Raw genomic sequence first — 72,089 nt, forward strand, 5'->3', positions numbered from 1 at the left:
ATTATCAACTATACCGTACAACATTGACCAAAGTCAATACATAGTCAGCTATTTAAGGCCCCGAAATGAAAAAAAAATGAAAAATGAAAACGAGAACACTAACGGCTTAATTTATGAACAAATAAAGAACGAAACACAAATGTGTGACACGACACGGCAACAAACGACAACCACTGAATTGCAGGCTCCTGACTTTCATCAGTCACAAACAGAATGTAACGAGGTTAAACATGTTAACGAGCGCCCAACCAATATAAAAACAGAAAATGTGATATGTTAGTCATTAAGACTACTCTTTACAAGATATCAAATGACACAAAAATAAACTTAGTTAGTTAGCTTAATTATTAGTAATTCCGAAGATGTGGTGTGAGTGTAAATAAAAAAAAACAATTGATCCAAGTCACAATGAGTAAAATGTAAACATTTATATGTTATAGTACATCCATCAACACCGAGTATTGGTTCTCACCAAACAGCAAGCAATGGAGGGCCCAACAATATACTAGTTTAAAAACATCCAAATAGAAAAACTAAAGGTCCGGCGTACATTTTGTGTACAGAAAAGTGTATGTTCGTCCGATTTATGATCAGTTCAATTTTCAATTAAGACATGTTTTGCCAATACAACACTGGAGTCGGTCATTGAAACAATGCCATATTTGGAGTGAAAGAGAAAATAAAGAAAATACGTCCTTAAGAGAAGAAAGCAGGTGATATTATTTGTGATAAGATATATTACCTTTACCAGAAAGGTTTGAAAATTCAGTTTATGTTTAATACTGGCAACGACAACGAGGTCCCGTGCAAGTGGTAAATAACGACCTTGATTATCAATGAGGGTCTTGCAAGGTCAAAAGTTGAAAGCAGGAAGGATTATTTTTGTTTTAAATCAAAAATCAGATTTTTTTGTTGACTTAATAATGCCACAAATATATGTATTGATAATATATATTGACAGGACGAAAATGAAAGCTATCCTATATTGCAATCTTAACATTTCTTCTCTAATTAAACAGAACAATCAAAATTAAATCAGTAAGCTCCGTAAACTATTTAAACTTTAAATAATGTAACATGAAACTCAATCTTTTAAACACCTATTAATCTATTGAACTGGTCTTTAATCTATATGCATTTTTGTGTATTACACCTTGCACGTATTATCCAGTTACAACAATAAGCTTAAAGAACAATTACTTCGATCGAAATCAATGTTGGTCTATTATTTAAATACAATCGAAATTACTGAAATCGATATTTAAGTTGAGATAAAATTTCTGTCGTGTACGAAAAATGTGTCGCTGATCATTTGGCATAAATTCCAAATAGTCAAGATCCTCTTGGAAACCACAAATCAATGGAAAATTATAAATCTGAATATAAGAACAATACTAAAGGATAGCAAAAAAGCTGAGTTTAAGGTATGTTCATACAAATTTTATCAAAATTCAAATATGAGTATTAGTTGTTTATATATTTTTTTGTATTTATTATTTTTGTTAGTGTTTTTAGTTTTAAATTTTGGGTTTTTTTTTTTTTTTATCGAATACACATTTGGTAGTATTTTATTTTAAAATTTTCAAATGCATTTATTCCGAGGCTGAATTCTACGGAAGTGCCATGGAGTGCCATGCAAAAAAAATACAAATTGTGCGCACAAGTTACCAACTTGCGCGCACATGTTACTATTTTGCACGCACAAGTTGTATGTGCGCACGAGTTACACAACTTGTGCGCACAAGTTACGCGTAATCTTATAGACATGCGCTGTTTTGCTAAAGAGACTACTTTAAGGAACGCCGTAGCTGCCGAATACGAACATATGCTTATATACATGAATGCACAAACTTTTCAATATCTTCACATGTTATGGAATTTCCAACAAAAAAATTTCATTTTGCTTTTTTTCCTTCAATTATTTGTAAAGGCAATTCTAAAATATATTTACATCTGTTTCCCACACAATAATCAAACCTAACATTATTTTATTATACAACAATATTTAATAATATACGCAATTTCTACAGTAAAATGATGCCAAAAAAAAATGATCAGTCATTTCAAATTTCAATTTATCGTTTCGTCAGCTTTTGAATTTACTAAATGTCCAGTTACAAATATTTCAATCTAGTTCAGGAAAAAAGATAATAAACATGCAAATCTGTTGGTTCTGCAACACAATAATAAAAAAAAAGCGATACGTTGGAATTAAAACGGGTATGTTGGATTGAGGCAGACATATTGACATGTAACATACAATTTATGGACACCCCTCCCTCCGCCATAATTGTCATGTAACAGACACTGATTGTGCCTACTTTCAAAGAGTGGTTGCAATGGTTCCTTAACATGCAGCAAGCGTGACATTCCCCTTAACGATATGTGTGTTTGTACGTCCCCATCTAAACTGAACGTGGCTGCATACTTATACTTATACATCCCACACAGCTAAACTGTTGTCACTCTATGTTTATGTGTAGTGTCTTTATGGCAGTTTTGCTTTAATTTTTCTGGTTTTTTTTTTCTTTAGTTGGGGGTGGGGGGGGGGTCGTCGTTTTCTTTTCACCATGATATCTGTTTTGTCGGTTTACAAAAAAAAAGAACTCATCCAACTATGACTCCAGTGTAGTTTTCAAAAAACTCATTAGAGAAACTCGAAATAAAAAAGTAAAAATTCAAAAGAAAGGCGTACGGTCCATTCTAACTGGTCGTGGCTGCGTATTTGTACATCCCGAACAGCTGAAATATTGCCCCCTAAGAGCTTTGGACAAATCGAGAGATAATTACGAGAGACATTATTTCGCAATTAATCTGGGTACATGAATTATCGTCTGATCTGCAAAATTGAGTTTGGGGTATTGTATGTTATATTGATTATCTCCACTTGTATGTCAATGTCGGATTTGACCAAAATCAATATCTTTCTCGTTGTTAATAGCTCTGTCTTTATAACAATTAGTACCAAATCAAGGTTTCCATTAGCTTCCATTCATTTTAATTAGTAATAATATCTATTTAGCATAGAATACTTTACAGTTGCGTGCTAAATACCATGTATATATACACACATTAAAGTTGTGAATGGAGGTCTTGATGGAGGGGTTCTTCATTTCTGTATTCTATAATTGTTTTGACTAATTTTGTCTATTCTTTATATTGATGGACCCCATTATTCTCTATTCTTTATACTTGTGGACCCCACTATTCTCCATTCATTATATTTGTGGACCCCATTATTCTCTATTCTTTATACTTGTGGACCCCACTATTCTCTATTCTTTATATTGATGGACCCCATTATTCTCTATTATTTATACTTGTGGACCCCATTATTTTCCATTCATTATATTTGTGGACCCCATTATTCTCTATTCTTTATATTTGTGGACCCCATTATTCTCTATTCTTTATACTTGTGGACCCCATTATTCTCTATTCTTTATATTTGTGGACCCCATTATTCTCTATTCTTTATATTTGTGGACCCCATTATTCTCTATTCTTTATATTGATGGACCCCATTATTCTCTATTCTTTATATTTGTGGACCCCATTATTCTCTATTCTTTATATTGATGGACCCCATTATTCTCTATTCTTTATATTTGTGGACCCCATTATTCTCTATTCTTTATACTCGTGGACCCCATTATTCTCTATTATTTATACTTGTGGACCCCATTATTCTCTATTCTTTATATTTGTGGACCCCATTATTCTCCATTCATTATACTTGTGGACCCCATTATTCTCTTTTCTTTATACTTGTGGACTCCATTATTCTCCATTCATTATATTACAGCACCTGCATTCGGCAAACCTCGGTAGAATCCGCTACTCTCCGTCTATCGTTAGATGAGGGTACGGAATCGGCCGAGTTGAGACGAATGATAGCACCTCATTATTTTCTTTTTATTTTTTTTGTTGTTGTCCATTTCTTACTACTGTTTATAATTTTCGCCCATTCAAATTCATCTCCATCCCCATCCATATTCTCAAAAAAAAGTACTTTACACATTATTGCTTACGTTTGGAATTGGAAATAGCTTAAAGAAATATATATATACCAGACATAACAAAAACTTGACCTTGAACTTACAGTATTAACTAAGGCGTTTATTTAACGACTTCTAATATCTCTTCTTCTTCAAAAACAAATACAATAAGTTTAAACATATTTGTTCATAGTGGATTTGGAAACAAATTGATACAACTCATATAAATCCCTTTCTGCTTTGCGGATGCGAGTGCTGCTTTGTAGAGGCATTAGCCCGCTCTTTTTAGAAATCTACAAGGATGTCTTTTGTGTGCAAGATAATTTGCTCTCTCTTAACACGGGTCAGCCATTTTTCGTCCCCTTCTGACGAACCAGGAACCTTTGCATGTGTTTCAATGAAAGTACAATGCTATTGTGGTCATGATTATAGAAAATTTAATGTTTATTTATATACATGTAATCACGTCACTCAATGTTTTCTTTCCCTTTTAAAGATATTTGATTTTCGATTATATCTCGCCGCGATATGCACAGGCACTTGTGGTTCTATCAATTGGAAGACCCACTATCAACGTATATTTTACTTGTAAATATACGTTGATAGTGGGTCTTCCAATGGATAGAAACAAGTGCCCGTGGCGATATGAACTTTTTGTTTTAAGGGGGTCTAAACCACCCATCAATCAATCCTCAAACAATATCTTCTACTATTTTAGCGTATTGCCAAATAAGTAAAAAGAAAAAAGTTTCATTTGTATTCTGTCATTTAGTAATGGTGATAAAAGTGTTATGTTACAATCATCAGAAATGGTGATAAAAGTGTTATGTTACAATCATCAGAAATCGTGATAAAAGTGTTCTGTAACAACCATCAGAAATGGTGATAAAAGTGTTATGTTACAATCATCAGAAATGGTGATAAAAGTGTTATGTTATAATCATCGAAATGGTGATAAAAGTGTTCTGTTGCAATCATCAGAAATCGTGATAAAAGTGTTATGTTACAACCATCAGAAATCGTGATAAAAGTGTTATGTTACAATCATCGAAATGGTGATAAAAGTGTTCTGTTACAATCATCGAAATGGTGATAAAAGTGTTCTGTTACAATCATCAGAAATGGTGATAAAAGTGTTCTGTTACAACCATCAGAAATGGTGATAAAAGTGTTATGTTACAATCATCGAAATGCTGATAAAAGTGTTATGTTACAATCATCGAAATGGTGATAAAAGTGTTATGTTACAATCATCAGAAATCGTGATAAAAGTGTTCTGTTACAATCCTCAGAAAACGTGATAAAGGTGTTATGTTACAATCATAAGAAATCGTGATAAAAGTGTTATGTTTTTATAGCTGACTATGCGGTATGGGCCGTTTGCTCATTGTTGAAGGTCGTACGGTGATCTATTATAGTTGTTTTTGTCTGTTTCATTTTGGTCTCTTGTGGACAGTTGTCGCATTGGCAATTATACCAAATCTTCTTTTTTATAATTAGGATCAATGATGTATGCCAGGATTATAATTGTGTACACCTGACGTTTAATTCGTTAACGTGTTAGACTCTCCAGTGACGCATCTTAGGGAACGAATAACAGCTTCTAGGGTACGAATATGAATAAATATATCTAAAGGTACGAATTAACGCTTCTTATGATACAACATTATCAGTTAGTTCTCACATGCTCCATTTAAATTTTACGAGACTATTTAAATGCATTGTTTATCGATGGTCACGGCCTTGTGTGCATGTATGGTTTAATATTACAACCGTTATAATGGTAAATACATGTATTAGTTTTCATAATATGAAAGTTTTATAAATAATTCATTCGAATTCATATCTCCCAGCGAGTTGCTAGAAATAGATAAAATTAAAACGAATAGTATGTTTAAATGACATGTATAGACTTCCTTGCTTCATTATTATAATATCATCATTAATGAATTCTAATAAACTATTAAAATGTAGGATTCGCATTCATTTTCTTCACAATGTCAATAATAGAGAAAGATTTAATAGAATACCATAGATTATTGAAATACTAAGTTAAATTTTTAATTACATACTTGGCTAATTTTATATTCAGCGAAATAAAAACATATCTTTACATTGCTTTAATATGAATTTATGAATCTCTAAAACTAATGTATTTTACCAAACCTATTGATGTGGGTTCGAATATATTTGACCTCAATCAAGGAACTACATAATACCAAAGACGGATCAATGAAAACGTCTTAAATTTCAAAATTTAACTCTAGACCTTACCATAAACTAGGTTGAAATCATTATTATAGTTTAAAATATATATTATAAGGTTATTGTGCAGAAGAATTTCTGATGATTTAGCTATGAACGATATGACATAATTCGGTTACTGAATTGAAAAAAGTCCATAAGAATTATCCTTATATTTCCTTTCACAAATAAAGATCAATACTATCACTTGTAGTTGTAAAACACAGACCACCAACTCAGTGGCGGATCCAGAACTTTTCCTAAGGGGGGGGGGCCTCTGACTGACCTAAGAGGGGGCCCGCTCCAGTCATGCTTCAATGATTCCCTATATAATCAACCAAATTTTTCCCACAAAAGGGGGGTCCGGGCCCCCCAGCCCCCCCCCCCCTGGATCCGCCTATGCAACTGAGATCTCAAAATTATACTTAGATTCGGTATCAGCACAAATTCATGTGAAGAAGTTAATTTATTAACAGCTAAATTCATCAGTTTCAGTGGCAGATATTACATAATTATAAAGAATAAAAGTAACATATCAAACAAGTAGCTGCTGTCAATAGTATGGACTAGGAATACACGGGGTGTGACATTGACATATGGGATATGACGAGGCTTAAAACAACTACTGACTATGTGGTATGAGCTTTACTCATTGTTGAAGGCCGTACGGTGACCTATAGGTTTTGATTTCTTTGTCATTTTGGTCTCTTGTGGAGATATGTCTCATTGGCAATCATACCACATCTTTTTTATATATAGACCACACTAGCCCCTTAATTAGTTGTTTCGATGGTTCGTTACCAAGGTTAACTTACAGGGATCATGGTATTACCATTTGTACAAAGTACTACATCCCCCATTTCAGTTAAAGGATAACAAGCTGTAAGTGTATGTGTGTCATGCTTAATTGTTGAAGGCCGTACAGTGACCTAGAGTCAATAGTTGTTAACTTCTACTAGTATTACATTTTGTCTCTGATGGGTGGTTGGCTCATTGACTATTAAACCAAATCTTCTCACATATATATTTTCTTCATTGAGCTCTTTGGGGGCTTTTTTTTTACCTCAGAAACTGCTGAGACAGAGAACACAATTAATGTACATTTCGAGCGCATCTGATCTTCCTCTTTTCACGACCTTAAGATTTGTCGTATCACAAGGCCATACAAATCAGAATCCATTCAAATATGTTAAAATAATTCCAAAGTTTTCAAAACCTAGTTAACTTCATTTGACAATAACTATGTTACAGTTAGATTTATGTCCTTAGTACAGGTTGTCCACATTTTGGAATGTACATGATATCAGTTTAATCGAGATTGATTTTCTTCATAACTATATCGTTAAATTTGATTTAAAAAATCACTCAATAAAATTAAACTTTTATGAATTAATACTACGCTCTCAATTGGCCTAATCTATGTCGACATCGATTTCTTACAGAAGTACACCACTTAAATTTGACTGATTTTCAAAATTATTCTATAAAATTGAATTTTAGGGATAAAAATACAACGCTTTCAGTAAACTTAATGTATATTTAATTATCCAGTAGGTATTAAGAGTATGGTAAATATTTATTTCTGCCCTATATTGATTTTATTTATCGAAGTGATGAGTTAAAAAATTTATAAGTGATTTTGATAATTTATTGGATTACTAAAATAAACATTTTAATCTCAGTATAAACTACTTATGTATATACATTGTCATTGAACAATCAATAACCTGTCACCATGAATTAGGTGACTTAGTCCGTTGCTACCGAGACCTAAAGTACGAGGTATATGGTCCAGTCCCGATCACCTATAAAGTTTGCATAGTATGTGCTTTCGAGTGGTACTTGACGGTTATCCTTCGTATACCGGTTTATATGTTCAATCAAAAGTTGTTTTTTCGACCATTTTTATGTAGTCTGCAGAAATATAATTATGTTCTTCGAGTGGTACTTGGCGCTCATCCTACGACCGTATACAGGGTAATATGTTAAATCAAAAGGTCTTTTTCTGCCATTTTATGTAGTTTATCTTCACTATACCTACATACCTGTTTATATAACCCAATAACTCTAAATAGTGTACCATGCGCACTTCGAGGTTTGACTGCCTCCTTTTATCTTTATCATTAAGGTTTTTTTATATACTTTTTGGAGAAAACATTATATAGGTATAGTGAAAGTTTGCTTCCGTTTCGACAAGAATGAATTGTTCGTTGAATCAATATTCTTACAACTATTTTCCAATACAAACTATTGCTCATAATTATTAAAAGGTACACCAGACATAAACACAGTGTTATTTAGTTGAAACTAATTGCGTAGTTTACGAGGGAATGTCATACATGTAAAGAAGCATACTAAACTATTGGCACCCGACTTTGCTTTGTCAACATGTAAACAGGATTTTCAAAAAGAACCCGGACCTTCCAAATGTTTGTTTTTTTAAAATTTGGATTTCACAATTTCACAAAGCCAAAACAAATGAAGTAAGGAATTCCACATAAAAGGACCCAGGAGCAATGACCAATGGTCACTATTAAGCAAGGCTGTACAGTAATGGACTGCAATGACGCAACAGTCAACATAATGACACACTAAACATTTCGTACTTCGCATTAGTCTTCTTTGGGAATCCGTTTTTTGTGTGCCTAACAATCAGAAAAGGTAATCAGAAATTCGAAATACATTTGTGAGATTTTTGCGTGTGTTGAGTGTTTTTCGTTGTTTTATTTTCTTTTGGAAATTGCAGACCCCTCTCCCCTTTTGTTGTGTGTGTGTGTAGTTTTTTTTCTGTTTAAGTTTTTTGTTTTTGTTAATTGTTTTGTTATAATTATTCAAAATTTCGGTTTTATTTAAGCTTTTTGGAGAATACTAAGTTGTCGGTCTTTCGTGGTACTTAAAACAATACCTGAAAGTGTAGTGCCATTGAGGTCTTTCGGTATAGATATGATACGATCGTGCGAAATTCTTTCAATTCTATAGGACATAAACTTTTAATTTATAACGACCTTTTGACCGATGCAAAACTAATCTGAGCGTTTGTTATTTACTATTAGTCCTTTTCAATATTTCTATTAGTTTGTAGAAAAGCGAGCAATATTGATATTTGCATAAAGAAAAAAATATATAGTTAGTCGAAATTAAAATATCTAATGAGACAAAACTAAACGCGTTCAAAACGTTAATTGCTTTAATGTATAAAAACTCTTTTGAATATTTCAGTGTAACCGGTACAATGATATAAACATTTAACAAATATCCAAATATGTACATAATCATTGAAAGAAAATGAAAACATTTGATTGAATATGTTGTATATAATGTCCCTACGTGGAGACTGAGGAATGTGTGTAACTATAACTAATATATCATATACCAAGTATATTTTTTAAGTTTCCCAAGCATTATTAATTATTGAAATCTAAATACGTACAGTGGCAAATATTTCATGCATATTAATATTATTGTTGATTGATTGTAGATTGTTTTGTGTACAGTGGCAAATATTTAATGCATTTTTAAAGGCTAGATAAAATTAAAGCTTAATACAATATGTATGTTCTTCAAGATAAAAAGCTGTTAAAAAATACTGCTGTTGGAAAATTTAGTACGGCTTATTGGGTGGGGTGGGAGCAGACATTTTGTCTTACAACGAGTCATAGATTTATTATATGTTGTTTTTTAGCGTGTCCAGAGAAATGCACTGCTACAACACAGAGCACTTTTTGCCTGATTGTACCAAAAGTCCATGTGTTATTCTTAGATTGCAATTAGTATTCATTTTTCTAACATTTATACACTACTGTACTTTTGATTTGTGTATGTGAAGCCAACATGTCTTTACATGTATTTTGTCTTGTGTTGCTAAAATTGAGAATGGAAATGGGAAATGTGTCAAAGAGACAACAACCTGTTTGATTGGTATTCCTCGTCATCTCCGTATATTCGTTCAATTTTGTACTCAAAATTGAGCGACTGAAATAAAAAAAAAACAAACACCTGAACATCCCCCCTTTTACGTTATCATGTAAAAATAAGAATATGTGGTATGATTGTCAACGAGACAAATATCCATAAGAGACCAAATGAAATAGGAGTTAAACCCATAATAACGAATGTGAAAGGGGTGAGAGCGAAAAGAGGTTCGATATTGTTTTCCTTTAGTTTCACATACCTGCATACATGTATTAATAAAACTCAATCAGCTTTTTCATCGCCAAACTAAGACTTGAAAGCATTACTATATGAATGGATGATTAGTATAGAATGGAGTATAACTTCACTTAGAATAACAAAAGAAGATCCTTCTCATTTACAATTTCTTAAATTCTATTTAAATTTTTGATAATGAAATAATAAATCATATCAATCTTCATTCATACAAAAATGAAAAATCTACAAACATCATTCTCTTCTTTTAGTATATACAAGGCGAATAACAAAAACGTATTTAAATACCATTTCAATATATTTAATTTCTACTTAATTCATTGTTTTATTTTAATTCACAGGTAGAAAGATTAAACGTTTAGATTCCATGTATATATCAACAAAGATTACAAGAAATTTGATGCCAGGATCGACCGCAAAACATTAAACGGAAAAAAGTTAAATGTTTCATTGATTTTACAATATAAAGACCGTTGTGGAATGAAATGAAATTCTTCAGAATTAAATCAACCTGTGTTCTTTTTATCTACAGTAGAAAAACAGTGTTTAAAGTTACGGAAGCGAATACGTGAACAAACACTAAAATAAACGCATTCAGCTATTGACAAGACTCCAAATAAAAGTTTTTATTCAAATTTATGATTACAGTTTCGACCTTTGGGTCATATATAATAAATAATCTTAGTATATAAAATGGATAAGAATTTAATTTCACACAATACAATTGAAAAGAACCAATCTAGTAAGAGTCCCGTATGTACGAGAAAAAGTGAGAACTCACGAGAGTGTGTTCCAGCCTGTCACTGCTCTCAGACATACGTAAATGGATTACCTCAGAAACTTATTAAATGCCCAGTTTGCTTAACAAATATTGTGGTTTCAATCACACAGAATGATTTAAAACGTGCAGAAATGGAAAGACCTGATATACCTCAGTTGAGATTTTCTCGTGAATTTGTCAATGGGAATAGTTTGTCTTTTTGCAACACATGCAACGGAAATGAGGCTGAGGTCAATTGTATTGAATGTGACCAGAATCTATGTTTTGAATGTGCTAGGATCCATCTTAAATCGACTGCTACGGTAAGACACCATATTACTGGTATAGTTTCAAAACTGAGCAGTGGAGCGAGTACTCCAAACAGTCCGAAAAATAAAAACCATTTAACAAATGGAGTTTCCGAAGGGAACATATCTCCAAGACTACAGACATTGACACTAGGATCGCCAACGTCCCCTAACAATAACAGACAACCCGAACGACGTCTTCCACGTCCGTCACAGCTGGCGAAAGATAATGTATATCAACGGGGAAATTCCCCGCGAGTCACAAACGAGAAGACCAAATTTGATTTCAAAACACCAACTGTAATCGGATGGAAGAAAAATTTCAGTTTGATTAAAAAGTTTGATGTAGAAAGTTATGTTTTGTCAATTTGTCCAGCAACAGGGGACCAGTGTTGGATAGCTGAAGCCATGTCATCTGGAATACACAAATACAACAGCGAAGGGGAACATATCAAAAGTATAGATGTTTTCAACGAGGTCCGCGATATGACTATAAATAAAGCAACGGGTGATATATACGTTTCTTGTTTCACTGCAAAAGTGATCAAAGTGGTCAACCAAGAAGGAGAAATAGATATATTTGCTCAGATGGACATGCACCCAGCTGGCATTGGAGTCACAAGTTACGGAGACGTCGTCGTTTGTGCCGTTCAGGATTTCAGACGACGTCATAAGCGGGAGCATCGGAATCGTCTGCTGGTATATTCGCGACATGGGATTTTGAAAAAGGAGATTGAGCGAGATCAAAATGGGCGAATTTTTAGTTATCCGGAATATATTGATATCAATATAAATGGTGACATGTGTGTTTCGGATATTGAAAATGAATGCGTGACAATTCTAGACGAGGACGCACGTGTAAAATGTGTATATAAGGGTCCACCAAAGGGAACTTTGAATCAAGCCTTTGACCCACGTGATTTAAAATGTGATAAAGACGGCAATATAATTGTTTGTGATATAAACAACAACGCCCTACATTTGCTCAATGTTTATGGGGAATATCAAAGAGTGCTGATCTCGGAGAAAGACGAGATTTATTGGCCGGATGTTGTAGGCATTGATCAAAGGAATCACATTTGGGTTAGGGAACTATGGCAACATTCAATCAAAGTATATCAAAATTTATAAACTAGAATCAAACACGTTTGCAGTATTAAAATTAGGACAACTTAATTCAGAGTGATTTCAAATAAAATTTGTAGAGAGAGGATTGTTCAAATGCTGTTAGGTAATTTCAACTTGAATGAAAATGAGTTATTTTATAATGTGCTGCGTTATACGGGGCGCCGAATGGGACTCTTATGGTTTTGTACAAAATTCAATTTTGTCATAACAAAATCATTTTTGTCTTACAAAACTATGTGCTACAGACTTGTTTTGTGAGAACTTCAATTTTGTGATGACAAAATTCATTTGTGTAGACAAAATTCATTTTTGTCATTACAAAATTCATTTTTGTAGACAAAATTCATATTTGTCATGACAAAAGTCAATTTTGTCTAAAAGGTATGCAAATATAAACATATTTGCATACAAAATTGACTTTTGTTACCTGATATGGAAATTAAATCACAAAAGTCAATTGTGTGAGGTAAGATTCAATTTTGTTAGACAAAATTAACTTTTGTGAGACAAAATTCAATTTTGTCAATTTTGTTGAGACAAAAGTGAATTTTGTTAATTTTGATGAGACAAAAGTGAATTTTGTCAATTTTGTTGAGACAAAAATCAATTTTGTCAATTTTGTTGAGACAAAAGTCAATTTTGTTGAGACAAAAGTCAATTTTGTCAATTTTGTTGAGACAAAAATCAATTTTGTCAATTTTGTTGAGACAAAAGTCAATTTTGTTAATTTTGTTGAGACAAAAGTCAATTTTGTTAATTTTGTTGAGACAAAAGTCAATTTTGTCAATTTTGTTGAGACAAAAGTCAATTTTGTGACGACAAAATTCATTTTTGTGACGACAAAATTCAATTTTGTAACAACAAAATTGACTTTTATGAGACAAAATTGACTTTCGTGAGACAAAAATCAATTTTGTTGAGACAAAATTCAAATTTGTCAATTTTGTTGAGACAAAATTCAATTTTGTTGAGACAAAAGTCAATTTTGTCTCACATTGGTCAATTTTGTCTCACAAAAGTCAATTTTGTCAATTTTGTTGAGACAAAAGTCAATTTTGTCAATTTTGTTGAGACAAAAGTCAATTTTGTGTAACAAAAGTCAATTTTGTGTAACAAAAGTCAATTTTGTGTAACAAAAGTCGATTTTGTATGCAAATTAGTTCACAGAAACCAAACTTAACTAATTTGAATACAAATTCACTTTTGTCGCCCAATTTTCAAATTATGTAACAAAATTCAATTCTGTGTAACAAAAATGAATTTTGTCATGACAAAAGTGACTTTTGTCCGCTGATAGATAATTTTGTATGACAAAATTTTAAATTAGTAGTATGATACAAATTTTGTTAAACTGAACTCATTTTTGTTGAACAAAAGTCACTTTTGTCCGTACAAAATCGAATTTTGAGTACAAAACCACAAGAGTCCCATTCGGCGCCCCGTACGTTTCCCATAAAAGTTGAAGTATTAAGTTTATACGCCGACAGATGGTTCGTATTTTCAATTTCCATCGTGAAATGTCCGTATATTATTCCAATTAAATGACATGCATTCTAAAACAAGTCGATGATAAAGATTGCTGTCAGGTAAAAAGATAATTTCAGCTTTTGAGGATTCACCTTAACATTACAAGTTTTTTTCTGTTTAAAATGTTATTCATTACTCAGTATTAATATTTATATATACGTAGACTAGTACCGTGTTATAGACAAGGGCAATGCCTCAGGGGTATAATATTATCAAACATAGCAGTGGCGGATAAAAAAAGGGATGGTTGGGACCACTTTTTCTACGATCAATGCATTTCAATGGTGACATCTGTCTGGAACCCCATTTTTTACTGGGTTGCAATCCTCCTTTTTAAAATTGCTGGATCCGCCCCTGGTGGTATAAACAATTGTTTTATATTGATATTTCAAAATATAGATTCAAAAATGGGCTTTGAAATACAACCTTTCATTAGTTTTAAACATCCCCATTCCTTAATGGGACGAATGTTTAATTCTTCCGTGTCAAATGTGCCAACATGCATTCTTTAATATGTGGTCAATTATTATTTATGATTAAAATGTATAGAAAATGAGATTTTGGATTTATTTTCATATAACACGTGATAACCGAGTTTCCTATTCAGTATTATTCAAACAAATACATACATATACAAATAAGAAGATTTGTTTCTTGTGTACAATTTGGAAATAAGTATGGCGTTCATTATCACTGAACTAGTATACATTTGTTTAGGGGCCAGCTGAAGGACGCCTCCGGGTGCGGGAATTTCTCGCTGCATCGAAGACCTGTTGGTGACCTTCTGCTGTTGTTTTTTCTATGGTCGGGTTGTTGTCTCTTTGACACATTCCCCATTTCAATTCTCAATTTTATTGTTACAATTGCCAATGAGACAACTATCCACCAGAGACCAAATGACACAGAATCTTACAACTATAGGTCATCTTATGGCCTTCAACAATGAGCAAAACCAATACCGCATATTTAGCTAAAACATGTACCGAATGACAGTCTTAAAAAAATGAAATGAGAATTGCATGGTATTGCAGCTAGTTTTTGCGGCATATGCAATGCATAGTAAATATCATATATGCATATGATTGAGTTAAGTCATTCCAATTAATATTTCATAGCGTGTCTTTCTATGTTGTGATGTAATACTATTGTTTCAGAAAAGGGAGAAGGTTTGGTATACCATTAAACGTTTAATCCCACTCCAACTGTCCTAAGTCACATTGTCGGTGCCTCATGTGAAGCGCAGCAACAGTTTATCCCTCTGGAACTTCTGAGCCTTCTCTTGTATTTTATAGCAATGGGTGTTGCTCATTTTTTTTTCTTTCTAAGAAACTTAACGTAGCCTTAATTTCTTGTGGTTAAGGATTTTCCTCTCCTCTTACGATTTATTAATGGTTTTTTTATCATCCATTGATATTTTCTTATTTTTCTTAAATAGTTATGTAAACAAATTCCTAATGAGCAATTTTTTTTAACAATTTACCGTAAAAAACATACAATAAATAATCCAATAGTCATAGACTGGTGTTTTAGGCATCAGGTTGCGAGAATTTAGGTAATTTTAAAGGATTATGGGGATAATGAGCTTAGAACATACTTATGTATTTGTAATGTAACGATTTCACCTTAAAATCAGTTCATATTTACTTGCAAGATTGTTCAAAGCAGTTGTATCATAAATATAAGTACACTGTAAACTGTGTTAAACCACTTGTTTAATTTTATTTCTTGAGGACATAGAAATTAAATACTTTCTCACAAACTCTCACCAAACTTTAATATGTACAAATGAATGTATAGCCACAATATCAATATTGAATGCTAGGTGCAAAAATATTTTCATTTACACAGACTAAAACCATTAAATTATATCAATTCACATCGGTTGTGCGAAGGAAGAAATGTTTAGGGTCCCATAAAATATTCAGATGCGAAATATAAGCCGCACATCGCAAAAACTGATGACGTAAAATACACATCGGCTGTGCGTAGGGAGAGATTTTAAGGGTCCAATAAAATTATCTGGTATGAAATATGGCGGTACTCTGATAATACTGACGACGTAAATATTCCAATACACAAACTGGTATGAAATGATTTTACAGTTTTGTTATAAGTTGAATTAAAGTTATTGTGCAGTACATAATACTTAAGCTATTTATTTCAAAAGCAGTGTGATTTATTCAATATGTAAAGATTGATTTATTTGTGTTGGTATTTGCTTTTAAAATTTAATGATCTGAAAATATTTTAAATTATCGGTTTTTAAAACTACCAATCCAAACATGGATTAATATAACGTTGTAATGTGTATTGAAAGATTTAGATTAGAACGAAGAACCTAATTAGAATTAATTCGAGTAATTTGAAAACTTCAAAAGATTTCATGTGTGGGACACTGTCCGCACGAAACAACGTTATGAAAAGCTTTTAACTTTCCTAATACATTAAATCTATCGTATAAGATTTTGTTTAATAAATTTAAAAATGCGTCAATAATTTAATTTAAAACTAAAAGAAAGCTTTTAAAAGCATTAAACTCCTAACCATTAAACGAAAATGTGACATTTTAATCTAGCTACAGATTCCAAAGAAAGGCACGATTTTCTAAATCGGTCGATCGTACTTTTTCCAGTCTAGTACAGTTTGGACTTTGAAATGAACTTGTTCAACATACAAATAAAATTAGTATGTATACCGGTATGTGCATTTCGTCTATTGCTTTGCATGAATCCCTAGCCAAGACTGCTATGTTTTCCGCACTGAATTTTTCATCGTCTTTAATATACAAAATAAAATACAAAATATACTATTTTATATACCGGAATCATATGTACGTTTCGTCTATTGTTTTGCATGAATCCCAACCCAAGACTTCTACTATGTATTCCGCACTTAATTTTTCATCGCCTTATGCAAAATAAAATATTTCAAGAGATACTGCTGTTGAACTATTTGTCCTCGGAGGTATATTTTAAGTAGTCCGTGCTTCGATACTAGCATGCATTATAACATATCATAATTCACCGTTAATAAATTGAGATTCAGAGGCGTATTTAGGGGGGTGGCAGGGGGCCGCCCCCTTTTATGGGAACATAATTGGTTGCTTATATAGGGAATCACTGAAGCGTGACTAGAGCGTGCCCCCTCTTAGGCAGTCAGTGGGCCCTCACTAAAAATTCTAGATCCACCAATGAGATTGAATGAACTATTTGTGTATAACGTCAATTTCAGTATTTGTGTCCTGTTTCGTGGCGATCAGCTTTGTTTATGGAAGAAGCTGGAGAGAACCACTGACGTAAAACGTAACATTCAAGTCAATAAAGATTGAAGTCGAATGCACTAGCCAAATTCGGGATTCAAACTAACAACCTCATAGCTAACAGGCTATTGATACAGTAGTTCGACTGCTTAGACCACTCAGCCACTGATAAAAATTATAAGAAAGAAGAAATTATTAAGAAACTTTGGTCTCAAGTTACAAAGAATTTAGTTTGATACTTTTACTTTCCTAGCAAATTATGTATACCAACCTGCATATATATTGTTTCTAGCACTTGTAAGAAAAGGGTCAATAAAAAAACAAATATGTAATACATCAACAAACCACATTCACTTAATTACACTCTCCTGACTTCGGACAGGCACATACATGTACATACAGAATGTGGTGGGGTTGGACATTTTAGCAGGATCCCAACCATCCTCCTAACCTGGGACAGTGGTGTAACAGTACAACATAAGAACTAACTATAAAAATCAGTTGAAAAAGGCTTAACTCAGCAGATGGATACAAATACAAATATTTCACAAAGTGGGCGTGGCCAGGTACTTGTATTTCCCAACAACAGAAACTTAATACAGATCTGAGAGTACTCGCAGTTACTCACAGCTAGTTCAAACCACTAGCATCTCATAAAAAAAAATCATGCATCTTAGACTAAATTATCAATCAGTACATATCCAACATCCAATAGATTTAGTGTAAAGACATCATTAGCAGTCAGAGAAAAACACGACCTTGTGCAATGCTAATGTACAGGTATCTCCGTGAATGTGTATATGTAAATTACAATAAAGTAAGGTTTAGTTTAAATTGCTTTTAATTTACTGATAACAAAATCAATATTAATACCAAAACAAACAATATTCAATGATCTAATCATAGTGTTGAATTGGTAACCTTTTAGAATAGGTTTATTTAAAGGATCGATAAAGTTCACCAGGATTATTTCTAAATTTCCGGGCACGGTAAAGAACATTTCCGTAAAAATGAGGATGTGCTATCCCGTTTGAAATAAGTGCATAGTCAGATCATGAACAGAATGAACTAAAGTGGCATTGGATTGACCTGGATAATAGATAGTATGCTGAATAATAAACTTCCAATATAATAGAAAGTATGCTGCATATGGACTTTCAATAGAATAGAGTACGCTGCATGGATATTGGCAGAACTTTGCATAGAAACAGGCAACCTTATACAGCCCTTACAACGAATTGTTACACGTTTACTTAAGCTTGCGGTGAGTGTCGCGTTCTCCTATATCATTATCCTAAAGTTGTTAACGTCCTTGTCCAATCGTTACAATTTTGCCGATTCCGTACCTCCTCTAACGGATAGAATGAGAGAAGCGGAGTCACCCGAGGATTGCCGATTGCGTCCTTGTCGTTTGGTCTCTAATGAAAATTTGTAATAGTAAGCAAACCATCATATTTCTATATGTCATATCAAATATACATTATCACTGAACTAGTATATATTTGTTTAGGGGCCAGCTGAAGGACGCCTCCGGGTGCGGGAATTTCTCGCTACATTGAAGACCTGTTGGTGACCTTCTGCTGTTGTTTTTTTATTTGTTCGGGTTGTTGTCTCTTTGACACATTCCCCATTTCCATTCTCAATTTTATGTACATTCAAACAGGTTTACACATAATCATAACCAATGATATAAACTCTTGACTTCTTAATATATATTTTGTACTCGTATTTTACATTCCCCTTGTATTAGATTAAAATGGCAAATTTAACCACTGAAATATTTCTAACGAGATAAATTTCATTTTCATATCGTGTGGTGATGAAAACAAAAGATATTTTACTCTCTTGTCAAACAGCTCTTCTTCTTGAGAAGCAGGACATTTGATTTAATTCCGATTTTTTTTCCTGTAATGAGTCATAGGCGGAAAAACGAGAAAATCATAAGAAGTTTGCATGGCGTCATAACTGCGCACATCATATAAATCAATGTACTAATTTGTCAAGAAACATACCGTCCCTGAAAATGGTCTTGCAGAGAAAGTTCTGTTTGGCAAGATTTCAGTATATAGTATTACAAATTTCTTTATATATATTTTGTATTTGTATTTTGCCGTTCCTTTATATTAGATAAAATGGTGAAATTCCCTATAAAGTAAACTGAAATGGCTAATAAATAAAACATAGACATACAGAGTTAGATATCTGTCAGTAAATGGTGACATTTTTAAAATTACTTCTTGGAAAAACAATATAATTTATACTCCTATGTTTATGGCATTTAATACAAATTACAAATTCTGCATGTTATTGTAAATTTGGCATCGAAGGAAGTATATAAACCAAAATAAAATATTGTGCATGCAAATGACAATTTAAATTTTAATGGCCACATAATTAAGGGTTTAATGTCATTATCCATTTTGAGGATAAATACTGAAATTGGTAAAAATCTTTCAATATATCAGGTTAGAGCTATCTTCTTGCATTTATAGCTTATAGATAAATGAAGATGTGGTTTGAGTACGTGCCAAGGGGACAACTCTCCGATCAAGTCACAATTTATAAAAGTATACCATTATAGGGCAAGGTACGGTCTTCAACACGGGGCATTGGCTCACACCGAACAGCAATCTATTTAAAGAGCCCCCGTCTAATCTATATAAAAAACGAGAAACACTTATGAATCACATAAACAAACGACAACCACTGAACATCAGATTCCTGGCATAGGACAGGTACATACAAATGCAGCGGAATTAAACGTTTTAATGGTACCAAACATTCTCCCTTTTCTGACACAGTAGTATAACTACGGGGCGCCGAATGGGACTCTTGTGGTTTTGTACAAAATTCAATTCTGTCATAACAAAATCATTTTTGTCTTACAAAACTATGTGCTACAGACTTGTTTTGTGAGAACTTCAATTTTGTGATGACAAAATTCATTTGTGTAGACAAAATTCATTTTTGTCATGACAAAATTCATTTTTGTAGACAAAATTCATATTTGTCATGACAAAAGTCAATTTTGTCTTAAAGGTATGCAAATATAAACATATTTGCATACAAAATTGACTTTTGTTACCTGATATGGAAATTAAATCACAAAAGTCAATTGTGTACGGTAAGATTCAATTTTGTGAGACAAAATTCAATTTTGTCAATTTTGATGAGACAAAAGTCAATTTTGTCAATTTTGTTGAGACAAAAGTCAATTTTGTGACCACAAAATTCATTTTTGTGATGACAAAATTCAATTTTGTAACAACAAAATTGACTTTTATGAGACAAAATTGACTTTTGTGAGACAAAATTGACTTTTGTGAGACAAAAATCAATTTTGTTGAGACAAAATTCAATTTTGTTAATTTTGTTGAGACAAAATTCAATTTTGTTAATTTTGTTGAGACAAAATTTAATTTTGTCAATTTTGTTGAGACAAAATTCAATTTTGTCAATTTTGTTGAGACAAAATTCAATTTTGTTAATTTTGTTGAGACAAAATTCAATTTTGTCAATTTTGTTGAGACAAAGTTCAATTTTGTCAATTTTGTGTAACAAAAGTCAATTTTGTGTAACAAAAGTAATTTTTGTGTAACAAAAGTCAATTTTGTGTAACAAAAGTCGATTTTGTATGCAAATTAGTTCACAGAAACCAAACTAAACTAATTTAAATACAAAATTGACTTTTGTCACTCAATTTTCAAATTAGATAACAAAAGTCAAGTCTGTGTAACAAAAATGAATTTTGTCATGACAAAAGTGACTTTTGTCCGCTGATAGATAATTTTGTATGACAAAATTTCAAATTTGTAGTATGATACAAATTTTGTTAAACTGAACTCATTTTTGTTGAACAAAAGTCACTTTTGTCCGTACAAAATTGAATTTTGAGTACAAAACCACAAGAGTCCCATTCGGCGCCCCGTAATAACATCATATTACATTAAAAAGACACGCTATAAAATATTAATTAGAATGATATTTATAGCTTGGTCATATGTTCTGAAATAAGACGCAATCATTTACATTTAGTACTTTTCAGTGCACATATGGAACTCAGTGTGGTACAATGTAACTTGATTTTAAGTAAAGATTGAAAGACTTTTTTTTACCATGACGTGAAAATAAATTCAAGGGAAATTTGCCGGACTACATATTTAATTGCACTTTTATTCAAGTGATTCAGTAAAGTGTGTTTGTTAAATAACGCAAATTATGTAATCATGTTTGTCTCAAACAGTTTTCAATAAATTTAAGAAGTTGAAAAACTTAATTTCAATTTAAATCCTTCTATTAAAAGGTTTGTCACATATTGATCTCTACAATGTGTACATACATATCCATTTATCAGCTTATATATACAAATTACTGTTTTAATGCAGACCACACAATGCGGACACAAGTGTTGATAAAAACCCCACTCAAAGCGATCGTTTTCAAACTTCTAACATTCTCTATACTAAATGTTATAAGAGGTCAAAACACATTTTAAAAGTAAATAGTCTAATCTTTATAAATGCGACTCTGCACACTGTATACAAATGATCAAAAGATAAATACAATTTGAAATGTTTTCGTGTGATTAAATTTAACTTAATTTTACAGATTTGTGTAGGTATTTCTTCACATACTGTGCAATGGGACGATTTATGTGATATAGAAAAGATCTCTTCTAATGGAAATAAAATCTTTAATTTAAATGTAAAAGTCAAATATTAAAGTTTGAAACTCAATTTATGTTAAATGATAATGTTAAAAACATGGCTATATGAACATGTATACAACAATCTATAGATTTTTGTAATAAGTTAAATTGAAGAATCAAATGTCAAAGTGCCCTCAACTTCTTCAACTCAATTTACACCTAATAACTATAATGTTAACAGCAGGGTTATAGGAAAATGAGAAGAGCGCTATAGGAAATCGGTGATAGAAAGCGGGCAATGCTTCGATATTAAAGAAGCATCTATATTTTTAACAAAATGAACTTTCCCTGAACAATTACTCCAAAGCATACGTAAAATTTCGAAACAAATATATCCTCGTCTGATGGTTTTTCGTGCTATGAAGAATGCATTGTGCCGTTATATTTTCCATCGAAATAGAATTAATATGACGTACGAAAACATATAATCTGACCATTTGATAATACGAGACAACACGATAACCAAAGAGAAAAGGTGAACAACATTTCACGAAACAAAAGACGAACAACACTTCACAAAAGCCAAAGAGGAACAACACTTATCAAAAGCCAAAAGACGAACAACACTTCACAAAGACACAGGACGAACAACACTTCACATAAGACAACGGACGAACAACTCCACAAAAGACAAAAGACGAACAACACTTCACAAAAAACAAAGGACGAACAACACTTCACACAAGACAAAAGACGAACAACACTTCACAAAAGACAAAAGACGAACAACACTTCACAAAAAACAAAGAACGATTAACACGTCTCACAAGACAAAAGACGAACAACACTTCACAAAAGACAAAGGACGAACAACACTTCACAAAAGACAAGAGACGAACAACACTTCACAAAAGACAAAAGATGAACAACACTTCACAAAAGACAAAGGACGAACAACACTTCACAAAAGACAAGAGACGAACAACACTTCACAAAAGACAAAAGACGAACAACACTTCACAAAAGACAAAGGACGAACAACACTTCACAAAAGACAAGAGACGAACAACACTTCACAAAAGACAAAAGATGAACAACACTTCACAAAAGACAAAGGACGAACAACACTTCACAAAAGACAAAAAACGAACAACATTTCACAAAAGACGAACAACACTTCACAAAAGACAAACAACTCTTCACAAAAGCCATAAAACGAAAAACACTTCAAAAAACCCAAAAGACTGACCATAAACAGGGATGAACGTAGTTATATTCGATCAGCAAGTTAGAGTAAAAAGAAAGATTTGCGGATGACAAATCTTAGTAAATAGATTTGTAATAGAAAAATCCGTATCCATGACCGAATTACACTTAAGCTTACTGTCCAACTTTTACTTTCTACAAATGTATTAGAAGCATGACGGTTGCAACCATTAATACATTTTTAGTTTTCTATGTAGTGTTGTGTAGTTTGTTGTTCATGGTGGCCGGATGCGGCCATTTCGTGTCTTCGTGTTTTCGCGTTTTCTCCTTTCACTTTCAGGCTTGTCGAGAAATCGGGAAATCGGGAAATCGAGAAAGCGAGAAAGCGAAAACGCGAAATCGAGAAATCAAGAAAGCAAAAACGCAAAATGAAATAGATTTCTCGATTTCGCGTTTTCGCTTTTTCGCTTTTTCGCTTTCTCAATTTCGCGTTTTTGCTTTCTCGATTTCGCGTTTTCGCGGATTTTCTTATTCCAGGAATAGGTTACCTTAGCCGTATTTGATACAACTTTTTGGATCCTCAATGCTCTTCAACTTTGTAAAAACATTTTGATATGAGCGTCACTGAAAATCCTTAGTTTTTCGAAAAATTCAAAGTTTTGTGAACAGAAAATTTATAAAATAATAACTACATTATTGATATTTATGTCAACACCGAAGTGTTGACTACTGGGCTGGTGATACCAAACGAGACAATAATGATTATGATAATGAATGTCTGTTAACATCCAGTGACAAATCAAAATCCATATTCAGAGCTAAAATAATGAATGTAATATAAATATAAACTCTGCTTTGTGCTAGATCGACACACTTAATTACTAAAGCCGAGTTTTAACGTGCCAGTTCGCCGTGAAGGGGGCCGTCTGTAGGGAGATCAGTCACCTTCCTGGACTCATTATTCCAATTCCGACCAGGCAAATATCTATTTTCAATTCTTTGTTATGACCCGTCCTGGATGGTACACATGACCTCCAGAATTCGAGGCACGTGATTCAAGGCGAGCAGGTCACCACGAATCGATTTCATTTAGATAGAAACTTTCATTACGTGACAATTGTAAAAATTATTTTAAAAAAATCTTTTTTATATATATGGCAAAAAAGATTTAAAACTTTATATTAATTTGGTCGCTGATTTTTTTTTCCTTCATTTTCTGTTATTACTTTCTGTGCTTCCGATTATTATTCCCTTCCACTTTCCTTTTCATAAAATGAAATGTCAAAGAGCTGCCATATGAACTTTATTGGTTCGTATTGTCATCTACAGACAAACTCTCGCGTGATTTGGAAGACAGTCATTGGAAATTTGTGTCACACATTTCTATCAATTGTCGAAGATTTGTCCCGTTCTCTTTTTCTTGATTGAGGAATCACAGAAATTGACTTGTGACCACTCACATGAGCAACATGTGGATATGGATCTGCCTACATTTCCGCAGCGCATAGTGTGCACGGATTTGTATCAATTGTCGAAGACACACTCCCGTTCTCTGTTCCTGGATTTTGGGATCACAGAATTTGTCGTGTGACCACTAATATGAGTAACATGTGAAGCAGGATCTGCCTATACTACCGCAGCACACAGTTATAATTTTTTGTTGTATTTTTTTTTGTAAACCGCTGTTAACCTTTTTGTTATTTTTCCGATTTCGTTTTCATGGTTTTTAATATTAGTACCTTTAATTTGCTTGTCATATTCTTGGTCTTTGGTCGGGTTGACACATTCCCATTCGATTTCTCATTTGATTTATTGCTTCTATTTTGCTCATTTTATATGATATATGTATATAACAACGATCCCGATCCCGTACATAGATAAATTATAAGGAATAATTCATTTGAAGCTGAAAATTACAAAAAATCGTAATATTCTCGACAGAGTTTCTTGCTTTTTATGAAGTATGCATATATATTTTAAAAAAAAACCTGACAAGAACATTGCTAGGTTCTTTTGAATAATAGAACTATGGTCATTACAGTTTTGATTTAAAGACTATAAAATAACTACTAACACCTGGGACTCGTTACATGAAACAAATACCCTGTCATTTATCGATACTAAATATTATTGGAAATCCTTTATCAAACAATGATTTAAAATGTGTGGTATCTAAATGAATTACATAGGTTTATTAGAAAAATACAATCTAATATCAACCAAAAATCAAGATTAAATAAAATGCACCATAATCAATTTTCTTAATTTATGAAATTGCTTGCCGTCAGAGATATTTTAATATTTCATTTCAAGATACGCGATTGAAACTAACACCCTGTTGCAACTCAATGTTAAGAAAGATCATATTTTTTTTCTAATTATTTGATTTTGTTCTTTTTAGAATGTCATACAACATACATTTAATTAAACTTGTCACAAGCTGGGGGTAAACTTTTTTGAAATGCACTAATAAAAATGTACAAAGATTTAAAAAACCGAAGTGCACATGTTAAATGCATGCTAAACTAATTCTTTGGTCGAATTTGTAACCCTAAACTTTACACTTTAGGAAAAGTATTTCGTCTTCAAAACTAAAAAAACTAATATCAAGATCGAAAATTAAAAGACTTTTAAAAAATATAAGTTCTTCTATCGATCAGTATAGTTAGTTGGAAGCCTGCTGATCAATATTACAGGAAGAAAGGTTGATCTTAAAAATACATAGTTTAACCCCGCCACATGTGTATGTGCCTGTTCTTAGTCAGTGGTGTACCCAGGACTTTTAAATACTACAATATTACAAGAAGAAAGGTTGATCTTAAAAATGCATAGTTTAACCCCGCCACATGTGTATGTGCCTGTTCTAAGTCAGTGGTGTACCCAGGACTTTTAAATACTACAATATTACAAGAAGAAAGGTTGATCTTAAAAATACATAGTTTAACCCCGCCACATGTGTATGTGCCCGTTCTTAGTCAGTGGTGTACCCAGGACTTTTAAATACTACAATATTACAAGAAGAAAGGTTGATCTTAAAAATATATAGTTTAACCCCGCCACATGTGTATGTGCCTGTTCTAAGTCAGTGGTGTACCCAGGACTTTTATATACTACAATATTACAAGAAGAAAGGTTGATCTTAAAAATACATAGTTTAACCCCGCCACATGTGTATGTGCCCGTTCTTAGTCAGTGGTGTACCCAGGACTTTTAAATACTACAATATTACAAGAAGAAAGGTTGATCTTAAAAATATATAGTTTAACCCCGCCACATGTGTATGTGCCTGTTCTAAGTCAGTGGTGTACCCAGGACTTTTAAATACTACAATATTACAAGAAGAAAGGTTGATCTTAAAAATACATAGTTTAACCCCGCCACATGTGTATGTGCCCGTTCTTAGTCAGTGGTGTACCCAGGACTTTTAAATACTACAATATTACAAGAAGAAAGGTTGATCTTAAAAATACATAGTTTAACCCCGCCACATGTGTATGTGCCTGTTCTTAGTCAGTGGCGTACCCAGACTGACTTTTCAATATTACAAGGAGAAAGGTGGATCTTAAAAATACATAGTTTAACCCCGCCACATGTGTATGTGCCTGTTCTTAGTCAGTGGTGTACCCAGGACTTTTAAATACTACAATATTACAAGAAGAAAGGTTGATCTTAAAAATACATAGTTTAACCCCGCCACATGTGTATGTGCCTGTTCTTAGTCAGTGGCGTACCCAGACTGACTTTTCAATATTACAAGAAGAAAGGTTGATCTTAAAAATACATAGTTTAACCCCGCCACATGTGTATGTGCCTGTTCTTAGTCAGTGGCGTACCCAGACTGACTTTTCAATATTACAAGGAGAAAGGTTGATCTTAAAAATACATAGTTTAACCCCGCCACATGTGTATGTGCCTGTTCTTAGTCAGTGGCGTACCCAGACTGACTTTTCAATATTACAAGAAGAAAGGTTGATCTTAAAAATACATAGTTTAACCCCGCCACATATGTATGTGACAGTTCTTAGTCAGTGGTGTACCCAGGACTTTTAAATACTACAATATTACAGGAAGAAAGATTGATCTTAAAAATACATAGTTTAACCCCGCCACATGTGTATGTGCCTGTTCTTAGTCAGTGGTGTACCCAGGACTTTTAAATACTACAATATTACAGGAAGAAAGATTGATCTTAAAAATACATAGTTTAATCCCGCCACATGTGTATGTGACAGTTCTTAGTAAAACCCTGGTAACTGGATTACTTTTGTGATAACTAAATGTTTGTGTTTTAATATACTAGAAAAGATTATTCTCCCAGCAGATCTTTTATAAAGCCTTTACCAAAATCAGTAATCTCGACAATGGTTTAATTGTTTAATATCTTATAGTGCTTTTATTATTCACAATCTTATGAAATTTTGCTTTCATATCAGATCTTATATTCTTAAATTAATTTACAGCTTTTTTGGAACCGAGTTAAAATTATGCACTCGTATATTGTTTAAAACCACATGTTGACCATTAGATGTCAATAGATTCATTCGTGCATGGTATCTTTGGGTAGCTGATTGTACATTTCTTTCGTTTATAGCTACATTTCAGTGTTTTAATTAGTCAGCGTGATAAGACACTGACTCGATATTTTGATTGTTTTTTTTTGTGCAAATTGTCTAGTGACACATATTTCAAGTATTTTCACGTCGAGAATAAATTAAACAAGAGGCTCTCAAGAGCCTGATTCGCTCACCTGAAACGTTTTGCTTAAACCTTTCACAATTATTATTTTTGCTTTAAAATGCCATTTAAATATTGATCATACTGATTATTTGTAGATATAACTTTGCCAAACATTTCTGCTGTTTACAGTTTATCTTCATATTCAATAATATTCAAGATAATAACCAAAAACTGCAAAATTTTTAGCCACAGCTGCCATGTTTGTTGATGGATCAGAACTTCGGATACAATTTAGAAAGTAGATACCCCAACGAACATTCATTTAAAGTTTGAGAGTATTTGGCCTAGTTGTTTCAGAGGAGAAGATTTTTTAATTTAAGCAAGTTTGATGAACAAATAGAGCAAATTTTCTTTAAAGGGCAATTTTGCTGTTTACAGTTTATCTTTATCTATAATAATATTCAAGATAATGACCAAAAACTGCAAAATTTTCTTAAAATTACCAATTAAGTGGCAGCAACCCAACAATGGGTTGTTTGATTTACTTTAACTTCTTGTCTTATTTGCTCTAAATGCTGGATTTTTTTTTAGACGGCCATGTTTTTTGACGAAATAGAAAATAAAACACAAACTTTATTTCATACACCCTATTGATCATTCAGTTGAAGTTTGGTTGAATTTGGTTGAGTAGTTTTAGAGGAGAAGATTTTTTAAAGTTAGCAAATATGATATGAACAAATTGTGAAAAATTGTCATTAAAGGACAATAACCCCTTAAGGGGTCAATTGACAGTTTTGGTCATATTAACTTATTTGTAGATCTTACTTTGCTGATCATTTTTGCTGTTTACAGTTTATCTTTATCTATAATAATATTCAAGATAATGACCAAAAAATGCAAAAATTTCCTTAAAATTACCAATTAAGTGGCAGCAACCCAACAATGGGTTGTTTGATTCATCTGAAAATTTCAGGGCTGATAGATCTTGACCTAAGGAACATTTTTACCCCATTTCAGATTTGCTCTAAATGCTTTCGTTTTTGAGATATAAGCCAAAAACTGCATTTGACCCCTATGTTCTATTTTTAGCAATGGCGACCATGTTTGTTGATAGATCAAAACTTTGGATACAATTTATAAACTAGATACACTAAGGAACATTCAGTTAAAGTTTGAAAGTATTTGGCCTAGTAGTTTCAGAGGAGAAGATTCTTGAAATAGTTTACGACGACAGACGACGGACGCCAAGTGATGGCATAGGTCACATGGCTATGCCAGGTGAGCTACCAATTAATAATATGTATTCTACAATGTCGGTCTATTGATATACTAATCAACCAAATTCATTAAAATTTAATGAACTGATTAAAAGTTAAAATCTTTCTGATCTTAACATCTTGTTCAAATATATAAGCCTAGTAAATATGCATTTAGGCTCTCCTGGGTAATTCATGTAACTGATATCATTTAGTTTATTATATATACCTTAATATATGATATGTGCCTACTTCATGCTGTCGTATAACTTTTGTATGTCTCACTCTGTACATATACATTATGCTATATTTATTGTGTGTTTATCTATACCAATGTAACTAGGTTTGTTGAGAAATAAAGATATATAGGTCTACCTATCTGAAATGACTTCAAATGGTAATTGGTGTTTGTATGATAGGCTAAAAACTTTGCTTTGCAAGAGGTGCCGTAATTAGGCTTCAGTGAGTTATAAGGCAAGGGGTGCTTTATGTGGAGCAATATCTGCTCACCCTTCCGGAGCACCTGAGGTCACCCCAGTTTTTGGTGGGGTTTGTGTTGCTTAGTCTTTATTTTCTATGTTGTGTCTTATGTACTATTATTGTCTTGTCTTTTTTTATTTTTATCCATAGCGTTGTCAGTTTATTTTTCGATCTATGACTTTGACTGTCCCTCTGGTATCTTTCGTCCCTCTATTCTAAGTATAAGCTGACTATGCTGTATGAGTTTTGCTCATTGTTGAAGGCCATAGAGTGATCTATATTGTTAATTTCTGTGTCATTTGGTCTCTTGTGAAGAGTTGTCTCATTGGCAATCATACCAAATTTTATTTTTTATGTGTACCAGATTTCAGGGTGATGTGAATACAACTTCATTTCAAAACTACTATAACACTAACTTCAACCTCAGAATGGTCTAATTTATATAAGCATGTGACTATGATTAGTGAAGCATGAAAGTGAGGTCAAAATTGTAATTTGGCATAAATTTTTCGAAGTTTGCTTCTCAATAAGCACATTTATAGGTTTCAAGTATATGTAACTATAGGATGAACAGTTACTAGTACTGTAAGCAGGCAAGAACAATAATATGTCAATAGAACATGGATGCCTCACTCTTAACATTTTTTTATTTTTCAGTGGACTGTGAAATTGGGGTCAAAACTCTAATTTGGCATTAATATTAGAAAGATCATATCAATGAGAATATTTGTACTAAATTTCAAGTTGATTTTACCTCAACTTTATCAAATACCAGTGGCGGATCCAGTACTTTTCATAAGTGGAGGCCCACTGACTGACCTAAGGGGGAGCCTGCTCCAGTCATGCTTCAGTGATTCCCTATATAATCAACCAAATTTTTCCCACGAAAGGGGGGGCCAGGGCCACCCCACCTGGATCCACCTTTGAAAACTACCTCATCCAAAAACTTTAACCATATACTTTAAACTGAAGCAGGACAGATGGAGAAAAAAACAGACGGACTAATGAACGGACAGACGTAAAAAAAACATTATGCAGATAGGTTGCATTAAAACAGTTACCAGTATCCTAAATGAACAAGAAACAATATGATATTTCTGCCTAAAGAATGCAATAAAAACTTGAAATAAAGCTTATTAAATTTTATTGCAAGTAAAATTGAAATACATGTACAATTATAATGTATTTTAGTGTTTATTTGATTCACAAACATATCTTGGTCTTTACTTTTAGAAAGTAAAAATAAGATATCATTGACTGGCCTTATGGATGTAAATTACTACGATCTAATGTGTCCATTAATTTTATTAGAAAAACAAATACTTAAAATGTAAAAACATGAAATGTTTCACAATTTTCATTATTTCAATCTTGATTTTTATATAAAAAATTCCAATCCCCATTTTAAAAAAATTACACTTATATTTATTCTGTCCTATTGAAACAAAGTACTTGCACCATTGATACACACACCCACACACACTATAAACACCTAGTCACATAACGAATGCTTGTTGAGATAAAAGGGAGATAACTCAACCTTGATTGGAAACTACAGAAATCAATATCTATCTAAATATACCCTTAAATGTTTTCACAGTTAGGAAAAATGGCTGACTCTGTGCTTTTTTTCTGTTCTTCATCTGACAATTGTTTTTAAATGTAGAGGTGTTATAGTGATAAAATTTGAATTTTAATTCAGTAAATTTTGCAAAATTTTTATTGTTTCAAAAATTACAATGCATTCTTCTTCGTAAGTTTAAATATTTGCTAGCAAAAGTCAATATAAAATTATTTTTTTTAAATATCATTAATTAGTATGGCATGTGTGTCCATTGTTTGTTAAATGCATGCACAAATTTTCATATTCAAAATACAACACCTACCAGTAACCTTCATTTAATGGGTCTTTTCTATAAATGTTTGCAATGCAAAAAATAAGGTCATGTTTCCAATATATAAATTCAACTTTTTTAGGTGCAAGTTCTAAAATGATATGAAAATTCAGTCAAGGAAATAAAATTTAGCGGCTTATTATAAGAGCTGTGTTGGATAGGAAATCAACCTTATGAAAATAACTATCAATGCCTCTGGTTACCTATTTCAGGTGGATTAAATCTCTTCGGAAAGTGATCAAAAGTCTGTAACTGTTTAAAAATTGAATTGTTAAATAAAGACCACTACAAAACAAACCAAAATTAATCTTTCATTTCATATATGAATGTTCCAAAACTGTTTATATAGAATAATCATACCTTGTCTCGAAATATCAATGTTATTAGTACAAGGCTTAGAAACAGGCAGAAAGTGAGGCTGTGCCAAGCATTTCTACCTGTTTTGAGCTGAGTACAATTAACATTGATATTTCAAGACAAGGTATAGTTATTCTTTATATACTGCAACTTTTAAAATTGTTCTAAATGAAGTTTTTAGGGTAAAAACCATCATTTCTTAATTTTGCGCGGAAGACGTAAATTTCCACGAACCTGTATGTTTTATAGACGTCATAAATAAACTTTACAGAAACACATTGTCAATGTCATAAACAAGGTGGTATACGGTCAGTGACTGTATATCACATATGAATATATGGTCAAGGCAATTTGACTGCTCAAATAGGACAGCTGGAGTATATAAAGGTTTATACATGTACATGCATATATGCACTTGCATAAGGTCGATTTCTATCCGACACAGCTCATGTCATTTCAGCATCTATCCTATATTGAAATCATGATAAAATTAAATTAATATAATATAATATCTACATCTGAAAATCACTTTGTTATCATAAAATAAACTAATTATATATGCTTTTTACAAGTATCAAATGTGACATATAGTTATTAAATCAATTTAGTACTAAGATCCTAATTTTTTAATGTACGCATTTTCAAATATGGTATGACTGTTTTTAAAATACACTAATTTTTCTTCACAAGAACTTGAAGTATTGGATATGCTATAGAAGTTTTTCAAACGTGAAAAGAAAGACAATCCCTTTTTAACAAAACTTTTGTAATTTTATGGAAAATGCAACCAATATTTATTAAATTTCAGAGACTTGCATCCCCCACTCCACCCAATAAATTTTAGAACAGCCCTCAGCTAAAATCTTAATCTCCATTTCTCTAGAAATATGAACAGAATTTTCTTTATTACTTCAAACATATAAACATATTTATAAAGTTGTATTAAAAAAACAAACATTTTGTAACAGGAGCCTCTTTCAAAAATTACAAAACAAATTTAAGTACTCATTTTGACAACATAAAACAAAGGATTTTTATCACATGACATCAATTTTAGTCAATCACGAACTCAAAATATTCACTTATTACAAATTTTGTGTTGCATATTAAGGATTTTCACCGGAACATACCTCCAAGGATAATGCTTGGGGACTTAAGTTGGCAGTGTAAAGGCTAGCAATAAGATTCAACAAATCAGATTGTTTAAGGAGATAAGATGCATGGTTATTTTTTTTAATCAATAACATACTGGATTAAAGAAAAAATAGTTAAAACCATTTAAAAGATCTAATTCCAACAAGGAGTTGCTCTAAAGTTTGTTGAAAATGTACTATCTGCTTTTTGGTTGGGTTGCGGTCAATGACATATTCCCCATTTCCATTCTCAAATTTATCTGGCAACTGTACACATCCTTTTTAATTCATTCCATTCATATGAAGTAATCACATTGTAAATGGATGGACTCGGAGTATGAAATAACTACCAGACTTTTACAATATTAATTTTGCATTTTTGTCCATTCTTTTAAAATTGCAATAGTAAAAGCATGCAATAATTTCTGAATTTACAATAACTCTGTATGAAATTATTGTGTAGTTTCAAGTTTATAATGCATTTTTTTAAAGTCCTGTAAAACACAATACATCACAATATAATACCAATATGGACGTTCAAATATTCAACAAAACCAACATTTTACAAATACTGACATATTATACATCGTACTTGATTACACATGTTAATTTAAATATAATCCTTATACAAATTTACTTTTAAATTTTATTGATGTTTTCCCCAAAGCGTATTTTTCCCCCATTTATATTGGAAACCCCTTTTTAGATATTTAATAATTACTGATCCATGATAGTTCTTCAAATGATATATTCTTTAAACATGAACATGTTAAATGTACAGATATTTGATAGTTTCCAATCAATGATATTTTTTTAAACACTATTTTCTTTTTTTTCATCAAAATTTTTAATGCTAGTTTTAACAGTATTGTGCAATATAAGGCATATTAAATCATCTTGAAGTGATCTTTTTAGAAGGATGATTTTGTTGCTATAAGGAAAATGCAACCATCCCTAGATAATTTATTTGAAGTAATCAATCATGCATTACTGTAAATACTAATTAATTTCAACATGTTCAAAGAATGAAAAAATATCTCAACAAATTTTTGAATTACTATTAAATAAACATGTGTATTTCTAAAAGATTTTTTAGTTTTAACAATGACAACATAACAAAAATGAACTAAGCTGCCCTAATATTTCCTTTATATTTATATAATATGAGTTTGCATATGCTTGCTAATCAAATAAATCTAGGTGCTCAAATAGTATTATTTTCAAATTTGTAAAAATACAGTATCTTCATGTTTATCATGTCAAAAAGAAGTTCCTTTAGTACAAAAAGTAATATCACAACTATTTCTAATTCAAATTTGTAGTATTTTGACCTGATTTAATAAAAGTAAAATCTTATGGTAAATTTCAGGCCTCTCTGATCTTACTCCTTTTCTCAGAAATGGTCAGAACCCAGTTTAAAAGCATACCTAATTAAAGAAAACAAACAGCACATTTCAAATGCTGGTTACAATGTGTGAACTCAGGGGCAGATCCAGCCATTTTAAAAGGGGGCCCAACCCAGAGTAAAGGGGGGTTCCAACTTTATGCTCCCATTCAAATGCATTGTTCGTCCAAAAAAAAACAATCCCCTGGATCCGCCAATGGAACTCAATTACTGTAGTAAATGAGGGTATTTATTTTTGTGTATTGAGGAAAAGTTGTGTGTGTATATTACATTTTGAAGTTTTGCCAAAATGTGCATACAAGCTTGTATAAAATGTTCGTCTTTGAAGATTTGAATATTGTAATTTCCTAATAGTATTTTTTATGAAATCTATGAGAAACTGGAATCCAGCAAACAATGATGAATCCCCAGTAAACATTAGGAGTACTTGTTTGATCCTATATTCACACCAGAACATCTTTTTTACATTTGAATAAATTGTGATATGAGGTATATATATATATATCAATGAGCAACCATTCACACTTCATTAAGGTGGTACCCAACACCTTCACTAAAATAAATTTTCATAAAATTTTGAAAAAGTATTTACTTTGACCCTTTGACAAAAATATAAAATTTCAAAATATTTGAACCAACCAATTTATCAGAAAAAATTACACTGGTATATAGCCATAATAGCAGTTTGACAAACACTAAAACATAATTTTGATCATTGAGAAGCTTACTATTCCCTTAACAACACAACGTAATTAAAACCTTTAGCTGATTTTACAGTTATATCCTTGTAGTGTTACGTACCACCTTAATAAACAAGTACATTGTTGTATTTCATGTATTTAGAAAAAAACAAAATGACAAACTCTAAATTGAACAAAATAACACAAGATAAGAAAAAAGTTCTTAAGTGGGATTAGTCTCAACTAGCTCATTTTCATAAGAACCACATAAAATCTGGAGTGCTTTGTGCTAATCATAATTACAGAAAATACTACACAAACCACAAGTTCTTACAAACATTGTAAAATATATTTAAAATGATTTTTCAGAGGCAAACACAAATCTTCAATTAACACCAAATTCATTAAAAGACAAAAAATAAAACTAGATAATTAACAATTACAACAAATTTGACAAATTTCCGGACTTTGAAAAGGTACATGGCAGTTACCAAAATTGCAAATTATCTTTAGTTCTTCAAACTGTTACATCAAAATTTAATGTTGACATCAATTGACCAAAAACAAATCATCAAAGATACATGGTAATTTACAAAACTTTTGATTCTTTGGAAAAACTGAGGATTTTCTACCCCAAGGATAGATTAGCTAAAGTTTGCTTTATTTGGCAAAGTTTCTGAAATTTTGTGTTCTCAATGTCCTTCAGCTTCATACTTTATGGTTCATGATATAATATGCAGAAGAAAGAAAATAAGAGAGAGAGAGAGAGAGAAAAAAAACCAATATCCAATAATTTTAATATTAAAACTACTTAGAAAAGGACACAAAATTTTATGCAGTAATTTAAAATGTTTTAACTTTTACCAAGACTCATCAGTTTATACATAATTACTGATAAAACGAACAAAATGGACAATATCTATATATATAATGATGAAAATACTATGCTCAAAGATGACTACACATGCCTTACATGTATCTTATCATTCATATAATTTCAAAACAAGCTTTAAATTGCAGAAAATAATAATGCTTGTAACTTTAACACTCTCTACCAACATGATACCTCACATACAATACATAAACAAATTGCAAAAACACTTAACAATAATTATGAAAGACTATGTAACTGAAATTTCTGGTGAGCTTGAGGCATCAGCTGCTTCTAGTGAAGTATCTTTTGAATCTTCAGGAACAGGAGAGCTTTTATCAACTAACACACTGTTTTTTTCCTCCACGACAGGAGAGCTCTCAACATTCTTCTCTTCTATGGCAGGAGATGTCTTATCAACTGACAGACTGTCATCTTGTTTCACAACTTGCGAGCTCTCAACAACAGACAGAATATTTTTATCTTCTAAGGCAGGAGATGTATTATCAACTGCTAGACTGTCAGCTTGTTCCACAACAGGAGAGCTCTCAACAACAGGCATGCTATTCTTAACTTCCAAAACAGGAGAGTTTCTTTCATCATCGCAATTATCTCCCTTTTCAATAGAAGGAGATATCCTATCAACTGGTAGACTGTCCTTTTGTTCTACAATTGGAACGCTCTCAACAACAGGCAGACTATTCTTAACCTCCATAACAGGAGAGTTCCTTTCATCATCTTGATCATCATCCTTCTCAATGACTTCCTGATCTGTACTGAATGCTATTGTATAATTACTGATATCGGTCGTCAACCTTGACGATAAAGAGTCTAAATCACTATCAGTGTGTTCTATTGTCTCTGGAGTCTGTCCATCTGTAAACAATCTTTCGTCTGAAACAGGTTCAGCAACTGATTTACTACCTTCGTACAACGATGGAGGCTCGGTTTGATCCTCAAATCCAAATTCTCTATCGATTGTTTCTTGGAGCATGGCATCTCTGTTATCTACCTGAAACTGATCCTGACCTACTTCTTGTTCTCCTTCTACACCCTCCACATACACATTACCAGTAATTTCCTGAAATTAAAAGAATTTATTGCTATGTAATGGTTTTATTTTATTTTTAAAAAAGTCTTTTAACCATACCAAATCCTAATTCGATTTCAGATTAAAAAAAAATTGCAAGATTGTTTAATTATAAATTATTTTTTTCAAAAAAGTGGAGTCATTATTTCATTTCAAAGCTAGCATCACCATCATAAGCTAAACTCAAGAAAGTGTGTTTTATAAAAATTACAACCAACATGAGCATTAAAATAAATCTTTAAAATTTCATTAAGAAAAAAACCCACACAATATGCAAATATAAAATTGTTATTTGGATGGAGAGTTGTCTCATTGGCACTCATACCACATCTTCCTATATCTATAAGCCATGTAATAACAAAGAGAATGCAAATGATTGGTGAATCACCGCATCTTTTAAAATATTATTAGTTACACAGTGTGCAATTTTCCTAATAATGGAATTTAAAGTCATATTGATAAAATTTGTATTAGAACAATTGCACACTATGTAAAAAAATTATCTTGATTTTGTGATCACACCACTTATTTATTGTTTTTTCAATGATAACTCCATAGTAGGACTAATGAATACTGTAAAAAATTCCTTATTTTTTTATGACACCAATAATTCATTGTTTTTTCCATGATTATTCTGTATTAAACAATAAATTTTGTGTGCAATTATTTTTTTTTTTTCAGCATTTTGTTGGGAAGAATATACATTATATTTGTCTTTGACAAGATTCATAAAATATCTTTTAAATTTTATTTTTTTAAGTCAATAGAATAAGAAGTTTATTTGAATTGACTTAATAAAATTGCGAAGAAATTATTCTTATAAATATTTTTTTTTTACACAGGAGTATGAATGCCATGCTGGTTATTCAAGGGAAATAACTCACCTCTGGATTGACTATTGGTATGGCTGATTTTGTTCGTTTTACAGGAGAAAACTTTTTAATCTGAGGATATTGCAGCTCGGGAGCATAGTATGTTGTTCCATGTCTATAAACTTCTTGAAGCTGATTCTGAAAAGAAAATGAGGTTCTTATTAGTTTGACGTAAATCAATTTCTCAAAGTATCAATGAAACTTTCACAGACATTTTTTCACTGGTGGATACAATATTGTAAGTAATTACAGGGTTTTCAATAAGTTTTGAAGTAACCGATTGAAGTTGAAAAGTAGCAGGTCGATGGCGAAGCCCCATGGAGGGTCCAGGGGGGCAATGCCCCCTAGAAGCTCCTTGGTTTTAAGGAAAAGGAGATAGGTCAAATTTATCAAAAATAACTGGCATTTTTTTCCAATGCTGTAGCTTTGATGAGTTACCAGAAAGCATAAAAAAAAATTTGAAAATGTGTAGTACAAGGACTATAGCATAAATTTCAATCCTCTAGGTTCAGTGTCTTTTCCTGCAAGACACTGACTGTGTCTGTCACAAGAATCATATAATAATATTTCATGAATGAATATTATAATTTATCATAGTCTGCACCACTACATCATACCATATTTGAATTTTGACTAAGATGTTTCTAAGTGTAACAGTATTAGTATTTACATTCTAATTCATATTTTTTATGCTATCATTGAGAAACATTCATGGCTTATCTCCACTGACAATAAAAAATCTACCCTTGTATTTAGAGGGACAAAAGTTATCATGCTTAACACTTTGGTATTTTAATAAGTAAAGTTTTCTTAGATATAACAATAAATCATAAAGTCGTTACTTAAAATTCAGTGCTATATATTCAAACAATTCATTTGCAGTTAATTAAGATATGTTCAGTAGTTGTTATTAACCTTGATTTATTCTCACTGGAGAAGATACATCTGGTATGGGATGTGGTGGAGCTGTAGACATAGGAGGTGGTGATTCTGAATAGGAGAACACCCTTCAGACATGATTGATACTTACTGGAGAAGATACACCTGGTATGAAGGTGGTTACCCTGAAAAGGAGAAAATCCTCCAAAAAATGATTGATACTTACTGGAGAAGATACTCGTGGTATGGAGGTGGTTACCCTGAATAGGAGACAATATTTAAGACATGATTTATACTTACTGGAGAAGATACTCCTGGTATGGTGGTGGTGACCCAGAATAGGAGACAATCCTTAGGACATGATTTATACTTACTGGAGAAGATACTCCTGGTATGGTGGTGGTTACCCAGAATAGGAGACAATCCTTAGGACATGATTTATACTTACTGGAGAAGATACTCCTGGTATGGGAGGTGGAGGAGCTGTTGACACGGGAGGTGGTGATGGGAATCCCTGAATAGGAGCAACTGGATATGGTCCTGGGCCCTGTGGTGGTCCATAGATTACTCCAGTGTTGATAAACTGTGGTGGTATAATGGGCACTGGTCCAGTCATTGATACTGGTGGAGGTCTAAATAATCTCTGTGGAGGACCATTTGGTAAAGCACTAGTTGACACTGAAAAAAAGGAAAGTACACAATGAACTTTTGATTGATTGCTATTGATTGATTATAATTCATGCGATCCAATTGAGAATACGTACTGTGGATTCATTATTATTCGTTGGATACCAATTTTCATGGATTTCGTGGAAACAGTTGAACCACGAAGTTCAATGTTCAACGAATGACACATTTTCTTTTTTATAGCTTGTATGCAGACTTCGACAAAACCACAAAATCAAATGTCCATGGACATGTAAGTTTTCCACAATCCATGAAAATTGGTACCCACGAAAATAAATGAATCCACAGTAGATCATAAATACTCTTAAAATGTGTTTTAATTCTCCAGACACCTATGAATACTATCATATTGTATCTGTGAAAACTGTTGTACATGATTAATGAATACTGTTGTACATTATTTATGAATACTGCTGTACATGATTTATGAATACTGTTGTACATGATTTATGAATACTGATGTACATGATTTATGAATGCTTTTATAGTGTGTGTGAGTATCAGTGAATGCTTTCACAATTGAAAAAATATTTTAAAAATAATGTTTGCAGTTCATCACATTTATTTCGGGAAAAGGAATATGAGGCATACATGAAGCAATATTTCAAAACACAAACTTTTAGTTTGATCAATTCTAAAACTTACGTCGACAAACCAAGCATGATTGCTTAAATTTGTGGAATTTCTTGAACAACAAAACCCATGATAATCAGAATACAAGCTAATAATGAATCCACAGTCTGGACCAGTTTTTTTTGAAAGTTATGACATGCAATATAAAACATAGTTAGTTCAGTGTTCCACCAGGAATGCCATTAAACAATTCATTCAATTGATCTTGCAGGAATTGCCTGATGAGTTATAATTGCATGTTTATTTTCATCTGTACTACTGTATATTTCAGATTTTTATGCCCCACTTTCGATACAAGAGGGGTATTATGTTTTTTGGTCTGTGCATCCCCCTTCTTTCATTCGTCCGTCCATCTGTCCCGCTCCAGGTCAAAGTTTCTGGTCAAGGTAGTTTTTGATAAAGTTGAAGTCCGATCGACTTCAAACTTAGTACATGTTCCCTATGATTTGATCTTTCTAATTTAAATATCAAATTAGAGTTTTTACCCCAATTTTACTGTCCACTGAACATAGAAAATGATAGTGCGAGTGGGGCATTCGTGTACACATTCTTGTTTTCTATCACTTCTGTAAACTATTTTACTGATCACCTTTGATTTTTGATTGGGTTGTGTTGCACAGTCTTCAATAATCTGTTTTCTGTTTTGTATAGTACATGTAGTATATATCTTTAGATTATTTTTTCATTTTTTGTCATGTTTTGTTAGTTTATTTTCAATTTATAAGATTGAGTATCCCTTTGGTACCTTCTGCCTCTCTTATTTACCATTCTCTTTAGCATAATTATCCACTATACACTACCTTGTATTACTACTTACCAGGAATTGGATAATTAATGGGTGGTCTTAGGATGGGCTGTGGAAATGGAACTGCTACTTCTTGTTTTTGGAAACCTGGTAAAATGGTGCATATTCAGATTCACATTACAAACAAAGACAAGTACATAAAATATTTTTCATTTAAGGAATGACTGTAATATTTTTTCTGTCTACGAAGAAATAACATAAAAAATTTGGTGCACATTGAATAACGCGTGTAGCAGGTTATTTAACAGTGTGCACCAAATTTTTTATTCTAAATTCCATTTTAAACCGTGGAAAACCATGAAAAAACGTAGATGACGTCACTGTCACATGACTAAATTATTTCTATGGGCTCATAACAAAATAACGTCAGCCAATCAGAAGACGTGTTACATCCAAAGTTAAATTATTAAAAAATATCATATCTCTTGCAGTGGCTCAGTATTACATGCATTAACATTGTGTAGCACTTTATATTCAACATCTATATTGAAACTCAATAAAATTTTTGACATATAATGCATGTATATTTTTCTGATCTCATCAGAACAAACAAATCTGGGAAATGTGTCTGAAAATCATTGAAATAAAAATTGTTTTTTTTTTAAGTAAACTTGTTTTTCGTTATAGTTTGGTGCATTAATTATGACATATATGTTTTATTGTTTGGATTGTTTTTCCTTATTTCAAGTCAAGGCCTTTTATAGCTTGCTATAAAGTATGGGTTTTCCCATCATTAAAGATCATCCTTGGATGAATAAATGGCATTTGGCAACCACACCACAACTCCTTTTTTTTTATAAATTGAGATACAGCAAGACCTTTCCAAATGGATTGACCATATAGTATAGAAAGAGTGTATACAAAATTTATTCTACATTGACAAGATGTATAGGAGTAGGGTTGAGGTCTTGCAAAACATGTTTAACAATGCCATATTGTTGCCCCTGTCCAAAGTCAAGAGCCTCTGGCCATTTTTAGTCTTGTAAGTTTTTTTTAATATTAATTCATTTATATGTTTTGGAGTTAAGTATAAGGTACATTTTCATTGAACTAATATAGGTTTTTATTTAGGGGCTACCTGAGGCCCACCAATGAGTGCAGGATTTCCTCGCTGAGCTGAAGACCCATTTGTGACCTTCTGGTGTTTTTTGCTCTTTGACACATTCCCCATTTCCATTCTTAATTTTATAATGTACCTTTAGGAACTTCTTGAGGATAGAACTGAGCGGTATCAGGTGAAGCTTGCTCTGGATTTCTTTGTCTTTGTGATGAGTAACGTTTTGACCTTCCACCATCTTGTTTAGAGGATGCTTGGTAATTTTCGGCTTGACCCTGAGATGATCTTTTAGACTTCTGTTCACCTATAAATTAAAATATTAAAATGAGGTTTTACAAAATATTGACATGATAATTAAAGTGCTTGTAAGAACTGAAGTGTAAAAATTGCAGTAATTTATCGATGGGCAGTAAAATTAAATATATTGCATGGTAGCTGGTTTAACTACATAATTGACAAAGGATGATAAGGCCACGTTTTTTTTATTTGTTGGTTTACAGACCCGCTGACCCGATTTTGCTGATTTTCAGAATAAAAATAAAATTGACTTTTCATGCTTTTTTATTCCCGCCGACCCTTATCAATGCAGTATCCATGAAAAATAATTTAAATTTGCCAAATTTTCTTTTTTTATAAAATGAAATGCATTAATCATTAACAAAGTTGATTACACTTTCTGTTGTGAAAAATAAAATTTCCAATTTACGTTTCTACATGTTCTAAAAATAGACAAATCAATTATAACTGACCTTGAAATGTCTTTTGCGCAAATAAAAAGGTCACCGTACATTTTCTCAAGCTACAGGTCGTGACAAAATGACAACTTGATTGAAAATTAGACCTTAGATTCTCTGTTTTTTACAATCAAAAATGGCGAAAGACACCCATACCACCTTAAGCATGTTAAGCATGTTAAGCTTGATTTTAATTCATGTATATTGTATTTATCATTTCAATGTCTAAACTGGTTTTTTTCATACATAATGAATTGGATTTTTTTTATCTTGATCTTTATCATGAGTTTGCTAATTATTGAAGGCCGTCCAGTGACTGATAGTTGCTAACATCCAAATCATTAACATTCAAACCTATGCCCTTATTTCATATAAATTACCTCTATCTTGTGCGTCCCCAGCTTTAGAACTTTTCTGACTCTCTTGAAGCTGTAGATTAACCATTCCTTCCTGTACAGCATTTAAAGCAGAATCCTGTACTCGCGTCTTCCCAACAGTTCTTGCGCGTCGATCTTTTGAATACGACTTGCGTTCACTGGTACTTGACTGTACAATTACATTTTCATTTTTCTCTTCTGCTTTCTCTTCTTGAGGTTGTTGTTGAACATCTTCTTGTCCACCCCCAGGTGTATAAGTTTCTGTTTGAATAACAACATGCTGGCCTTCTATATCACCTTCCACAAGCTGATACCCTTCCATAGCATTGTCATTATAATAATTCTGCATCTGTTCATGATCAACATACTCCCCAGTATTGTAATTATTTTGTAACTGTTGTTGCAACCTTTGTTCTTTCTTTTTGAGAAAACGTGGAGGGATTTTCCTTTCTTGTTCAAAACTTCTTCTTGGGGCAGCCCCTCTTCCTCGATCAGGTCTTGTTGACCTTCCACCTCTCTGTCCTCTAGAATATGTGAACTCCCGTCTAGGAGGATCATTTCTATAACCTCCTCTACCATTATATCTCCCCCCTCTTTGGTATTCATAGTTCCCACGATCACTACGATATTCACGATTATCACGATTATCATACCTCTGACTGCGATTATCATAGTCTCTACGAGGTGGCCTGTCATAACCTCGATTATCATAATCCCTACGAGGCGGCCTATCGTAACCACGATTAGAATCCTGATATGATTCCCTTTCATAGCCTCTATTTGAGTCTCGATTCCTATTGTAGCCTCTACCTGAATCTGAATTTCTGCTGTATCCTCTGCCTGAGTCTTTGTTTGAATCACCACGAGATCTATATCTATATGACTGATTTTCTTCATATCGACTATTCCACTCATCGTATTTTGGAGGCTGATGTTTTTCGTTATCATTACCAGTATTCTGATTTTCAAACGACCGACTTGGTGGAGGACCTCGTTCTTCATCCTGTTGACGATATTCTTCAGATTTGCCTCTGAAGTTTCTATCTCTATTTCTATTATAGTCATTTTTTCTTTCAACTAAATAACTGTCATCCCTAGAGGATTCCGGAATAAAGTCACTAATCTGTGGCTTCTCATCCCTTGGTCTTCTAAAAATTATACAATATGATCATTTTATTAAAAGTGCAAAGAACAAATAAATGTCCTTAAATGTCTTCTCTAATTCTTAACCGATTTATACTTTTCCCTGAGAGGTTAATAATATCTTTATACAATAAATTATAAACAAACATGGAGTTCCATAAATCTCAATTATCTCAGGTATTTATTGGTTAAAATTCAATTACGACATGACTCTGCCTGATGGGGTCACATGTGTATAAAAACTCATCTTTATGCAGATCATTGAAAAGGAAAGGTAAACCTTGTCAACATGTATAGTAAAATCATAAAAGAATTCCAATGCTGAAACTCATGCAGTACCAAATCTTTCACCTCTCTCAACAGCTCAATTTTTAGACTTATGATTTATTTAAGTTAAATTAAGTCATAAATTTTCTGTACTTGGGTAAGTTTTGATGTTTGACATTGTTTGAGTGTAGTACATTTTTTTGTACTTGGATAAGTTTAAATGTTTAAATGTAATCTAGAGCTTGACAAGTGCTGTGATTTTTTTATTATTTGTTTGATATCAATCTTTGTTGATTTCGTTGTTACCCATGTACAACGATTTTCAATATACAAATTAAAGAATAACAAATTTTTCATGAGAATGTATGCACACTTTGGAGTTTTGGTAGTTTTCTTCAATCCACGAAAATTGATACCCATAAATCCACAGTCATGACAGTATAGATGTATGTCCATTTTTAAAACTGTTTGTAGACCTTAAGATGTCTTAGCTATATAGGTTCTTGGGTGTTCTTTTTTTTGTGTCATTTAAATGTTTTGCCATTGATAGTACCCCACACCACCTTTTATTCACAAAAAAAAACCAGAACAGGAGCAAAAATTTCAGAATTACTAAATAAAAGGAATCTGCTTTAAAAAAAATTTGAAGGTTTGATTTTCTTTTTTTTAGCATACATTGTTTTATAATTTATCGTGTTTGTGGTTGATGTGAAGTGATTATTTTTCATTTTTCCTTTTAAAAATACTTTAACTATGGTCATTGGAGTGGACAAATATAATTTTTGGCAAAGGAAGATAACTCCAATTTCCATTTAAATATATGTACCCAAGAAGATGTCTATAAACAGCATGTGAAATATTGTTGTTGAATAAAAAAAAACTCTTTTTATCTCATCATTAAGATTTTCAAAACAGATACTAGGTTCATACACCATTCACACTTTATTTTCTTTTGTACAAGTATGGTTAGGTTTATAAATCTTACACATAAAATTATTTTGTATAACAGTCATGTCAGCTACATAAGCGTTACAAATTTTAATCATATCTTTACCTGGGCCCTCCCCCTCCTCCTCTACGGGGTGGAGCATCTGGAGGTTTGTCTGCCAGACGGATGTCATAACCGTACATTGTGATTAGTTCCTCTCTTGACTTTGGAGCTTGCATGTAGTCAGCATACTTATCATGGTTCCAGCGTCCTTCATCCTGCCATAACTTCTTTCTTGGACCTGTTGGACGCCTAGAACAATAGAGAGAGTACAGATACATTTTATATCACTCTCAGTCTTCATGCTTAACCACAAAACCACCAGCCAAGGCTTGTAAAAATTTTCTTAACAAAGCAACTGAATCCAACTAAGATTTTGGTATAATTGAGCTTTGGACATGTAGAGCTAAAAGTTTATCATAAAGACTGCAATCTCATTGAATATATATTTCTTAACTAAAAAAATCTTGTATAAGACACTGTCCTTGGCAAGTTGATAAATTATTTTAATTTAATTATCAGGAGGTGCTGGAGAATATGTATTTACTTTGAAAAACAGAGAAAAGATTTTTATTTCAGCATGCATATAAGAAAACAAAAAGATTAAAAATCAAATAAACTCATCATAGATACATCATGTATTACATGTACATGGATTCAAATTTTATATATACGCCAGATGCACGTTTCGTCTACAAAAGATTCATCAGTGACCCTTGAATCAAAAATGTTTTAAAGGCCAAATAAAGTACTACGTTGAAGATCATTGAGGACTGAAAATTCAAAAAGATATCTTGATATAAATGACAAAAAGTTATTTACTTAAATCTAATCAAACATGTCAAAGGGAGATAAATGCAAAAAATACTATACAAAATTATTGAGTCACCAAATACATGAAATATGAGCTAATGGACTTTCTAAAAATAATATTTGACTTGAGTGCTGAAATAACCTTCAATTTCTCTTGATTGATTAAGATGACATATAAACTAAATATATGTGCTACATAATTTGGAGATAACCACTTACTTATCTTCTTCTAGACCCTCCTGACTATCTTCTCCCAGCCTGAGATCATGTTCGTAGAAAGCTCCCTGCCGTGGAATAAAAGCAGGATTCTTTCTGTCCTCATCATCATCTAACTTAGATTTGTCAGGTTGCTCCTAAATTGGAAATTTAGATAACAGCTTAAAATTTACATATCTAGTAGAACTTTCAATTTCATCGAATTTATTCATCTGAAGATTTTACGCAGAAATAATAATTTCAGGAATATGACAGTGGAGATCCATTCAATTGATATGTTTGATCTTTTGAATTAACCATTTGATTAGAGACTTTCCACTTTGAATTTTAGCAGCATTTAGTATTTTTGTGATTTTCCTTTTTTCTCCATAGGAACAAATTTGGACTATGTCATATAAAAAATAAGGGTACAGATTTTTTTATTCAACCAGTAAACTTTATTATAACAAGTAATGATACCCCACCAAAATAATTCGGTAAACAGGAAGTTATTGAGTAGTGAACCCTGAAAACACATGGTGTAACTGATTTATATAAACCCTGAAACCAAATTTCAGAAATCCTGTAATTTAGTTCTTGAGAAAAATGTGACAAATATATTCATGGGACAGAGGGACTGGCGGAAGAAGGATGGACAGACAGAGGTAAAACAGTATACCCCACCTTTTTAAAGTGGGTAAAGTGGGGGTATAAATATAAATTATAGGTATTGTTAGATTTGAAATGTTATTCCAAATTGTTGGGTTTCTTACGTATGTTATTACTGAATTTATTTATTTTATTTATCATACTTGTAAATACTATTTTTGAGTATTTATGTATATTTTTAAGAACACCATTTATCTAAACAAGAAATATTAAGAAATGTAAAAGAAGTTATGAATTAATATTTATTTCAATTAACTCTTAATTTAACAAGTTATTTATGAAGCATGAAAGAAAGAGATTCCTACTGTTTGTTTAGTATTATGTTTTAGTGTTTTAATTCATATTTTTACTGATGATGTATGTTAATGAGTATTTGTATTTTATTGCAGTGAAACACTTGTTACTATATAGTAAATGACACCAAAATTACATGCAGTTTTGACGAATAAAGATAGCAAATAGCCATCCCCACTTAAAGCTATGCGTACAAACCTCTCCATCCCCATTTTAAGCTTGGTGTACAAACCTCTCCATCCCCATTTTAAGCTATGTGTAAAAACCTCGCCATCCCCACTTTAAGCTATGTGTACAAACCTCTCCATCCCCACTTTGTCTTTCCTCCCCCACTTCATCATAGTCTTCTATGATAACATCTTCATCTTCATATTCTTCTCCTTCTTCTTCTTCGTCGTCATCTTCCTCTTCTTCTGACTCCTCTTCTTCATCGTCTTCTTCTTCCTATAAATATAAAGTTCTTTAAGCATTTAAGAAATCAAAAACAGAATATCATATATACAGCAGCCATTGCAGTGCCGGATCCAGCCATTTTAAAAAAGGGGGGGAGGGGCAACCGAGAGTAAAGGGGGGTGGGGTTTCAACTATATGCTCCCATTCAAATGCATTGATCGTCCCCAAAAAAGGGGGGACCAACCACCAGAACCCCCCTGGATCCGCCAATGTCGAATACTGTGGATTCAATTATCTTTTGGTTCCAATTTTTGTTGATTGAGGGAAAATGCCCAATTGAAATTGATTTTTTCTCCATGCAGTAAGTGTTTCCCAGGGGATTTTAGCATCATGTTAATGTGGTGTTATTTTTCTTGAATGTGATGCTACCTGAATTGGCTATCTTATAGATCATGTTATGGATGTGATGTTATAATTTTAAGAAACAAGATGGTATTTTAAATTTCCATGTTTTACTAGGATGCTAAGTGAAATTTCTGGGGAATATACACCTTATCGCTATTAAGTCCAATCCGGGAAAAACAGTCATCTATTCAACTTCCTGTTTGGGTCAGGCCACCTAAAATAGAGGTCATCAGTAGTGAGCTAAGAGAGGGAAAACTTTAGAAAGCAATTGAAAATATGATAGAGCATTTGTAGAGTATGATCCACTTTTTTTCGAAATTAAAATTGAAGTAAAAAATATTTAGTTTGAAGTATTTACGATAGCTTAAACAGGTTTCATTAAAAATTATCATGCATAGTAAATTGTTTAAACAGGGTCCCAGATAGCTCCAACTGGATAAAAAAGTTGTGTTATTTTAGACCTTATCCAGGATGGAATAAATAGCGATTAGGTGTAGTATCTCAGTATATATTTTATAACAAACCTCTTCCTCCCCTTCCTCTCCATTGTCCTCATTAGCACTCTCATAATCGGATACCTCTAAATCTGTAAACAGAAACAAGTGTCAAATTATTTATTAAAATTGAGAAAGGAAATGGGGAATGTGTCAAAGCGACAACAACCTGACCACAGACATGACAGAGCAGACAACAGCCGAAGGCAACCAACAGGTCTTCAATGCAGCGAGAAACTCACACACCCGTAGGTGTCCTTCAGCTGGCCCCTTAAAAAATATGTATACTAGTACAGTGATAATGGACTTCATACTAAACTCTGAATTATACACAAGAAACTAAAATTAAAATCATACAAGACTAAGAATTTTTACAAAAGTTCTTACATGCACTTACAAAGCTAAGAACAACAAAGAAGGACGTTATATGTTTACAAATATGCATTGGAATAAGACTAAAGTAATTAAAAGCTATTTTTATTTCCCTATGTGAAATGAAACAGATTAGTTCTGATATCTTACAACAAAGTTAACTTCATTTAGTTTTGAAACATAAAACATCTGTGTGTACATGTACAAAGTTTTAAACAGAATGTTATTAAAAGAATATAACACCTAGGATTGGTTGTTGTGTTAAGCTTACTTGGGAGAGTTGCACTTTCGATCTGACTTATATATACATGATATATGAGACAGAGAGCATATAATTGTGTAAGAATTTTTTCTACAGTAACCTATTTATTGTACAACATATGTTGTAGTTAAATAAAATTATTACATTATATCACATTTTTCAATAACATATGATGATTATGATCAAATTGCTAAAAGACCCCTCTCCTAAATCATTGAAAACTATCATTCTGCAATTATATCTTTTGGGCTAATCCCATCAAAAGGTATCTAATATATAGAATGTGAACAGGATCAGCTTTCTATTCTAGAACACCAGTACGAGGGTGATCACCCCTGGATATTATAGGGTTTATGTTGCTCAGTCTTAAGTTTTCAGAATGCTATGTTTTGTAATCTGTTAGATATAAAGAAATTTGTATGTAATGTTTTTTTTTAAATATACGAGCAGATATGTCTAATTAAAATGTTTTATTATATAGATAGATGAAGAAATGAAACATTTGTGAGGAAGAAAGAGATTGTGAAGTTTATATTAGTATATTGGTAGATGAAGAAATTAAACATTTGTGAAGAAGAAAGAGATTGAAAGGAAAAGTAATCTCATAATACAATAATTAAACGTAATACTAGCTGTTATACATAATAGATGATACAAAATATTATGTAAATAATGTTTCATTTTTTTCTATCAATTTTAACTTTCTTGTCGCTAAAATTATTTTCTTTTGATATTCTTTCAATATTTATTGCAATAATTAATTTCAATTAAAAAAATATGTTTTCTTGTCGCTAAATAGTTTCTTGTCGCTTGTTGTCGCTAAAATAATTCTTGTTGTCGCTTCTTGTCGCTTGTTGACGTTTGTTGTCGCTAAAATTCTTGTTGTCACTAATTAGTGAGACCGCAGTCATTTACCATATTTACACGTTTTTGTTTATAAAACTTACCAGCTTCTTTCGTTTCACCTTCACTTTCCTGTCAAGAAAAAAGAAGATAAATTCTAAAATAAACAAATTTATCATTTTTTTTTAATTACATGTAATCTTACATCTTCGATATAAACACCAACTTCAACATGTTCAAACACAAAAAAAAAAGTTTTGAGAGATTTAATTTAACTTAATCATCATTTGCAATGACATATCAATACTTTCTCTTTTTAAGATGAATTAGAATTATTACTGCTGTCTGTTAGATGCCAGCATCAATTGGGATTTGACAGTTGCTACACCAGACACCAGTATTTTTAAAAAATTTGTAAGGGTTCCGCGGAACCCAGTGTCTCGCCTACTTTTGCTGTTAATCACAGGCTCAACAAAAATGAGGAAAAAAATCAATAAATATATTTCTCTTGATACTATCTTATGATTGTACGAAGCTTCTGTCCAAGTTGGTAAAAATCTAGGATAGTTAATGAATCTAATAAATGTTTTGAAAACTTTAACTGCAGACTGTATGTAATGTTAACTGGAAGAAAATCTAAGTCCATTTAAAAGTAAAATACAGAAAAAATGGAGTTATCTTTTTACAAAATTTACTTCTGGATTCCATTTTATGATCCTAAACAAACTTATGTCCAAGTTTGGTACAAACCAAGGATAGTTTAAGAAAGTCATTAAAATTCTAAAAACTTTAACAGTCCACAGAGTGAATGCAATGTTTTCCTGCAGAAAAAAACTAAGTCCATTTATAAATAAAATATGGAAAAAATAAAATTTCATTTTTACAAAATTTACTTCTAGATACTATCTTACTATCATAAACAAGCTTCTGTCCAAGTTTGGTAGAAATCCAGTATAGTTTAAGAAAGTTATTAAAATTTCAAAAACTTTAACCACAGAGTGAATATTTGTGGACGCTGCCGACGACGACGCCGACGGAATGTAGGATCGCTTAGTCTCGTTTTTTCGACTAAAGTCGAAGGCTCGACAACAACCAGAAATAAATTTCTAACTGTCAAATAGACAATTGATGAAAGCAACTCTTTAACTACAGCCCTGTTAATCTTTAACTATGTATCCAAAGGCAAAGTGTCACTTGTGGGGAATCTTCTAGTTTTAACTTCTTCTTCTTCTTCTTTTGTATCTCCCTCCTATTGTAGGAGAACCACCGTCCTTGTGTAACGGCGTAGACTTTTAAAATCCCAACATCATAAAAGTCTACGCCGTTACCATGTTCCTGTGTACATGTGATAATTTTACAGATGACAAATGGATGACATGTGCATGTTTAGTCCAAATAATTATGACCTCTTGGAAGGCTATCTTAAACTTTTGCTTTGACGCCTTCTTGCGTCAATGTAAGGTGTCAAAGAAAAAATATAATAGCCTATCAAGATGTCATAATTATTTGGACTAGTACATGTACATGTTGAACTTTTGAAATCATGTTTATGCAACTCGGTGTGTAAGCATCATAAATTATGTTTTATACATCGCAGAGCAACATAACACACAAAATCGATAGAGTGTAACAATATTAGCACGATGTACACCATGTGTGTAAGAAAACACAATTAAATAAAAATGTTTGAATAAAATGTGAAATGAACATTTTAGTTCGAGTCATTTGCAAAACACAAACGGCTTTCATGAATGGACTTGTTATTCAATTGTGTTTTCGTGTGACTACTAACACATTCTGACTGTCGAGGTTTACGAGGACTCTGGGTACTCCCTGTTTCTGTACTTTCTTCATCACTTTCGGCTTCTGAATGAGGCCTTCGCCTCCTGTCGGCCATTTTTTTTTCAACTTCCCACATGAGATGTGGAGTTATCTCCCTTTCCCAAATAAATTAAAAGGGGGGTCAGATATAAGACCACTGGAAATAAGTTTCAACAACGTTTGTGGGTTATCATAAGGCTACAGTGAAAATCTAGTCAATTCAAATTTCACTCATCAAATGATTATTTAATCTAGTCTATTCATATTATCAAAATATCCAGACAATTTTCATATTTTTTTTTTAATTAAAATATTTAGTAAGGGGACGACCATTTGTTATTCTGGTGGGGGCCAGGAGGATTTTGAAAATAAATAACTCAGCCTTGATAATCACAAAAATAAATGGTTTGTTCTTTGGTAGTTTGAAAATAAATTACCTGACTTGCAATATATTGAAAATAAATACACAGCAGGTCTATATAGCTTCTTGGGCCTTCACTGAGCGGTTCAAAAACCCTTCAAAAAATGTTTTGCCTCGCTCCGCTCGGCGAAATATGTTATATATGTTTGACAATATTTTTGAAAGAGGCTAGGTAAAACCAAACTTTAATACTCTATGTATGCAATACATGAATAAGTGGTTGGGAAAAAGTGATTCATCAGTTCAATGAAGACTTGAAAGTCTAAAATACTTAATCTAATTATATACCAATTGTCTTTTACAATATACTATGTATTTGTGTTTCGTTTGTCCTATCTGGCTTTGTATTATCTTAATATGTTTGTATATATTGTCCTCTATTACACAAGTATGTGTCTGAGATTATGAATAAAATCTTGAATCTTAAAATTTCTGCAGGGGATATAATGATTAATTTTGATACACAATAACTTGACTATACATGTATTATTCATAATTAACAAATATTGTTGAAATTGTGTGTTTTCGAATATCATAAATATAGTTGTGAAAATGAATAATCATGCAGTCCCTTGGTTTAATGAAAATGAAAAATCTTGCTTCAATAGTGCAGAAAATGAATAATCTGTCCTCTTAGTTTACAAAAATAAATAACCGATAAAAAACAAATCCTCCTCCCCCCCCCCCCCCCCCCCGCGCAGAATATCAAATGGTCGTCCCCTAAACAAGTCAATCATGTTAGTGTTTATCTGTATCATTGTAATTTGAGGTATCTGCATTCTGTTAAATTCATGACTTCTATCTTGAATTAATATATAAATAAGACGATCATATCTATTGCTCACACATTGAAAATAAATTTCTCGAAAAATCTCAAGTTTCATATTTTTTGTATTTTTTAAGGTATCTTGCTCATTTTGTTAAAATGTGTTATTTATCTTTTTGAACTTTTTATACGACCGCAAATTTTGAAAAAAATTTCGTCGTATATTGCTATCACGTTGGCGTCGTCGTCGTCGTCGTCCGAATACTTTTAGTTTTCGCACTCTAACTTCAGTAAAAGTGAATAGAAATCTATAAAATTTTATCACAAGGTTTATGACCACAAAAGGAAGGTTGGTATTGATTTTGAAATTTCATAAATAAAAAGAAAATTTCTTCAAACATTTTTGTGAGAGGAATAATATTCAACAGCATAGTGAATTGCTCTAAGAGAAAACAAAAATTTTAATTTCTTTAGAACACATTCATTCTGTGTCAGAAACCTATGCTGTGTCAACTATTTAATCACAATCCAAATTTAGAGCTGAATCCAGCTTGAATGTTGTGTCCATACTTGCCCCAACCGTTCAGGGTTCAACCTCTGCGGTCGTATAAAGCTACGCCCTGCGGAGCATCTGGTTTTAATTTGAACAAGGATTTTTTTCAGTGTACATGGTGTAGAATCGTAAGCATGGGGCACTTGTCCGATTATCACTGTATATTGGAATGTACTTCAAGTTTTCGATCCGAAAAACGTACACGGAGTATAAATTTATCCTCCTATTTTGTACAACGACATAATACATTTAAATTTTCGGAACTAATGTCGAGTACACGAAAACCAGTCCTGAAGAACTTTGTTTATTTATAAAAAATATTAATACTTGTGTTTGTCCTCCTGGCTAGAGACTTCTGTAACCTCTCTCCTTGTTTTGTATATAATGTAAATAGTTATTGCTGTTATCTCTGTACTGATGTAATGCATTGGCTTTATGAGAATAAAGATATATAAAAAGAATGTATGAGGCAAATCAGGAAAGATGAGTGGAACTATATTAACACAACAATCTTGGAAGGGCTAGAAAACAACAACTCAAAACCCTTCTGGAAATCAAGAAAACAGGACAACATAGGAATAGCACCTCTTAAAAGCAATGGCCACCTCATCAATGACAGTAGAGGGAAAGCAGAACTACTGATAAAACAATTCAATTCAGTATTCACAAGAGATATAGACAAAACTCTGTCAAAAACATCAAAGCATATAAAAAGCACAATACCGCCTTTAGACATAAGACCAGATGGAATCGAAAAGCTGCTGGAAAAGTTGTATACATCCAAGGCATCAGGACGACATACCAAACCGAATATTAAAAGAATGCTCAAAACAACTATAGCATCTGGACTAACATTGATAATTCAAAAATCCATCAACACTGGTACATTACCAAGAGACTGTCTGAAGGCAAATATATCAAGTGTCTTCAACAAGTGAGATAAATGCATGCACCAGAAAACTATAGACCAGTATCATTAACATCTGTACCATGCAAGCTACTGGAACATATTATCTATAGATATATATTAAAACATCTAGAAAGGCACAGAGCATTTCCATCACTAAACCATGGTTTCAGGTTAGGCTTTTCCTGTGAAACACAACTGCTTGCCACACTACGTGACTTCATGAAAGCCTTTGACGCAGGAAAACAAATTGATGTAGCTATCATTGACATCTCCAAAGCATTTGACGCCGTGCCACACAACAAACTGCTTCACAAAATGAATGAATACCGTATTAGAGGACCACTAAACAAATGGTTAGACATGTTCATAACCCAAAGGAAATTGAAAGCTGTCGTAGATGGAGAGGAATCAGAAGAAGCTTCTGTAGACCCCGGTGTACCAAAAGGTACAGTACTAGGACCACGTCTCTTCCTCTGCCGCATTAACGACCTTACAGATGCAGCTCAATCATCGGTCAGACTCTTCGCATATGACTGCCTCAGGCTCTTTTACAGGAACATAAATAACCAACATGACCACACACTCCTACAGCGAGACCTCCAAAACCTAGGGGTATGGGCCAAAAACTGGGACATGCGCTTCAAAGAAGTGCTATATTCTTAGCATCATTTGAAAACAAAAGTCAGAAGACGGTACAGCCTAGACGGACATGTACTGCAACAAGTCCAACACAATCCATACTTTACAAATATCAGAAGACCTAAAATGGACTACGCACATCTCAAATGTAGCCAAGAAAGCCAATTCGACAATCGGCTTTCTAAGACGAAATCTACGCTTCTGCACAAAAGATTGCAAAAACACCGCATATATATCATAAGTAAGATTAACTATGATAGAATATGGAGCCATAATATGGGACCCATATACACAATATGATATAATTCAATTGGAAAGAATACAACGCAGAGAAGCCAGATTCATCACAGGCGACTACAGGTCTAGAAAAGAGGGGTCGGTCAACAAAATGTTAGCCGAGTTAAAACCAGACAACCTACAATCAACAAGACCAAGTCAACGCTGGTATTTCTGTACAAAGTGGTTGAGGGATTGGTCCAAGCTAATAATCCCGACGATTTTCTTGTTAAAAGTAAATCTAAGAGGAAAATCCAACCTAAAACATTTGACAATTTTGTAAGTGCCAATATAGTGACAAATTCAGTGAAGAACAATACGAAGGCACTAGAAACTATTCCTAGCAACACCGATCCATATAAGACATATTTCTTTGTCAAGAGCATACTACACTGGAACCAACTGGAAGACCGTATTGTATGCACATATACAGTTAAGAGCTTCAATGCTGCTCTCTAATAGGTATCTCTCTCTCCCGTTCAGTAAAAGCAAGAATTAGTATCTTCAACGTACAGATACAGATACAAATGAATGTTCCTTCACAATAAAAGACCAGAGTCCGTTCAGTCCAAATGCAACATATAAGATATTTGTTCTTGGTATTGATAGGGGGTATAATTTCATGATCTTTAAAAAAAAAATTGAGTCAGATCTTTTTCTAGTTGCGCAAAATGCCATCATGTTTATTTAGTGTTTCGACGCTCTCCGCAATGACCATCACTCAATTCAGTTTTCAAAATTTAACACTGCATGACTGGGGGAAATCGAGAGTCAGAATTGTTTTGTTTGTTGACTTTGTTATCGGCTTGACAAGAAACAAATGTTTTCATCATTTTGAAATTAAATGGTAATTCCCTAATGACAAAATTAACAGATCTCATAAACATGTTTAACCCCGCCGCAATTTTGCACCTGTCCCAAGCCTCTGGCCTTTGTTAGTCTTGTATGATTTTAAATTTTAGTTTCTTGTGTATAATTCTGAGTTTAGTATGACGTCCATTATCACTGTACTATTATGGATATTTTTAGGGGCCAGCTGAAGGACACCTACGGGTGCGGTAATTCTCGCTACATTGAAGACCCATTGGTTGCCTTCGGCTGTTGTCTGCTCTATGGTCGGATGGTTGTCTCTTTGACATATTCACCATTTCCTTTCTCAATTTTAAGTTGTTACAAGGGGACGTCTGTTGGGCGAAACAAATCTATTTTCACAGCTATAAGCAGTGAGACAATGTATATGTGTATTGCCTAGCACTTTTTTTTTATCAATTTAGAAAAAAGATCATAAAATAGAGAAGTGATGAGTAAATTAAGCCTCAGATAGATACATGTATATAGACTGGTCCAAAGATAGTCCATTTAGTGACTACCCTTATAGTTTATACAGATACATATGTCAGTCTGGTTTATAAAAATAAACATCACGGTATTCGTCATTAACAGATCTAGAATAAAAGTGGTATCCACACTTTGTTTTATATACTGAACAACCAGTGGGACTGGCTGCAATATCATAGTAGTTTCAATCGTCACTACTCGGCCAATTCCGTACCTGGTCTAAATAGAAGGAGAGAAGCGGAGTCACCCGAGAGAAGCGGAGTTACCCGAGGATTGCCGATTGATAGTAGTTCGAATCCAACATTAAAAATGTTTCAAGGGCGGATAAGCATTGATCTTATAAAAGGAGATTCCAATCCCAGGAAACCCCTGGATCCGGCACTGTTTAAAGTATTCGAAACAGATTGTTCTTGTAAAACATGATACAAAATATGTTCACTGGTGTCAACGTGATGATCGTAACTGCAATTACTTAACAAATAAGAAAATGTTGCATGTCTATTAGTATATGAAAAGTAACACAATCCTTTTTTGATCTATAATGGGTTACTTTAAACAAATTATTACTTTGATAAAAAGTTGTCTCATTCGAACTCATGCACCATCTTCTTATATCTATAAATCTTTAAAATTTCCCCTTATAAATACTAGTAACTGCTTTCCAGTCCTCAGACTGAACGATCTTATAACGAATTTATAAATATAGAAAAGATATAAACACATTTATAACGTCAAAAGACATTTACATCTTATTTATTTGTGTTCTAAACATTTTTTTGGGTACTTATTGAAGAAATGAATTAATAACAAGCGATACGGATTGTTATTTTGCACAAAGAAATGTTTGCGTATTTATACGATCGATTACTACTAGTCAAAACAAAAGTCAAATTTCTGTGGCAACAATTCATCGGAATGCCCTCACGGTCACCGCAATGTAAAAGAGCGTCCTCGCGGCGAGCTGATTATGTTCATAGAGATATCGATTTACCAACGGGAAAAGTCTTTGATATCCAAAAAAGAACTGTTTTTCGTCTCAATAGTTTTTTCTATGTTAATAATAAATACATTTCTGATTGACAAGATTTTTGATTTTCGTTCGTATCCGAAGTTGTCCAATTTATAGTCTGAGGCTACTCAGTTGGTATCTTCAAAGTTCGGGACATTGATCAGCGTTTGTACATTTTAATTTGTTTGGATTATTTATTTTACCATTTGAATATTCATTGTAATTTGGAGCTGTATTGGATTGGATTGTTTGAATGAATATTTCTTTTAAGTAATGATATTTTTTGTCTATTTCGATATTACCAAGGTTGGTAGGCTACAGCAGTGTGACCAGTATATATAAGAATCTAATAGGTCGGTAGACATATTTGCAACCGCTTTTAAATTCCGCCATTGCATCATCACTTCAAATAGAATTATAAAAAAAGAAGATGTGGTAAGATTGCCAATGAGACAACTGTCCACAAGAGACCAAAATAACGCAGACATTAACAACTATATGTCACCGTACGGCCTTCAACAATGAGCAAAGCCCATACCGCATAGTCAGCTATAAAAGGCCCCGATAAGACAATGTAAAACAATTCAAACGAGAAAACTAACGGCCTTATTCAAATAAAAAAAAATGAACGAAAAACAAATATGTAACACATAAACAAACGACAACCACTGAATTACAGGCTCCTGATTTGGGACAGGCACATACATAAATAATATGGCGGGGTTAAACATGTTTAATAGTTAGTCGGATAAACCATGTGATTGAAAACAATAGACTGAACAGGTTGGTAACACTTCCAACTATCAATAGGGTCAAGCAACATTTTTGAAATGATAATTGATCATGGTTACAAGTGTTAATTTTGTTGCAGTCACGAAATTTTAGTGATGTTGGTCCTAAAACATTAAACCGGGCATGATCTAAGTTTGTGAATTAGGTTTGCAGTTTTCTTGACATGCATTGTGACGTATCCTCGTATTCATTCTATATTAGAAAACTATAGCAGTTATATTAGAAAAGTATCGCATTCATACATTTTTGATATTAAAAAATCATCGCTATGATATAAGACAAATATCGCATTGATATTTTAAAATATAGCAAGGTGATTTTGGCGTAGCAAACAATTGAATTCATCTCAATTGCATTCCACTGAATTTGCTACATTATATTTATAGAATGTGTACATCTTCAAATGATAAATCGTGCATTTATTCAATAATTCAATTTTCTCGTTTAGATACACCTTGCTTGTTATTACATAAAATAACTCATGAAAATCATACACAAGACGTGTGTCGTGTTAAATGTCACCCTGTTTTAAGAAAAGGGTCATTACTTTATACCGAAAAATCTGCCTTTCTTCGTACAAATGCCTACATTCGTCTGAAATTTCCCACAATTAATGATGCAACTCGTTGATATTTATAGACAATATCGCTCGTTGATATAAGAAAAACTTTTATCGAATCGCTTCTTCCATAGACTGAAAAATATAAATTCTCTTTTATGTTTGTTATATTGATAAAAATGGACAGAACAGAAAGAGTATACTAGTAAAAGAAAAGTGTTCGTCAAGCAGATCCGTGACGAGATGTTGAGCCCTTTATAAAAGATTACAGTATCATTTAAAGTTGACTGTAACAGTTATGGAATATCTGTTTCACAGATGATAGCGGATAGGTTCTTATGTCGTAACTTTGCCTTTTTCCCCAATGTGACCTACTGAATTATAATTACCAACACTGACGAGAATCACTACATGGTGACTCATATGCGAAGCAGCATGATGTCATTTGCTTACCCTTCCCGATCACCTGAGATCATCCCCTGTTTTTGGAGGCCGCCCTGAAAAAAATTAATTCAGGTTGACTAAATCTCTTTTAGGCCGCGAGAAGGGAAGGAGCTTTGCCTCCTGGACTGTTGATACTGTTGGGGCCTTAAACAGCTCCAATACAACGTCCGCACGAAAATGATTTGCCTCGGACCAACCGTATGAAATTATTTCCTTTTATTCCAAAACTTAATGAAAGCACTGGGGGCTTTGAAAAGCTAGGGTGAGCATTTAAAGTTGACGTTAATATAACTGCATGTACTGTTTTCAGCATTTTATATTTTGTGTTTGCCAAAATCGAGGGTCACGGTAATTGACACCCCCCGGCGGGAGTCCAGAACTTTTCACCATAACCTGCGGGGCGGGACGCTCCCTTCATGCTTGACTGAGTGCTTCCATATATAATCGTTACAATATTTAAGAAAGAATGACATATACCTATATAAAATATTTAAAATATGACCCATCATGCTTATATAAGCACTAACCCATCATCACTCATAATTCAAAAATATACCAGCTACCCTTAAGTTTTTATATATGAATTGACATCGTTTGGTGCACATATGATTTATCGTTATATAAACGCAAGGATTGTTTGATTGGTATGTACTGAGATGATACCCCAAATCAATATACAGTCACCAATTCAAACGTAAATGCATTTTAATATAGGATGTCATTAAAAAGGAGGGTCATTTTTATATAAAATCTCGCAAAATTATGACCCATATTTTTTGCACATCCCGGTATACACCATTTTAGGAAGTTACCCCCCCCCCCTCCCCCGCTATTATGAGGGTGGTAAAGGTTTATTTTCGTGCAACGTTTTCGGCCTTTTTATTTCACGTGTTTTCGTGTTTTCGTGTTTTATTTCTCGTTTTCTCGTGTTTGGTTCGATGTGCGTGCTTCGTATTTCCCCTTATTTATTTTCCGTGTTTCGTGTCGGTGCTCTTAATTTCTCGTTCTTGCATTGTTCCGCATTTGATTAAACAGTAAATTGGAACTAACTCAAAGTCAGTGAGTTATAGTACCTTTTGAAACTTGTTTAATATAATAGAAATTGATGTATATTGTGCCATTCTACTTTCTATTGTATGCAATAAAGTCCATCATAATAATATTTTTTCAAATCAGATGCAAGTAGCATACGCTAAAAGGTGACCACAAGCAGACCTGCCAACTGTCACTATTTGCTGGGGGTTTCCCCCATGGAGGCTCCCAAATTGATATTAAGAAAGAGCAATTTTGTCCACAATTTTAATAAAACAATTGATTTTACAATGACATTAGGCTTATAAAAGTATGGAGAAACCAAAAAACAACAATAAAATGTTTTTGCAGGCCCCCTTGAAAGTTTTTTAGAACTATGTCAGCCATCTTGCATGCAAAAACCCCTTGGGCATTTTAAAAAGTTGGCAGGTATGCACAAGGTTTTTATGTCCGTTTACATGATCTCCAAGAACGGCTGAGTAAATACTGTTGGTACTTTTTTTCTTGATATTTACGATTTTATTTCTCTTGCTTCGTTTTTCCCGATTTTTATTTTTCGTGCTACGTTTTTGCGATTTTTATTTCATGTGTTTCCGTGTTCAGTACCCCACTTTATCACCCTCTATTATTAATTCTAATCAGTTTGCCGTTTTGTAACGGTTTTTTTCTAAATTCAATAGACGGCACTGATCATGTCTCTGTTGTCTTGTCGGGCAAATTAAAAAAAATTAAAAAAAAACCAAACATTTGATTTTATATTATGTACATTTTTTTTAAATTTCGCGGCAACTTGGGTTATTTTTCCTGATAGAAGTGCCCGGATCATTATAATTTTGCAACGTGCGGTAGTCGGACGCGAACGCCTCTCCTTAACTTATTTGATAACCTTTTGACACAAACCGGCTACTTTATATACAAGAACAATAATTATTACTGAAAGTCGACATTAGATATCAAAAATCGTGTCAACTGATCTAGAACTTTAATATTTTAAAATACCGATCTCGACAACAAAAGATTTAAGGGAGACAATCGAGAAAAAGATAAAAATTACGACAAAGTTTCAAGCTACTCGAGTCATATTACCTAAATTTTGCTGAGGTCAATTCAGACAAACGAAACTTTTCAAATACTCGTAGATTTTACAACAACTATGAACGACAACATATTGAGGAGCAGTTGACGAAGAATTTCTGAACCTAATTGGATCCCCACTTTGTCTTTGCTTTTCTGGTAGAAAAATGACGGAACCCTCGTATATGCCGATCAAAGAAGTCCGACCGTCACAGAAGAACATAAACGTAATGTTTATAGTGTTGGAAATAGGTAATGTATGATCTTTATTCCTTAATTTTCAGAGTAACGAGGACTTTTCCGGTATTTAGAGGTCAGGGGTCAACCATTCATTGATGGAAAAATTTGGGGTGCTTGAAAGGGGAAATAGAATTAAATTACCATAAAATCATTTCATAATTTAAAAGATAGAGTAATTGTTTTTTGAGCAATTAATTAAAAAATTAAAGCATATATCTGAGGAATGCAAATCTGCTTTTTCATGAAAATCACCCCTTGATGTTTAAACTTTTTAAAATTCAATATTTTAATATTTAAACCATATATTAAAAAAGTTGATAAAATTCATAAGTTAATTTAAAAAAAAAATGGGTAAATACACGTGGGATATACAGTTATTAATGTTAAATTATTAATACATTTTGCAAATCAAAATTAAATTGTTTCCTAATTTATATGTCTCTGGTCATTTGCTGGTGTGGTTCATGTCAAAATAAAATAAAAAGTTAGGGTAGGGACATTTTTTACTCTAATATTTTTACATAGAGTCTATGGGAGCAACATTCTGACTTTCCATAGGCAGATCCAAGGGGGACTTGGGGGTCCTGGGCCTCTCCCTTTTGTGGAAAAAATTTGGTTGATTACATAGGGAATCACTGAAGCATGACTGGAGCAGACCCCTTAGGTCAGTCAGTGGCCCCCCTGTTACAAAAAGTTATGGATCCACCACTGCTTTCACAGTGCTTAATGAAAAAAATCTTTACTGCAATGTAAGTGTAGGCTATAAAGTATAATTAAGAGATCTTAAAAGACTAAAAAGCAGTTGAGTGATGCTTTTTAAAAAAAACATATTTTTCAAAATCTAACACTAAAATTATAAGGTAAGGGACCCCCCTTTTTTTTGGACAATTAATGCATTTCAATGGGGACATATTGTTGGAACACTCCCCCCTCCCCCTTTTTTAAATGGCTGGATCTGCCCCTGTGGAATATTTTTTTCATAAAATAAACAAATCCTTCCCTCTTTAAGTTTAATGGTCATTCCGAAAAGTCATATTTTCATTTGGTACAAAGAAAAAAAAATGCATGTACAACGAATTTTTGTGTACACCATTGAAGAGGGGGAGGACAGGGGGTACCCTTCTCCCTTCTCCCACCCCTCTTCTCCTTTCTCCTACCCCTCTTCTCCTTATTTTATTTTTTTTAATTTCCTGAAAAAAGAGATATTTTATTTTTTCATATTTTATTTTTTTCTCCAACTTTTTCTCCTTTCTCCCAGCCTTCCTCTCCTTTCTCCTACCCCCTTTGGCTTTCTCCCTGTCTCCCTTACTCCTGTCCCCCCCCCTCATTGAACAGTTTCAAGATTTTTTAGTTTAATTGATTTTCTTATTTTAGGTAAACCCACAAGAACTAAAGATGGGCATGATGTCCGTTCAGTAAAAGTAGCAGATAAGTCTGGTTCTATCAACATATCTATCTGGGACGAAGCTGGTGATCTGCTACAAACTGGAGATATTTGTAAACTTACTAAGGGGTATTGTAATTTGTATTTAATATTACACACTGTGACAGACATTCAATTGTTAATGTTATGCAAATTATGTTGGCCTTCAAAAATATAAACATGCTACATGTATAAAAGAAATTTTAAATTGCAAATGGGAGATAATTTCAAAACTTACTTAAATAACAATGCTAAAGGGAAGATATACTTTGCTTCATATGAAAATTGTGTTGGTCTTTAAACTTTCCTTGAAATATTTCAATCATTTGCAGATTTTTGGTTCTTTCCAAGCACTCATACTTGATTTATCAATAAAAAAGCAAAATAGTGCTGAATGTAGGGTTAAAACACCAATCTATTGAGTCATTCACAGAACAGTAATTATTCAATTAAAAAATGCAGTCACAATTTTCTGTAAGTGACCCCCTTCATTTCCCTTCAGCATATTTAGTGTAAATGATTGTGTATTTATTTACATATTTCTGAATACTACAGACTAGCACATGTAGCAACTTGCAAAAATTGGTTTGCATGTAACTGTCTCATTTCTTGAAATAAAATGAAATCTTGTTTTATTTCAGATATTCCAATGTATGGAAAAATTGTTTAACATTGTACACTGGGAAAATTGGTGAAATAACAAAAATTGGAGAGTAAGATTATTTATTAAGTGATTGTTATTTAGGCCAAATAAAATAAAATGGGTGTTTCCTATTAAATCTTTGAAAAAATATGATAGAAATTTATCGAGACAATTTTTTTTCATCGAATCTAGTGGAGAAAAATTCTGACTCATAACAGTGCTTATTGAAAAATCTCAAAAAAACTTTAGGTAGACTATTTCTAAACTTTAATATAGGGTAGGTACTGTAGGTAGGCAATGGTGGATCCAGAACTTTTCCTAAGGGGGGCCCTCTGACTGACCTAAGCCTCTCCAGTCATGCTTCAGTGATTCCCTATATAATCAACCAAATTTTTCCCCCTATGGTAGGGAAATGGGAAACACTTGTGTTTTATTTGGCCTTACTGTCTGATGGTTCATTTTTTAAAGGCTTCTTCATGCTGAAAACAAATAAAACAATGAAGCAGTAAAGGACATGTAGATTCTGAAAAATGGATGCCTCCCAGAAATTTATATCTATCATGTCTATAAAAAATATTGAAAATTGTGAAAGACGTAAAAATTTAGCGATATATTAATACTATGTTGATAATATATAATTATCATTTCAGATTTTGTTTGCAGTTCACTGAACTACCAAATATGAGTGATCCTAATCCCGATTTAGTAAAGGTAAGGATTTTATAAAATGCACCCTAAAAAATCTTTTTTGATAGATTTTGTAAAAAATGATATAGGTAGTTTGTCAATGAGATTAACCCAACAACATCTAACATACATGTTTAACAAGTTTCTGTACAATATATCAGGCTGTTAATCACTCCATGTGTAGGAATGTTGTGAATAGTATCTACAATGTACCTTCATGGTAGCACCAATTCTATTCTGGGTTTGGTTAGGCCAACAGCAAGTTAAAATGTTTTTGAAAGTCTTGCCTCAATTAAACAGCGACTTTAATGATCTACAATCAATCTGGTTTTTTTTTTAGTTTAGGTTTTCGTTATAAATAAGATGGCTGTACAACAAGTCCTGCAAACAGTTCTTTTTTAATTATCAAATGGTCTTGGAAAGTACAGCTTTTCTACGCACTATTTAATCTAAAGTATTAGCTGCAGTTGAAATAATGTCAGAGCGTTTATCATATTGTAATCAAACAATAAACATTTTAAAAATAGCATCACCTATAAACAGAAAAATCAAATTTCTAACCATATAAATTATATATTTCTCCTCTAATGGAATCAGGATATTGATTTTGATTATATGTATTATCTCCCTTTGACTAAAATCAATGGTCTCAAATTAAAGATTTGTAACAAAGCAATGGAGAGGTTATTATAATTTGCTGGAAATTTTATTAGTCTCTTCTGATTGATTCAAGATAATGATTGTAAAAACAAATTTTGTCTCTCAGTTTATATTGAATGGTCTGTCTTACCTATGCATTTTTAAATTGTAATTGAAGATGTTTTGTAATATTTGCACTGCCCCACCAAAATATGCATCTGTCTGGCAGCTGAATGGCCTCCTGGTAGAATTTTTTGTAAATTATTCTATATGAGGACTATATTTGAAAATCATTATGATTTGGAGTTTGATATTGCTCAATCAAAAATGCCTTTTAAGGCTTTAGACTCCTAACAGGGGAGACCAAAAAAGTCCATAAAATGTAAAGGGGCGGGAATGAAAATTGTCAACACTAAATCTAATATATATCTGAAATATTTGAATATGTATAAAATATCTTATTTTTCTGTATCTACTTTCAATAATAAAATTGAGAATGGAAATGGGGAATTTATCAAAGAGACAACAACCCGACCATAGAAAAAACAACAAGAAAACATTTTAGGTTATTGGTTAACCCATCGGTCTACAAACTCTACATGTATTATACTCAATCATTGAAACCAATAGTCAAAAGATAGTAGATAATTGTTTTTTTATTTATGTTTGTCTCTTTTTACCATATTTAATAATACATTTTACAGAATGAACCACCAACCCAAAGAAAATCACCAACAGAGGGCAGTGATGCTAAAAACCAACAGGGAAATTCACCACAGACTCCTAATATACAAACTAGTAATAGACCTCCGTTAATGGGAACACCTCCAGGTCTGGTTAAACAAACCTTTTTTATTATGGATAATGTGAAATAGTATAGTGAGAACTTTCATCTGTTTTGGTCCCAAAATATTCTGTCCTTAAAGTTTGTTTCCTTAGACAATGATCTGCAACTCGTAATAAGCACTTTTCACATTTTATATTTATAATTGTAATAAGCACTTAATATACTTGACCATGTATTTCAATCAAACAAAGACATAGTATCTTACAATTTCACTGATTTTTACTTCAAGCTTTCTGAAAGGGCCTAATTGACCTTGAAAGCCTTTTAACTTTTCCTCTAACATCTGTTGTTGAAATTCTAATCTGCTTCATTTCAATCTTCCCACATTGCAGTTTTTGTCCCTGATTTAGTAAATATGATTCAGGCTAATTTCTTAATGTTTGATTTATTATTATTTTGTAAAATTGTATAATTGTCTTGAAATACCAGGAGTTCAAACTTAAGGTTAAATTTGAAATCTTGCTACTTTTGCTTTTGTAATGTCATGAAAGACTATCTGTTTAAGAATAAATGTGACTTATTTTTAAGATTAAACATCTATTGCTATTTAGGTGGAATGAATTTCCAGAACACCAGACCACAAGATCCAAGAATGGCTCCACATGATCCAAGGTTAATGAACCCACAGCATAACAGAGGGGGCGGACCCCCACATGGAATCAGACCAATGAATGGACAATCTGGGCGTGGCATGCCAAGAAGATAACCAATGATTGAAAGCTCATTTGTTTAAAAAATCATTCATTTTGTTCCAATCATATAACTAACAGTGACCTTGAAATATATTTTTGAGATTAACCCCAAACCCTGACATTTCTGTTGAAAATTGTTATTCTGTTGTGTAAACATTTATATTGATTTGTATAAATTCCATCAAAATGGAAAACTTTGACATCTTTGCATACAAATAGGTGGTTAAAAGTATGAACAATATGAAGTCATCTAATGTTTTATCCCTAATTTTTCTGTTAAAAAAGGGAACAAGTATCAAAATAATGAACATGAAAACAGATAATAGTGGCAATTTAAAAATCTTGAATTAATTAACATAATATGTTAAAAGATTTGAAAATCCACAGAAAAGCGTTTCAGCAAGAGGAAGGAAGCCTTCACTTCAGAACTGGAGATAAGCTCAGAGAAGCACTTGCTTTCATGTATATACATCTAATGTTGATCTTCAAGAAGAAAAGGATGCTGGAATCGGTGATTGACGAATGGATCACAACATGTGAAACCAATGTTTTGATGGGGTTTCCTATAAGCAAAATATAAAGATAATGGGTCTAAAAAATGGTGGTGGGGGAATAAAGAATGTAAACGGTGTGCTTAAATGTACATGTAAAGAATTGAGAAAAATAAGGAATTGAGAATAATGCATGAGGGTTTGGATTGGGTTAAATGACTTAAAAATAATGACCTTAAAAAATGAGGATTAGAGAATAACGGGCCAAAAAATGAAGATTAGAGAAAAAAGGGGTGAAAATTAAATGTTACAGAGTAACAGACCCCCCCCCCCCCCCCCCATCCAGACCCTCATGCATTTAAAAAAGGAATGCATAAGAATGGGAATACCAGTAATAGGTCTGTATTCGAAAAGCTGCTTCATCAATTATTTAATTTGCCAATTGAACTATATGTAGTATTGTCCAACATTACAGTTCAGTATTTTAAGTTCCAAGGCCTGAGCCAAATGTCAAACATCTATAGAGTATTTTACCCCGAAAGAAACCATTTTGGGGGATTTTGACATAATTGTTACTTTTCTGATACCCTCTACTGCAACAAATATGAAGTCTTTAAAAAAAGTTATATTTATATCAAAGTTAAGATATTCTTTTGTGTTTTATATGACCTATGATGTCAGTTTAGCTTTTGCCATTACTTGGCGTCTGTCTGTCTATTATAAACTTTTTATACAACACAAAACTAATTTGGGATTGTATGATGTTGTTGTGGTTTGCATTGTCAAAAGACACATTGGTTTCCTGACAATAACTTAAGGTTCAATATCACAAAAGGAAGGTTCAGATGGATTTTTGGGATGACGGTCTAAACTGTTTAGGAATTAGGGGCCCAAAACAATTCTTTTTCTTCTTTAAGAATAGTAACTTGTGTATTAGTTTTTCAAGTAGAAGGTTAGCATTCATTTTGTGGGTTATGGTGCCAACAGTGTAGGAATTTAGGGCCATAAAGTGGCCATACACAAGTATTTTTATAGCATCTGGACAATAACTTGTAGGTAAGTATATGGATCTCTGAAATTGTACTACAAGGCCATACTACAAAGGAAAATGTGGGGGTAATTGCTCCAATTAGAATTCAAAAAGTTTTGGAGGTGTAATTCAGCTAAAAGGGGTTCAATTTTTTTTTCTTCAAATTTCTAATTTTTATAAAGTTTCAAGAAGAAATCTTTAATTGCTCAGTATTGTGCAATAAATTTGTAAGATTTTGACATTTGTTTTGTGTTAGAAACCTATATAATATGAAAAAAAAATGATAACGATCCAAATTCAGACCGTATCAATTTTGAATATTGTGTCCAAATTTGGCCCAACTGTTCAGCGAAGCATTTTATTAATATTATTCCACGTTGCAAAAGTCTGCATGAATTTTATCCTTATGGAATCTAGTTAAATATACTAAGCAAGTGATTTGATACAGCAACAAATATGGTGGTTGTGGCCACAAATAGAACGTAGGGGTAACATTGAAATTTTCGCTTGTATCTCTAAAATTTAGACCCCGAGTCTTTGAACAATTACAGTCTACATTTCATGAGTAATTTTCCCGTTTAATACATTTTTGCAAAACCATGATCCGATCATCCAGATTAATTGTTATAAGTGAAGATGTTAAGCACAATAAGATCTTCGAATAAGTGGGCGTGGTCGAAATCCATGGTGACCTAATAGAAGATGATATCTACATATTGTGCTTTTGGTTAACTTCATAGGTACTGACATACAATATGCTTTGAAAACCAGTCCAATGAAAAGGCATCGGCATACTTTCAAAACAGGAAAACACATTATTTTTGCTTCTTTAATCTATGGCAGTGTACAGGAAGCAACCAAACTATAAATGTCCTAACAGGAGAAAGAATCCGCTGTTCTATGATCACATCAGTCGCTCATCCAGAAATTTTTATGAGGGCGCAGCCTTCCCCTTTTATCCGCCTCTGTAATGAATAATGAAAAAAAATAACTCGGAATCTCAAATTTTATTCGAATCGGAAGGGAACTCTTAAATAAATCTAAATGTTTCACCAGTTTCATGCAAATCGATTATTATAAACATGTTCGACAATTGTTGAAAACGGGCGCACGGACGGACACCGGTATACATAAATGGGCGTTTATAAATAAAGAGAAGAACATTCACACAAACATATGCTACAGACTCTTCTAGAAAAATAAGGATATATAAATTGTGTAATTACAGTTACAGTAGACCAAGACCTAAAACACTCTTAAGGAGTAGTTATAAGCATACACGTAAAAGGCACCTCAAGAAGATACAATTATACCTGTAAACTGTTTAGTCTTCTTTCCTGGACTTGTGACGTATTTATACTGTACGCCGAATACCAACAATGTGATCAAATTTGCATTTTACTTCATTTAATCATCTCATTTACTTTTAAAACCATTAAAAAAGTGTTTACAGTAAACTGAGTTGTACACACATGATTGTTTGGGTGTACACAATCATAAAAAAACCCTTTATTTTTCATGCTGAGTCCGCGAAATGGATAATTTTTTTTTATCTAAGATGGTTGCTTACCGGTTGGTTGCTTAGAGTAAAGTATATAACACATATTAGTTTAACTGATGTTGCATGTATTTGCCAAGGAGGAAATAGTAGACCGTTGAAATGTATAGGAGTTCAATATATTTGCTGGAGAGAGATAAAAAATCTTGAAATAGGCGATAAAATATAATTTAAATTAAAAATATTTTTTAATTACATTTTTCCTTTCTTTTACCAATATGGTAATTTGTCTGTCCCAGACGGACATGGTATGGCTGTTGCAGCAACATTAAAACTTTTTTTTTTTATAGATGCAACCTTTTAAATACGATTTAATATTTATTACACATTTATCCAGCAATCATGTTTCATCCAACTTGTCATGATGACCTTTTCATTCGCTTTGGTACAAATCATTTTTGCAGTTTTTCGATAATTTGAAATTCCATTGAACATAAAATCTAAACTAGGATGCGCCCGAAAATGGAAATGAAATGTTACGACCGCAGTTGTCGTACCATGAACAGTTGGTGCAATTTAAATTGTTGGACACAGTATTCAAGCGCGATACTGTCTTAATTTGGAATTGTGATGAAATTCTAGACATAATATAGGTTTCTGACACAAAATAAGTGTGGTGAAAGATCTTAAATGTTGGAAATGGGTTGACGTTTTGCATTAACTTTCGATTGAAGATTTCTTGCTATCGTGCAATACTGTGCATTGGCGGATCCAGGGGGAGGGTTTCTGGGGATTGGAACCCCCTTTTTTTGGATGATCAGTGTATTTGAATGGGGGCATGTAGTTTGAACCCTCCTATTTAAAATTGCTGGACTCGTCCTTGCTGTGCTATAACACAAGACTGCAGTTGAAGATTTCCTGCTATAATATTGCACAATACTTTATAAAATAATTTACACATCATATTTGGTGTGGATCTTCTGCGATATGTTTGCTGTTAAACTATTTTTCAATAAAAAAAATGGAAAATTAAAAAAAAAAAATATGAAAAAAAAATCATCCGCCCCAACCTCCATTTTTAACCCCTCTCAGTAATTAACCACACGCTCAATTCCAGCTTTCTCTTTGTTGTATGGTACCTTGCTGTACAATTTCAGAGAGATCCATAAACTTGACCTGAAGTAATTGTCTGGAAACTAGAAACATGCTTTTGTTGGTCTAATTCCTGAACGTTTGGAACAATTAAACTGAAATTCATTCCCAGCCTTTCATTTGTGTTGTGATACATTGTACCTTGTATTATAATTTTAGAGAGATCCACACACTTAAGGGGGCTCGCGGATCTAAATCATTTAAAAAAAAATTAATATGGGATTTCTCTATATTTTTCTATAAACGAACTTTATCTCAGGCTTATACTCAATAGAAAAATGAAATAAAAAAATGAGGTCACCGTTCATTTACGCTCACAATCTGCATTCGAAAGAAGCATACATTTTTGTCAATGTCCTTTTTTTCTGTTGAACTATAAAATAGGAGAAATATCGGTAATATCGAAATAAAAAAAGAACTAAATTACAGAAATCGCTTAAATTTTACAATTATTTAGTTTATGTACAGCTTATTCGAAAACAACAATAAAAAATATAGGTCACCGATGAGTTAAAAAAGATATTTCAATATTAATGCCCAAAAAATGGCATTTTTTTCATCAAAGGGAGATAATTTGGAGCTTTTTCAATATCAACATTTAAAAAGTCCCCTGGGGCCAATACGAATTTATTTTTTGAATGATTTTTGGATCATATGATAAAGTAATAACTACTAAAGGTAATAAATAGAATTTGTAATGAAAAATTAAATTTTATTTTTTCAGAAAATCTAATACCCGCGAGCCTCCTTAATTGTGTGGAATATTGCTTGTTTTTGCCCCCTAATTCCTGAACCTTTGGGGCAATTCACTCCAAACTAAATCCAAGCCTTCCTTTTGTGAT

General features: G+C 32.6%; 3 protein-coding genes across 3 annotated transcripts; 2 read left to right on the forward strand and 1 right to left on the reverse strand.

Moving 5' to 3' along the window:
- The first annotated feature begins 1,257 nt into the window (after nt 1–1,257).
- Nucleotides 1,258–12,750, forward strand: LOC134699750 (uncharacterized). Its single transcript, XM_063561176.1, has 2 exons — nt 1,258–1,424; nt 10,751–12,750. The coding sequence occupies exon 2, from the start codon at nt 11,103–11,105 to the stop codon at nt 12,606–12,608; it is 1,506 nt and encodes a 501-aa protein (XP_063417246.1). The 5' UTR covers nt 1,258–1,424; nt 10,751–11,102; the 3' UTR covers nt 12,609–12,750.
- Nucleotides 12,751–30,785: 18,035 nt separating this feature from the next.
- On the reverse strand, nt 30,786–52,197 carry LOC134699784 (protein CASC3-like). Its single transcript, XM_063561199.1, has 12 exons — nt 52,064–52,197; nt 50,376–50,403; nt 48,825–48,886; nt 47,803–47,946; nt 46,564–46,697; nt 45,598–45,783; nt 43,137–44,281; nt 42,162–42,326; nt 40,978–41,052; nt 39,289–39,518; nt 37,974–38,099; nt 30,786–37,080 (listed from the first exon to the last, which is right to left on the reverse strand). The coding sequence occupies exons 1-12, from the start codon at nt 52,187–52,189 to the stop codon at nt 36,250–36,252; spliced, it is 3,252 nt and encodes a 1,083-aa protein (XP_063417269.1). The 5' UTR covers nt 52,190–52,197; the 3' UTR covers nt 30,786–36,249.
- Nucleotides 52,198–61,647: 9,450 nt separating this feature from the next.
- LOC134699738 (SOSS complex subunit B2-like) lies at nt 61,648–67,494 on the forward strand. Its single transcript, XM_063561166.1, has 6 exons — nt 61,648–62,157; nt 63,520–63,658; nt 64,210–64,281; nt 64,862–64,922; nt 66,242–66,368; nt 66,936–67,494. Exons 1-6 carry the CDS (start codon nt 62,073–62,075, stop codon nt 67,088–67,090), a joined length of 639 nt encoding a protein of 212 aa, XP_063417236.1. The 5' UTR covers nt 61,648–62,072; the 3' UTR covers nt 67,091–67,494.
- The last annotated feature ends 4,595 nt before the right edge of the window (nt 67,495–72,089 follow it).

The sequence above is a fragment of the Mytilus trossulus genome, unplaced genomic scaffold, assembly GCF_036588685.1.
Source record: "Mytilus trossulus isolate FHL-02 unplaced genomic scaffold, PNRI_Mtr1.1.1.hap1 h1tg000085l___fragment_1__unscaffolded, whole genome shotgun sequence".
In the NCBI taxonomy this organism is placed as follows: domain Eukaryota; kingdom Metazoa; phylum Mollusca; class Bivalvia; order Mytilida; family Mytilidae; genus Mytilus; species Mytilus trossulus.

Bases quoted from the DNA above. Each gene is read 5' to 3' on its own strand.
- LOC134699750 (XM_063561176.1), top strand. From the start codon at position 11,103: ATGGATAAGAATTTAATTTCACACAATACAATTGAAAAGAACCAATCT.
- LOC134699784 (XM_063561199.1), bottom strand. From the start codon at position 52,189: ATGTGGGAAGTTGAAAAAAAAATGGCCGACAGGAGGCGAAGGCCTCAT. The intron at 50,404-52,063 runs GTTAGTAGTCAC...TTTTCTTGACAG, and splicing joins AACCTCGACAGTCAGAATGT to GAAAGTGAAGGTGAAACGAA. The intron at 45,784-46,563 runs GTAAGTGGTTAT...CTATTGTTCTAG, and splicing joins GAGGGTCTAGAAGAAGATAA to GCGTCCAACAGGTCCAAGAA.
- LOC134699738 (XM_063561166.1), top strand. From the start codon at position 62,073: ATGACGGAACCCTCGTATATGCCGATCAAAGAAGTCCGACCGTCACAG. The intron at 62,158-63,519 runs GTAATGTATGAT...TTCTTATTTTAG, and splicing joins GTTTATAGTGTTGGAAATAG to GTAAACCCACAAGAACTAAA. The intron at 66,369-66,935 runs GTCTGGTTAAAC...ATTGCTATTTAG, and splicing joins GTTAATGGGAACACCTCCAG to GTGGAATGAATTTCCAGAAC.